The sequence below is a fragment of the Haematobia irritans genome, chromosome 3, assembly GCF_050003625.1.
Source record: "Haematobia irritans isolate KBUSLIRL chromosome 3, ASM5000362v1, whole genome shotgun sequence".
In the NCBI taxonomy this organism is placed as follows: domain Eukaryota; kingdom Metazoa; phylum Arthropoda; class Insecta; order Diptera; family Muscidae; genus Haematobia; species Haematobia irritans.
The window spans coordinates 38,940,037-39,012,125 of NC_134399.1; the positions used below are offsets into that span (position 1 = coordinate 38,940,037).

General features: G+C 35.2%; 4 protein-coding genes and 1 long non-coding RNA gene across 6 annotated transcripts; 2 read left to right on the forward strand and 3 right to left on the reverse strand.

Annotated features, from left to right (window-relative positions):
- Window positions 1-13,841: 13,841 nt before the first annotated feature.
- On the reverse strand, window positions 13,842-14,888 carry LOC142230846 (myb/SANT-like DNA-binding domain-containing protein 3). The gene is made up of 3 exons (XM_075301469.1): window positions 14,397-14,888; window positions 14,204-14,313; window positions 13,842-14,151 (listed from the first exon to the last, which is right to left on the reverse strand). The coding sequence occupies exons 1-3, from the start codon at window positions 14,469-14,471 to the stop codon at window positions 13,842-13,844; spliced, it is 495 nt and encodes a 164-aa protein (XP_075157584.1). The 5' UTR covers window positions 14,472-14,888.
- A 3,320-nt stretch (window positions 14,889-18,208) lies between these two features.
- Window positions 18,209-18,664, forward strand: LOC142231548 (uncharacterized). Its single transcript, XR_012720823.1, has 2 exons — window positions 18,209-18,413; window positions 18,471-18,664. It is a non-coding gene; the product is annotated as an uncharacterized LOC142231548 (long non-coding RNA).
- Window positions 18,665-21,301: 2,637 nt separating this feature from the next.
- On the forward strand, window positions 21,302-51,447 carry LOC142230476 (casein kinase I). 2 transcript variants are annotated; one of them, XM_075301115.1, is made up of 4 exons: window positions 21,302-21,513; window positions 29,449-29,552; window positions 33,036-33,810; window positions 50,948-51,447. In XM_075301115.1, exons 2-4 carry the CDS (start codon window positions 29,477-29,479, stop codon window positions 51,135-51,137), a joined length of 1,041 nt encoding a protein of 346 aa, XP_075157230.1. In that variant the 5' UTR covers window positions 21,302-21,513; window positions 29,449-29,476; the 3' UTR covers window positions 51,138-51,447. The 2 variants fall into 2 exon arrangements, with proteins under 2 accessions (XP_075157230.1, XP_075157231.1); XM_075301116.1 differs by having other exon boundaries at window positions 21,513-21,635.
- Window positions 51,448-55,633: 4,186 nt separating this feature from the next.
- On the reverse strand, window positions 55,634-56,464 carry LOC142228811 (peptidoglycan-recognition protein SC2-like). Its single transcript, XM_075299332.1, has one exon. The coding sequence runs from the start codon at window positions 56,209-56,211 to the stop codon at window positions 55,651-55,653; it is 561 nt and encodes a 186-aa protein (XP_075155447.1). The 5' UTR covers window positions 56,212-56,464; the 3' UTR covers window positions 55,634-55,650.
- A 10,840-nt stretch (window positions 56,465-67,304) lies between these two features.
- On the reverse strand, window positions 67,305-67,925 carry LOC142228810 (peptidoglycan-recognition protein SC2-like). Its single transcript, XM_075299331.1, has one exon. It carries the CDS (start codon window positions 67,921-67,923, stop codon window positions 67,363-67,365), a length of 561 nt encoding a protein of 186 aa, XP_075155446.1. The 5' UTR covers window positions 67,924-67,925; the 3' UTR covers window positions 67,305-67,362.
- Between the last annotated feature and the right edge of the window lie 4,164 nt (window positions 67,926-72,089).

The window sequence follows — 72,089 nt, forward strand, 5'->3', positions numbered from 1 at the left end:
GCCCAAGGAAAAATAAAATGTTAATTTTGTAATAACAAGCAACAACCACCAACTTAATTCAATATCGCTCCCTGTTAAATAGCGCTCCAAGCTACTAAACACATATATGTTTATAGGCTATTTCTAAATTAATATATGTTTGCATCCAAGCATATTATATTTACAAACATTTTATGTCCCAAACATAAAATGTTCTAACATATTAACATATATGTCCCAAACATGTTATGCTAGTTTATGAACATTATATGCTTGCACTCAAAAATATTGTGTTTAAAAATTTGTGTTCCAAACATATAATGTTTATAGCCAAACATATGAAAAACAGTCTTTTTCATCCGTGCACATAGCGCTAAATTTATTTAATTATTTATAATATTTATAACCATAATAAATTATGAATATTAATAATGACATAAAGTAGGGTACTAACTACAAAGGTTTTCGACCCGGTATAGCGCTAAAGACATTTTAACTAATTTTTATTCAAATTTTATTCTTTCAAAATATAAAAGTTTATTAAACTGAAAAAAATTTATTATTTTTAATTACTTTTTTTTTTTCAATTTGATAAAAATTATTAACTAATTTGTATCGTGTTGCAATTACTAAAATATTTTAGTTAACATTTTCTAATATAAACCTAAATTTTTTCATGGTTTTACTTTTTGCTTTGTGTAAATTGTGATATTTTAGCTATTATCATTTTGGCAACTCTGCTGAGGCGCGTTTTGTGTTTTGTTTCACTGGCAAACCATGAATCATGGCTGAATAAGGAGGTTGAATCACGATAACAAAAACAACAAATTTCAATATGTTGTTTACAATTTTAAGAAGTCAAAATCAGCTGATAAAAGAATCGTATGGCATTGGTAAAAGTGGCAATTATTTATTCTTTCAATTGTCCTGAAAAAAAAAATAATTCAAATCAGAGAAAAATAAAGGTTCAAATTTAATTGCGTCACCTATGAGTGATTGTGAAGTGGATAATTCATCCGAGGAACGCCAATATGAGACAAATAAGACTATAATACCCACCAAAGTTAAGAATGGAAGTCAGTCAAATGTATCTTCACCATCTAGTAACAAAAACAGTTTATAATGCAGTTTAAAAACTGATGTGCGTGGTATTTTGGGTCTGGAATATGTTATCAAGATACTCAAGTCATCTTTGAACAATTCTCCAGCTATGAATGCGCGAGTTTGTTTGAGATGCATTTGCTATGCAGTGTCATTTGGAGAGCTGCAATCACCATAAACATATGATTTTGACATCTTAAAATTTTGTCGAAATAAAAAAATCATATGGGCCTATGATTTAACCTTCTTGTTCAGCCATGCCATTAATCGTCTTACAAACGAACAACGCATGTCAATTATTGCATTTTATTATCAAAATGCGTTAAGAAAGTACATGGAGCGCTTCTTGTGTTCAGCGACGAAGTTTATTGGGTACGTAAATATGCAGAATTGTCCAATGCACCCAGAAAAAGTCACAGTGTGGTGCGGTTTATGGGTGGCATCATTTAACCGTTCTTCTTCAAAGGTGATGCGAATCGTAATTGAAAAATTTCACCCTATACTCTCTGATTCAGCATTTCAATTGCTTCCATAGACTCGTATGTGACACTATAACAATTGTCAACTGTGATGGGAAAATGTACCAAAATATGTTGTAGTATTTTGTCATCACTATTGTTTGAACAGCCATTTTGATTTTTAGTGAAACACCAAGACTAAATTGCTTCTTATAATACCTTGTTCAAGGTTAGACTGTCCATACGTTTGTACTAGGGCTGTCACCCGGGATTTTCGGGCCGGGATTAATCCCGAGATTTTTTATTTTTAATCCCAGGATTTTTCGGGATTCCATAAAACTAATTCCAATTAGTTTAATTGGTGGCTTTTTAGCATTATTTATTAATAAATCTGAGTCTTCATTCTGTACAAACGGCCCTTAGATTTCATACCCGTCAAATGGAGTTAATAAACATTTATGGTACACCTTGAGTAAGAATTTATTATACATGAGATATACTATAAAAGCACAATTTCATCCAAAACCGAACTAAAAGTGGGTATTAAGTTCGAGTTTAGCCGCTAAAATCGCTAAAGTGAAAACTAAACCAGTACGAAAAATGCATGAAATTATACATATTTGTTGCAAATTTTATTATAACTTGATGGAGAAAAGCCCAAAGCAAATTTTCACAAAGTTTGTATTCCTTAAAATGGATTATTAAAGAAAAGTAATCGTGAAAAAATTACGTTTTTAGCGGCTAAACTCGAACTTAATACCCAACTTAAACGATAAGATCCTCCTTTGAACAATGAGTTCATGTGAAATGGAATTTGTGCAACATAAAATAAAAAAACAATGATAGCAATATGGCAAGATCGCGTTTATCTGATAAAAATTTGGATGCCTTGATATTTTTAAGAAGTTACTTAAAACGATGAAGTACAAAAGGATTAACACAAGTGTATGAAAATATACCTAATCTAATTAAAATCCTTAAAATGTTTTGCTGAGTAAGATAGTTATATGAAATTGTTTTTAAATTTATTTCTTTCATAATTTTTTGTTTTTCTTTTCTTCATATTGCTGAATTTGACTAATGGCGTTTTCTTTTCTTGTATAAAATACGCACTTTTTTGCATTTTGCCCGGAAAATGTACTTTTTAGGTTCTTTTCTAAAAAAAACAGGCAAAAGTGCGAAAAGGCTTCGAATTCTTTTGTTAAAATAGCGCCACGCATAGAGGCAAAGTGCGGGCATTTTCAGCACCGCCGACAAACGAGAGTGCTGCGATTGCCCTGTTTCCTTTTTTGAAGTCTTTTCTGCCCGCTGAAACGACAGCATTTTTTAGGTTGCTGGCAACATTTTAAAAATGCGCATTCTGTACAGGCAAAATGAAGGCAAAGCACTTTTTTCGGAAAAGAAAACACCATAAGTGTTCGTTAAGTATGATGGCAATTTGTAATTGGCTTTTAATCAATTCTTATGTTCTTTTGATATTTTTTGTTATTAAAATTGAATTAAACTAAATTGATTTAATGTACAACATTTTTTGGCGCTGTGTTGTTATTACATACATAAAATATTTAACGAATCCCGAAAAAAACTCGGGATTCTATATTTTGAAATCCCGTATTCTGGGATTTATAAAAATCGATGCCGAATGGCAGCCCTAGTATGTACATCAACATCACTAGGAAAATGAAAAGAGCTGTTGTGGATTTTGTCATAGACCTTATAATACATAAATGAGCCATGGGTGTCAAAGTACGTTTGACAGTTCCGAAGATTAAGAATACACGAGAAAAATAAGAGCACGCTTACAATCTCTTTCGTTTTCCCTTTTGTAGTTTGCCAATTTTACACAAAATTAGAACGTTTATGATGCAACAGAGGATTTATAAATAAATTAATAAAGGGTGATTTGTTAAGAGCTTGATAACTTAAAAAAAAAAAAAAACGCATAAAATTTGCAAAATCTCATCGGTTCTTTATTCTTTCTTCTTTTCTTTAAAGTGGCAGCCCGATTAAGATTCAGGCTCACTTAGACTATTCAGTCCATTGTGATACCACATTAACTAAAAGTACCTATTACATATGGGCACTTCTAGTTTTAACCGCTGAACCTTCTTGATTATTTTTCTTTGTTGAACCAACCAGATTGTTCCAAAAACAGTAGCAGACTGCTTAAGTTAACGTTTTCCAGATCCGCCAGTAATCTGAAGCTATATGCTCCTAAAAGTTGCTTGCGCTTTACACAAAATGCAGGACACTCACACAAGAGGTGTTTAATTGATTCTTTTTCCTCCGCATCATGACAGCTCATACAATAGTCATTATACTTCGCGCCAATAGTTTTTGCAAAATCGCCTATCAGGCAGCGACCCGTTATAGCAGATATCAGGAGTGATATCTGACGTCTCGAGAACATTAGCATATCTAGTGTGCGGTTTAAGTTGAAATGGGGCCATATTTGCTTGGTGTCGTTACAACCCTTGCAATTCTCCCATCGAACATTTGCCATCATAACAGCCTTCTCACGCAGCATGAGCTTGCAGGTAGCTAGGGGCATACCAACAAATTCTAGTTCCCCTGGAATATGTAAGGTAGTCCCTAGCCTTGCCAACTCATCCGCTTCGCAGTTCCCCGGTATGTTCCTATGGCCAGGCACCCATATTAGGTGAATATTGTACTGCTCAGCCATCTCATTGAGAGATTTGCGGCAGTCGATGGCCGTTTTCGAGTTGAGGAACACAGAGTCCAAGGATTTTATTGCAGGTTGACTGTCTGAGTATATATTAATGCCCACATTTTTTGGAACATTACTTCTCAGCCAATTCGCCACCTCTCTTATTGCTAATATTTCAGCCTGAAAAACACTACAGTGATTAGGTAATCTTTTCGCTATTCGAAGTTCCAGATCATTAGAATATACTCCGAACCCCACTTGTCCATCCAATTTGGAGCCATCAGTGTAGAAATCTATATATTCTTTATTCCCCGGGGTCTGTGTGCACCACGCCTCACTGTTGGAGATTAGAGTCTCAAACTTTTTGTCGAAAAGTGGACTCGCCAAAGTGTAATCCACTACGTTAGGCACATCTGGCATTGTTTTGAGGACAGAACTGTGACCGTAACCTTTTTCCGACCACAGCGATAGTTCGCGCAACCGCACAGCCGTTGTTGCAGCTGACTGTTTGGCCAAAATGTCTAAAGGCAATAGATGCAGCACGACATTAAGGGAATTTGTTCCTGTCTTGCTGAATGCGCCTGAAATACACAAACACGCCATACGCTGAACTTTATCTAAACAAGTCGGTTTCTGAAGTGCCGGCCACCAGACTACAACACCATATAGCATTATAGGTCTAACCACTGCCGTGTATAGCCAATGCACAATTTTTGGTTTCAGTCCCCACTTTTTTCCTATTGCCTTTTTGCACGAGTACAAAGCTACAGTTGCCTTTCTCGCCCTTTCTTCAATATTAAGCTTAAAGTTCAGCTTCCTGTCCAAAATAACGCCAAGGTATTTTGCACATTCACCAAAGGGAATTTCAATACCCCCTAAGGAAATAGGCCTAACCGTGGGAGTTTTGCGATCGTTGCAGTACATGACTAATTCTGTCTTTGCAGGATTTACCCCAAGACCATTGTCTTTCGCCCATTTCTCAGTCATCCGGAGGGCCCTCTGAATAATATCTCTGATTGTGGATTGTGGATTTGAAACGTTAGATTGGTCCATGACATTTACTTTTTGAAGATAATTTCATTTAAATGTTGACCGCGGCTGCGTATTAGGTGGTCCATTCGGAAAGTCCAATTTTGGGCAACTTTTTCGAGCATTTCGGCCGGAATAGCCCGAATTTCTTCGGAAATGTTGTCTTCCAAAGCTGGAATAGTTGCTGGCTTATTTCTGTAGACTTTAGACTTGACGTAGCCCCACAAAAAATAGTCTAAAGGCGTCAAATCGCATGATCTTGGTGGCCAACTTACCGGTCCATTTCTTGAGATGAATTGTTCTCCGAAGTTTTCCCTCAAAATGGCCATAGAATCGCGAGCTGTGTGGCATGTAGCGCCATCTTGTTGAAACCACATGTCAACCAAGTTCAGTTCTTCCATTTTTGGCAACAAAAAGTTTGTTAGCATCGAACGATAGCGATCGCCATTCACCGTAACGTTGCGTCCAACAGCATCTTTGAAAAAATACGGTCCAATGATTCCACCAGCGTACAAACCACACCAAACAGTGCATTTTTCGGGATGCATGGGCAGTTCTTGAACGGCTTCTGGTTGCTCTTCACTCCAAATGCGGCAATTTTGCTTATTTACGTAGCCATTCAACCAGAAATGAACCGAACACTGATTTTGGTAATAAAATTCAATGATGAAATGAACCGAACACTGATTTTGGTAATAAAATTCAATGATTTGCAAGCGTTGCTCGTTAGTAAGTCTATTCATGATGAAATGTCAAAGCATACTGAGCATCTTTCTCTTTGACACCATGTCTGAAATCCCACGTGATCTGTCAAATACTAATGCATGAAAATCCTAACCTCAAAAGAATCACCCTTTATATTAAAAGTTCATATTTGAACAAAAAATTGTGACCAAAACTGCGAAAATAAGAAATTTAATTTTGAGCAGCATTGCTCTTTACGAACAACACAAAAGAGAATAGTGGATCATCTATGTATTATAAGGTCTATGCTCTTTACGAACAACACAAAAGCAAAAGCGCCAAAATTAATGTTTGGTACTGACACTTTAAGAAAAAATCAAAACGAAATGTCAGAAAATTAATTTTTGGAACTGACACATTTTTTTTAAAGAGAATAGTGGATCATCTATGTATTATAAGGTCTATGGATTTTGTAGGGACGATAGGGACATTCTACACGCAGAGAAGAAACATGATTGCCACAATCATATTCGAAGAGCAAAATAATATGATAGGAGCTATTTTTGCGGCGACCATGTAACATTTTCACCTGCAACCATGTTGGATCAGTGAACATGGTTCTAAGAAAAATATAATTGCCCTCATCTAAAATGTTATTATATTGATAAAAAGAATTTTGTTTGAATCAAAAGACAATGGTCACGATGTTATGGTATTCGTCAAAAATGCTTTTTTCCATTTAAAAGAACATGGTCACAAACTAAAATGTTTTGATTTTGATCTTTATGAAAAACCTCTTTCCGTCGTCGAAAAAAGGACACCACTTGAGAAAAGAAAACACAAAATTAGCATTATTTATTTGTTGTTATTTATTTAATAACTAATTTATTGTTTATTAGTATTTATAATGTCGTGCAAGCAAACATCACATCATTTTACATACTCTATTTTGGTTCAATTTCAACAATAAGTAATCATTCCATATTTACGTCGTGCCCATCAAATGTACAAACGCAGGCATCATGTACCTGCAAATAAAAATAAATTATACCATAAAAAATGCAGAACAAAAAACGGATAAATTTTTTTTCAATTTCACTTTCCTTTTTTGTGTTCACATAAAACCACGTGCCACTTCTGAATAAATAAATTAACACAAAACACAGTAATTCCGTATTCTCCGTCCATAAAAAATGCAGAACAAAAAACGGATAAATTTTTTTCAATTTCACTTTCCTTTTTTGTGTTCACATAAAACCACGTGCCACTTCTGAATAAATAAATTAACACAAAACACAGTAATTCCGTATTCTCCGTCCATTCGAAGCAAAAAATCAAAATGAAAATCGTGTGTACCCGCTCAATGTTTTTATAAAGTTCTTTTCGCTGCAAAAAAGTTAAAAAATTAAATGGTCACGAAAAAAATGTACATGGTATTTATGGCCATGTAATGGTTCTAGAAATGTCTATACCTAACCTATAAAAATACTTTTTTCCCTGCCAAAAGTCGAAAAATTGAATGGTTAGGTACATGATTTTCCTGATCATGTAATGGTCTCAAATTCTATCATTTAAATAGAAGAACATGTTTGCGGCATTTGAGAACCATTTAAATGCTTATTGCCAGCATAACTTTTTCTCTGCCCGAAAATTATTTTTACAAAGACAAAATGCATGGTTTTTGCAACATTTACATGCTGTAGATAAGCATTAAATGGATGCGGCAACCATGTCCAAACATTTTTTTTCTGTGCGTGTACGTGGTCTGTGGCATTTGCAGCATTTGAATAAATTGAGATTTAATAAATGTACAAATCGAAAATCACTATTTCTATTAAATCTTATATTTATAAATTTGAAAGAATACTTCAAAATAGATGCTCCTGCCAATATTTTCTGAATTTGACGACAATTCTCGTTGGAAAAGCGCCGTCAATATTTTATACTATTCAGTCCATTGTGATACCACATTGGCGAACTTCTCTCTTATCACTGAGTGCTGCCCGATTCCATGTTAAGCTCAATGACAAGGGACCTCCTTTTTACTATATTAAAGCATCGCTTGAGTGCATTTATTAGGTGAATTTTTAGACAATTTTAGAACGAAGCCAATAAGAGCATCTTCAAAGCAGCGTACGAAAACAAACAAAACAAAACGTTTCCAATTGTTTCATTTCATACAATCCACATATCCAAAACGAAACGAAACGAAAACCCAAGATAACGGCTCTTTCGTTTTGTATTGTTTTTGTTCGTGAGTGGAAACCAAGCCTAAACTGAAAAGTACTGCGGTGCTTAGTAAAATATAAAAAACAAAACAGTACACATTGAATGCAAACGTTTTGCAAGTCGTTACAAGAAGAAAAAACTTGAATGTTATTTATTTTTGTCTTGTATTATTTATTCAATTTATTCCTGGAACAATAACACCTGTTATGTTGGTATATAAGACTTTTTTTAACATTTTTATCATCGTTTCGCTCAGCAAACGTTTGCAAACGTTTTATTCCCATTTCGTTACCGAACGAAACAACTTGGCGCCGCAAATCCGAAGAGCATAAAAGCAATCGTTTCGTCTCTTTTGCTTCTGAAATGTTTGTGGTTTTGTTTTTGTCTGCGTACAAAACGATTGACGAAAATTGAAAAGTTTGTGACTTTAACAGCCGTATTCATAAATTTTTAACAAAGGTTTATCAAAAGAAAATAGGCTATCTTTGCTGTAACCTCATTCATAAACATAAAATAGCCTATCATATGTTTAATAACCTCTTCATAAGTTACAAAAATTTATTGTAGGTCTTACCCTTCTTTATCACTACTTTAATTTGACATTTGACACTTTTTGACAATTGGCCGTTGATTATAGATTGTTTGTGTAGCAGATTTTCCTTAAAACAAATAATAAAATGGATAAAGTGCATAAAATTAATAAGATAAGGAGAATTGGTGAGTTTTGCATTGCAAAAATTTAACATATATTAATTTCTTCCTTCCCCACAGAGCTAATTAATAGGATTGTAAATTACCATTCCCCAAAAAATTATAAGGAACGAATCGACCCTTTCTTACTGGAAGATGACCAATTATTCAAAAGAAAGTATCGTTTCACAAAAAACACGGTAAAAAAATCGTTGAATTGGTCAAGGAAGACATACAGCTGGATAAAAGAGGTTGCGGCACTTCTCCTGAACTACAGGTAATGGTTGCTTTGCGTTGTTGGGGACGAAGAGAGGTAAGTTGTTGGTTTCATCTGGAGAAATTGTGCTATTATATGAATAATCGATATATTTCAGTATCAAGACGATGCTGGTGACCTTCATGGTCTCTCACAACCAACGGTATGCAGAATATGTGCAAGAGTGGCTCGTGCTATAGCAAAGCATGCGAGAAGCTATATTAAAATGCCTGAATGTATTGCAGAGGAAACAATAATTATGCGGGATTTTCAGCGGATTCAAAATTTTCCAGGCATAATTGGGGCTATAGACGGCACTCATATTAAAATAAAAAAGACTGGTGGCGACCTGGCCCAGTACTATATAAATAGAAAAGGCTATTATTCGCTGAATGTACAGGTAAAAAGCAAAATTTATTGCATCATGTAATTTCGATTATATTTTAATTTAAATTTCAAGGTAATTTGTGACGCAAAACTAACAATTCGAGATATAGTAGCAAGATGGAGGGGAAGTACGCACGACTGTAGAATTTTTAATGAGTCCACAATCAAAGAACGGTTCGAAAAGAAAGAGTTCAAAGGACGTTTACTCGGGGACTCTGGATATAAATTAACTCCGTATTTATTTACTCCATTGCAAAACCCACAAACAGAGAAGGAAGTAAAATACAATAAATCTCACATTTCAACTAGGAACACTGTTGAACGGTGTTTTGTAGTTTGGAAGCAGAGGTTTCGTTGTCTCCTTGACGGTTTGACAGTCTGCCTTTCCAATGGTAAAACGGTCATAGTAGCACTTGTCGTTCTCCATAATATAGCAATTGAAGAGAATGATGAACTGCCAGGTGAAGTATACGTTACTATTTACGAAACATTATGCAAGAATATGTGATAACAAAAAATTAAATTAGTAGATGATATCACTGAGGAGTTCCAATGTCCAACGCATGTCACCGAACCCCAAACGTATGCGGGAGCATCAGAAGGAAGAGTAAAAGCTCTGCTTAAATCATTTATACAACGTCATTTTTAAAACGGACTATATTCTACCTTCCACCAATTTGTAGACCAACACAGTAATTCCAATCTAAAACCGTTCAAATTTGCTGTTATTAAAATATTAAATTGATGTTAAAATATGGTATGTTTATTGCAAAACGAATATTTTGTTTTAGTTTATTTGTACATTTTCTCAAACCAATAACATTTTTTTCCATGTATGTCTAAAAAAATTTCAATGAACATACAAATAAATAAGCTGTAGAAATTAATGAAATGATTTCGGAAAGTCAAAATCGCAAAATGTCAGTAAATTCTGGCAGTTTTCTTTTTTGTGTAAATAAAAAAAAAATAATTTGCAATAAAAATAAGTTAATTTGCATTTAACAACAGATTTTTTCTGTGTAGGGACCTATGTTCAAGCCGATGTGTCCAACTAAAAACAGACCATATATAAATGCCCAAAGTAGTACCCTGTACCGCAGTAGTAGTGAAGGACATAAGCAGTTGTATATATTTATCATATCATATATAAAGTTTTCTGTCAATTTTAGATATGTCTTAATAACCAAATACTTACAAATTTTTCAAATTACCAAATAAAAAATTGTATGTCTTTGAAATAAAATTTTGTATTTTACTTACAAAAAGTGAAACAATATATAAAGTGAACAATATTAATAATAAAAAATGAAATTAGTAATTGAAATGAACATAAATTGGACAATGTTTATTTTATGCATATTATAATTATAAAAGAAAAATTATTAAGTTTTAATGGGAAACTAATAAGCTTATAAAACTCTTACATACAAAATAATTATTAACTCGAAATAAGATTTAAATTCATTTTATAACATTCAATAAAAAACTTAAGACACATTTCATGCGTTTTATTAAAAAGTAATTAACCAACGAGTTATATACACACGCTTCGCGTAGTAAAGAATAAATATATTTTGTTTCCGAACACTAAACAAGTGATAGCATTTTCATCCCTAAAATTTCCAGATTGAAATTATTTGCAATTATATATCGTCTGTAAAAAGAAATTTAATTTGAATGCAAACGAACAGATCATACTACTTGTTTTGGAAACAGAACGGTATTAAGCAATATCAAGTGGTTGATTGTATTAACATATACTTGTTATTTAATTAAAATGTTAATTAAAGAAAAAAAATATTTTTTTTTAAATAAAAAATCGAAAGCATAACAATTTACAATCATTTTTTTAACTTAAGGTGGTACTAAGTTCGAGTTTAGCCGCTAAAATCAAAAATAAATCTGCAAAAGCATATTAACATCATAACTTTTTGGACTAATTTTGATATAACTTGGTGGGGAATGATCCAAAGAACAATTGAAAAAGTTTATTTTCTCTAAAATGAATTATTAGAGAAAAGTAATCGCGAAAAATGGCTATTTTAGCGCCATAATGCCAACTTTGTACTGGCCTTTACTTAATTTTTTAATTTAATTAAAATTTTAATTGTATCAGTAAATTTTTTAATTGATAACATTTTCAACTTCAAATAACTTTTTCATTGGTCGATCACACAACATTAAAGCGAAAGTGGAATTTCTAAAAAACTTTGAGAAATGTAATTATCTCTAAAATAAGCCAATAACTCGATTTTGAAGATCTTTGCTAATATCGGCTTTTTTGAAAAGATCAAAACTCATAGCTTAAATTTTGACTTCTTCAAACTTTAAAAAGTCGATAAGTTCATCTTTGATTCTTTTCATTCAATGAACTTTGTAACGGCCTTAATTCTGATTCTCGATACGGGTGAATTTTCTTTCTAAAGGTGGGTACTAAGTTCGATTTTAGCCGCTAAAATCGAAAACAATATAAAATTATACCTCTTTGAGGCAAATTTTAATATAACTTAATGGGCTACTAAGCAACTTTTTATAAAGTTTATATTCTTTAAAATGGATTATTAAAGTAATCGTGAAAAAATTGCAGTTTTAGCCGCTAAACTCGAACTTAATACTCACCTTAAATTCTAAACTACGTTTTCGTACGAAGTGCTTACCAACTGTTCTCTTTGTGTAAAAATTGAGTTTTGCCTGAAGAATGTCGTACTCAAGATCCAAGTTACGGAGTTTCTTTTTCTCGACTTCAACTTGAAGTTTGTGGAGTTCCATTTGGCATTCCACCTCCGTTGTTACAATTTTTATTATATTGTTTTCTGCCACACTCGATTTCTCCGCGGAAGGTTTCTACATTCAAAATATAAAAAGATAGATTGCGACTTCTCGAATTCTAGATTTATATATGTACAACCTTTTTTTAAAGATTTGACTGTTTTCAGTGTATCTGAGTTGAGTTTAATTTCTTCTTTCACTTCCTCCTCAATATCTGACAGCATCTCAACCTCGAGAAACGTATTTTCATCCAAAGTAAAGGGTGATTCTTTTGAGGTTAGGATTTTCATGCATTAGTATTTGACAGATCACGTGGGATTTCAGACATGGTGTCAAAGAGAAAGATGCTCAGTATGCTTTGACATTTCATCATGAATAGACTTACGATCTGCCACAACGTCGAATTTTCAGTGAATGGGCCCTAGAAAAGTTGGCAGAAAATCCGCTTTTTTATCGACAAATTTTGTTCAGCGATGAGGCTCATTTCTGGTTGAATGGCTACGTAAATAAGCAAAATTGCCGCATTTGGAGTGAAGAGCAACCAGAAGCCGTTCAAGAACTGCCCATGCATCCCGAAAAATGCACTGTTTGGTGTGGTTTGTACGCTGGTGGAATCATTGGACCGTATTTTTTCAAAGATGCTGTTGGACGCAACGTTACGGTGAATGGCGATCGCTATCGTTCGATGCTAACAAACTTTTTGTTGCCAAAAATGGAAGAACTGAACTTGTATTTGACAGATCACGTGGGATTTCAGACATGGTGTCAAAGAGAAAGATGCTCAGTATGCTTTGACATTTCATCATGAATAGACTTACGATCTGCCACAACGTCGAATTTTCAGTGAATGGGCCCTAGAAAAGTTGGCAGAAAATCCGCTTTTTTATCGACAAATTTTGTTCAGCGATGAGGCTCATTTCTGGTTGAATGGCTACGTAAATAAGCAAAATTGCCGCATTTGGAGTGAAGAGCAACCAGAAGCCGTTCAAGAACTGCCCATGCATCCCGAAAAATGCACTGTTTGGTGTGGTTTGTACGCTGGTGGAATCATTGGACCGTATTTTTTCAAAGATGCTGTTGGACGCAACGTTACGGTGAATGGCGATCGCTATCGTTCGATGCTAACAAACTTTTTGTTGCCAAAAATGGAAGAACTGAACTTGGTTGACATGTGGTTTCAACAAGATGGCGCTACATGCCACACAGCTCGCGATTCTATGGCCATTTTGAGGGAAAACTTCGGAGAACAATTCATCTCAAGAAATGGACCGGTAAGTTGGCCACCAAGATCATGCGATTTGACGCCTTTAGACTATTTTTTGTGGGGCTACGTCAAGTCTAAAGTCTACAGAAATAAGCCAGCAACTATTCCAGCTTTGGAAGACAACATTTCCGAAGAAATTCGGAAAGTCCAAAATTGGACTTTCCGAATGGACCACCTAAGACGCAGCCGCGGTCAACATTTAAATGAAATTATCTTCAAAAAGTAAATGTCATGGACCAATCTAACGTTTCAAATAAAGAACCGATGAGATTTTGCAAATTTTATGCGTTTTTTTTAAAAAAAAAAAGTTATCAAGCTCTTAACAAATCACCCTTTATCATCGTTCTGGGGAGTATATACATTTTGAAGGGGTCTTTTGATAAAATTAAATATTCTTACCTTAGAAAAAGTAATATCGGAGTCGAATTCGTTCTCGTCTACCACGAATTCGTTTGGTAGCCAGATCGCTATGTCATTACCCTGTAATGGGGCGCCCAGGGGAGCCTGACCTCCACCTGTCTTTCTTATTTGTGATCGATATTCCGACATCTCTTTTTTAGCTTGTATTTTAATTGTAGTCCATTGGGATTTTAATTGTGGAACAGTTCGATGTCCACAAGATGTCATGTTGTTAAAGCTACAAAAATAACACTTTATCCTGGGCAATGTATACTTCATGATGAACTTACTCTTTCTCGAGCTCCAGCCAAGCTTTCTTTTTCGCCTGATTTGTATTTGTGTCCGTATTTTTATTTTCAATGGCTTTCACCCTCATTTTTACGAGCTCCTTTAATAGTTCCTGTAAAAGAATTGGAAATTTGGAAAATGTAAGAACCGAATGACCAACACTACTATTATAAAGCCCGTAAAATAGATACATACCTTATCATCTTCACTCCAGTTTTCAGAACGTGGGCGTTTGCTGCGGCTTTCTGTTTTCTGAACACTCTCCTCCATTTCTTTTATAATTTTTAATAAAACTTTTTATAATTGTGAAATACTGTTTGCCGGTAGCGCCAATGAATGAAAAACAACGCTGTAGTGATGCGTAAACATAACAGTTGGTTCGTATACTCGATTATTCTCCGGTTCTTTTTTAGTTGTATTTAAACAAAATGATATGTGGACACCTAAAATTCGTCTTAATGGGTTGGTTCCTTATACCCCGTAATATTTACGAGCGACACAATTTTGTTTATTTTAAAAATTTAACGAAATTGATGATTTAATTTTCTTAACGAGAAATCCGATTCAATTGATTTCCATCACTAACATCATCCGTCAGTCTGAAAATGTTAAGGGTTGCCAATATTAACAGCAGAAACGTACAATAGTTATCAAGTCCCAATTAAATGGTTATGAATGCAAATACTTAACAGAAGTTTATAAAACCAGATGTGTTTGATAACTAAAGTACGCTGTAAGCGCGTATTAGGATTTTTTTATGAATACGGCCGTAAGTGTGTAAATATAACCATAGCGATAGGCGGTAGGCGAAACATTTTTGCCGCAACGGCAAATACAATAAGCTTGACGGCGAATAATTCCCTTTTTCACGTTTCCTAGCGTTTTTTGTTGTCAATATAGCATGCTTTGACAATATTAAACAATGAAGTTGAATAAAAACATACAATTACTTGTTATTTGTTGAGTTATTTCAAGAAAAAATAATCTACACGTGTCCAGGCAACAGCAATTCCTAGTGGTGAGTTAAAAAAATTGATAAGCGATGGCAACACTATACCAGTTTTCGCCAAGGAGTTAGAATAAGTTTTAATTTAGCGACACGCCGCTAGCCGTCACGGTATTCCGTCGCGGATTTTGGGCTTCCCATAAGAAATACACGTAAATAAGTGTTCGCCTACCGCCTATCGCTATGGTTATATTTACACACTAAATTATACGTACCTCAATCGTTTCGCTTGTTTTCGTACACTGCTTCAAAGTATTATACAAAGATCATTTTAAGAGAATTGTAAAAAAATCATTGTGGTCAAGTAAAACACTTAAACGATTCTCAGCAAAAAAGGCGTCGCCAAAAATGTAGTGAAAGATAATTTATAAGAAACTATTTACTCTAGGTGACAACACCAAGTCGTCAAGGAATCAGATTACATTTTAATTATGTAGCACCCCGCTAACTGTGGTGCATTTCCTTTACGCATTTTGGGCCTAACCCACGACCTATTGTCGCTATGATTGTGTTCACACACAATTACACTTGTAATTGTCATTGCGTGTTTTTGGCGTCATAAGCACTAGTTAGTTTAGTAGTTTTATTGGAATGTAAAATCATTTCCATGCGTCAAAGAACCAAAAAAATGCTTAGTGGTGAATTTAATATGTCTATCTTGTATTGTTGGTCTACCCGAAAGGCATGCACATAAACAAGTGTTCTTCTACCTACAGTCGTGGTCATCGCATACGACTGTTTTCGACTTGGTGGGCATTCTCAAAAGTGCCGTCAAATTCAAAAAATGTTGACAAAGTTGGATTTGTGGGGTGTGCTTGGAGTAACATAACTGATTGTGTATTCGTTGCAGAGATTTGATAAAAACATCTTACCAATTTAATTTTTATCTTGATTTTTCCGGAAATAGCTTGGTGCGATTTAACCTACACAAATAGATTTTTTTCTTTCCCAGAACCCCCTAGCTACGCCAATGGCGATAGGCGAAACATTTTTCCGCGACAAACAAATAAAACCTCATCGGCAAAAATTTCCTCTTTTCTTTTCTTTTTTGTTGTCAATATAGCATGATTTTTCAATACTAAACATTGAAGTTGAATAAATATATATACTTTGCCAACATTTTTTGAATTTGACGGCACTTCGGAGAATCTCCATCACGTCAAAAACTGTTGTATACAATATCAAAAACTCGTAGGAAAAGCGCCGTAACTATTAAGAAGTTGTAACACGTCAAGCAACTACATTAACGCATCGCATGGGTGCAATTATTAGATGCCTGTTCTAGATATATTTAGAACGCCAATAAGAGTCCCTTCAAACTGTGGTTCCGGAAAGTAAAAGACTCAAAATACTGTTTGAGAGTGCTTCCAACATCCTTCAAATTGCCTGAGACCGCCATTAACGTCAAAAGCCATCTTTCCTTTGTCTTTCTCGGCGATCTCTACTTGCCAATATCCACTCTGCAAATCAAGCGTGGAAACCCATGTTGTTCTGGCTAATGTCAATGCGTAGAAGCGGATAATTGTCCTTTTTTATTTCATCAGACACTCGCCATCATAATAGCCTTCTCACGCAGTATACTCGTAAGCTTGCAGGTAGCCAGACGCATACAAACAGATTCTAGTAGTTCTTATATTAAAATTCGTTGGAACATTAATTTTTAGCCAATTTGCCACCTCTTTTATAGGTAATATTTCAGCCTGAAAAACACTACAGTGATTAGGTAATCGTTTCCCTATTTTAAGTTCCAGGTCTTTAGAATATACTCCGAAACCCACTTGCCCATTCAATTTGGAGCCATCGGTGTAGAAATATATAAAGTTTATTCCGAGGGTTTTGTGTACTCCACGCCGCACTGTTGGGAATTAGAGTTTCAAACTTTTTGTCGAATAGAGGTTTCGCCAGAGAATAATCCATTACGTTTGGCACATCTGGCATTACTTTGAGGACCGAACTGTAACCGCGTGTTTTTTCTCCGACAACAGCGATTCTCGCCCTTTCCTCAATATTCAGCTTCCTGTCCAATATAACTCCAAGGCATTTTACACACTCACCAAAGGGAATTTCAATAACACCGGGTTATCTGTTCCTAATTTCTTCAGGATCCCTTTCTTGAGGGATTGTCCCTTCTGATGTCGTTACCTTAGGAAAGGTTCGACTTATCAAAGTATCGCAGCCTGTCGACCCGTCCACTGGGCCCTGTAGCTAGCAGCCACGTGGATATCTTTGAATTTCGCTGCATGTTGGCTTAATGTACCACCACACTTGAAATTCGTAATTACGAGAAAATTCAACTACTCAGATATTAAAAAAACACGTCCGTTCTGTTCGACGGTTGAATGTGAACCCACATTAAGCGGTATTTCGATATCGGACACGACGTTTCATATCAAGGTTTAGACCAAAGGCAATCATGAAATCCGCATCTATTACGATTGCGTGTTTCCCTTTTCCTTTTACTAAATCAGATCTAATGATGCACCAGTATCCAATGCCAAAGTACGCTTGTCGCCATTAATAACACCCGCTATGGGAGCCAGTTGTTGCCCCGCTGTACTAACACGATTTAGTTTAAAGGTTACTCACTTGACTGAGAGGATTGTTTGGTGGAGATGCTGTTGTGGATCTTGATCGTTTGCGTCGTCCTTTGCATTCTCGAGCTAGGTGTTCCGGGTTCTTGATTCATTTCTAGCATTACCTGCTTAATAGCCTCTCTCATTGACTCAATAACGGAGTTTGATTCATCACACTCGGTTTGCACTTTTCGCACCTTGTGAATTTGAGGCCGCTGTCTCTTGTACAAGTGCAAATGTTACGGTCTCAGCGAATGTGCGGTCCACAAGCGGATAACTCTCTCCTGGGTATTTCAATAGCACCAACCGCTCATCTATTGTTGCAAAGTATTGTAGAGTCTCATTTGATTTCTGGACTCACTATTCACTCCATTGTGATAAAAAAAGTGCCGCTACCCTGCCAGCATTTCAAAGTTCCATTTCAACCTCATCGTTACCACAGACTCGTAAATGTCACTTCAACCATCATGAAAAGGTACATCAAAAAGTACATGCAAGTAATTTGCCATCCCTACTGTTAAAAAAGCCATTTTTTTGTGAAACGCCAAGCGCAACCAGCTTGTTATATTTTAATTAAATAAAAACGAAAATAAAGTTCTGAAAACATAGATTATACGCTTAAAATTGTGAAAGGTATATTGGTGAACAATTTGGTGATTTTCCAAATGGAATAAAGTGATTGTTTTTCAGATATTTTACAGACACGCTGCCTCCATGGAATAAAAACACTGGTTGATAGACGCAGCAACATGTAACTCGCTACTTGTAACTCAACATCATCATTAATGCCAAAAATTATGTTAAATGTAATGTGATAGTGGTATAAATGTTATATTTTTAAGAATTTGTAAATGTTTAATCAAATTAATAAATATCTAAACAAACGTGTTTTACTCGACCACAATGATTCTTTTACAACTATCTTAAAATGCACTTTTTCTGATTGTTTGGAGGGTCCCTTATTGGCGTCGTTCTAAATTGATCTATAAAGGCACCTAATAATTGCACTCATGCGAAACATTTTTGTAGTAACTTGGCGTGGTACAACTTCTCAATAGTGACGGCGCTTTTCCGACGAGTTTTTGATGTCGTATATGATTGTTTTCGACGTAGTGGGGATTCTCAAAAGAGTCCCCAAATTCAAAAAATGTTGGCAGGGTATTACTTTCGTTGAAGTGTCACTATTACTTTCGTTGAAGTGCCACTATAACTTCATTATAATTATTTCTAGAGGAACAGAAGTTCGATTACTTTGTCATCGTCATTCCACAAATTTCTACAAGCAATCATATCGAAGTGGAATTTGAATACATCAAATGAAGTTGAGCCTTCAAAAACAGAAGGTCCACCTTTAACTTCTAGTTCTGACCCAATTTGTCTTCCAATTTTCTGCAGTTTGCTTCCATTTTTAGAGCATTTTCTTCCAGCAATTTCCTTTATTATTTAGTTATATTTTAGTTAAGACATTTTGTGAAATCAATGTACGTCGAAAATTTCCTTTTAAAAATGTTTCTTTTTTCTTTGTAAACCCAATATGCATATAAATCCATATACTTTGATCTTCCGTTTTGTTTGAAGAAATTAAATAAATGTAGCAGTTGTATATTCCGATTAAAATATCCGGTTCTAGTGGAGATATCAGCCTAAACTTAACTATAGCGGATATGTAAAAGTGTTATAGCCTTTTAAACTTAAGTGCATTTATGGGGAACGAATGGAACCTATGAAAATTTGAAACATGGCGTTATATGTTCAACATCTAACATTTTACATCTTTCAATTTGACTTTTCTGTTATAAAGAAAAATTTGTTTCCCTTTAATTATTAAAAATTAAATGAAAAAAAAATTAAATGAAAAAATTGATGCAAAATGTTAAGGTTTTTGTTGTTTATCTTTATTTACCATTACACACAAGAACATTTTAAAATTTAGGTGGTTTTAGTTATTTGTGCACAATATTTTCAAAAGCTCCATATGAGAATTTGCATTCTTTTTTGGAGTTTTCATCTACACGTTTTAGCATCTCTGTGGTTTTCTGTCCACGTTCTTGTATTCCTTTCATTTTTCACTCCTATTGAAATCATTAAAAGATCTATCTGTACTCATGATACAGATACAATTTCGTCCGTGCCTGCCCATGTACCTGCCTTGATAGACACGAGAAATCTTTTTGGTTCCGTATGTCTAACAAAACATTCTCTTCCATTGACGACCGCACAATACGTTGAGAAATTCTTGTTCTTCCTAAAATGATGAGTTTTTTTATTGAAAAAGAATGGAAATAAAATTACAATATACTTACATAAAACGTCAACTTCCATATTTTCAAATGAAAATTTTGAAATTTGTATTAGTGATGACACTTTTTCTAGTGAAGACACATGAAATGCTCGAATAAAATAAGTTGAAACAAAGTGAAATAGGAACATGTTAAACATTTTTGAGACACACGACGTCAAAATTAGTATGGAGAAATGTTAACATCTTTGGCAAATTGATGTAAGATGTTAGATGTGCGTAGTGTAAAAAGGCTTTTAGCTACAAAATGGAACGGTAAATTAGCACCTTTATATCGAGAAGTGTTTGAATGTTGAGCTGTTTTGCCGGTTCCAAACAACACGTTTTCATCTGTATATTCGGAACTGATATATCGAATAGATCCGTCATACAAAGTTTGTATGGTCTCATACTACGTTCGCACTAGACACGAAATCATCGTAAACGAGGACTTTGGCCGAAATCCTCCTAATTCTCAGTAGATTTGCAATAGGAAAATATCAGCTGGCTCGTAGAGGATTTCAACACAATCACTTTCAAAATCCTCTATACTGCCTTGTACAACTGTGGTTTTAGTACTAAAAATGCGCTTTTTGCAACCCTGCCCCAATTTTCCTTGTAGATGAATGTGTATGTGCGTGTCCACATACGGTTTTGTGTTTGTATTGATATATTTACAAACAGCTGTTAAATCCTCAAATCTACGAAATCTCGTTATTTTGCCAGTCCGAACACTTGAGATTTGTAAAGAGATTTTGGTTCTAAATAGCAACATTTCGTGTCTAGTGCGAACGTAGTATCATCATTTTCTTTCTAGAGATGTTTATTTCAAAGTAATCGGTTCCCCAGAAACGCTTTTATAAACGATTCTTTACTTAGATTTACGAACCGAATAACCGATTACCCGATTACTTCCGCTAGGAAAAAATAAATTTGTTGTTGTAATCTACTCTTAGAGTTCTACCATATTTGAATTTTTGGAAAAAATCTAGAGTTTAGCCAGGGTTAGTTTTACTGTTTCTACGTTGTAAGTGTACCCTGTGTTCACTCCTCTGGAACACGAATTTAGTACCCACTCACCTAAATAAAATCATGAACGTTGCATGTGTTAGTTCTTCATTATTTTGTATTGTTGGTGGACTTCTTCGCTATTGTATGGACTCTTTAAGTAAATATCGATTATAAGAATTACTAATCGATATAGAGTGGTTGTATCGACAACAATCGTGGTCGATTTACCATTTATATATATTCGATACTTTTGCCAGAGACGAGTTTCCTCGAAAAAGAAAATTATAAAGAATAATACAAAAATTAAAATTTTGCGAATTTGCCCAGAATTTGCTGCAAATTGTGTATTGGGAGTTTCCACCAAAGTTTCTGTTTTATATTTTTTTTATTTCGACAAAGAAACGGTGTAAAACGTCTACCTTGAGACAACCATTTTGTTCATTGGTAAGACATTTTGTGAAATCATTTTTTCATTTTTTTTTGTGTACACGACAATTCCTTGTTCATAGTGGAAAATTATTTTAAGATACAGCAGCTAAATTAAAGTGTCTCCGGAATTTAAATACGTAATATTTTGCATATATTTCCCTTAGAATATATACAATGTTTGGTTCATCAATAATTTTAAACAGACCACGATTTTCCATTTCAATTTCGTGGAAAATCGTAAATAATTCCTATAGTCAAGTGAAAAACTGGATGTGTTTGGAAAATATCTTATAAGCCACGTTAAGATTCAGGCATATATATATACTTTTTTGTTATAACGTTAACCGAATTTTACTTAGTGTGCTTGTTTGACTCCATATATGATAATTCATGCGTATATAGATAGTTTGGGTTGTTTTTAATCGATGCTGCACTTCAGCGAAACAATAAAAATGTTCACAACTAATTTCATCGCTAGCGGGAAGATTTATCATGTCTTACGTGCTTATGGAAAATGAATCATGTTTTTCGAGTAACAAGATACATAGGCTAGAGAAGTCTTATGTGTTCTCAGATATTGTATCCGAATTTCAAATTGGAAGGGTATATAATTAGATAGCAAAACTAAAATACATCCAAGCCATCTGAGCATAATACGCAATTGTCATAATAAAATTAGCGTATTTGTACCATTTGTCTGTGAAGTAATTATAGAATAACTATAGTGACCACTAAAAATTTTATTGGGAATTTAGCTTTAATGTGGATTGGTTTTCTATTTCCTACTGCGACCATGACAGCATATAATGGTCTTCCCTTATGATTGCCTTGAAAGACAAGTGCAAGATAGATTTGTATATATTTTTCAATTGGTTGAGTGTAAGTTAGGTTAGGTTGTTGTGGCAACTTCTTACTTCAGGGTCACTTGAACAAGAAGTTCATTGTGATACAGTGTTCACAAAGAAAAACCTAATACTGTTAGGAATTTCCATTTATATTTAACCTAATATTTTCTAATTATGTTTTTTCTCTAAAAAACGGAGTACTCTTTCAAGAAGTATTTTCTCTTCCGAATCGTGGTAGTTCATGTAATAGTCGTTCTATTTGGCGAAGGCCCTCAGGACAAGACGTCTTATCACAGATATCTGTGTGATAATTGCAAAATAGATGCCTCTCCTATAATTTGCAGTTCCTTGGTACATCCAAGTAGCCATATTAGTTGTGTGCTCAGCCATATTAAAAACTCTTCAGATATCTTGCTTAGATACCAGAACCTTTCTATAGCTGGTTTCGAAATTGATTTCAAATTTAATGATTTCGTTTCAACTCCTTTGGAAGAATGTCGTATTTTACCAACTTTTGCTAGATTATTAACAGGTTGGCTGATAAGTCCCCGGTCTAACAAAGAAAAACGCCTTTTTTTTGTCAAAATTCGTTTTTATTATTCAACATAGTTCCCTTCAAGAGCGATAAAACGATTATAACGACCTTCCTATTTTTTGATACCATTTTGGTAGTACTCCTTCGGTTTTGCCTCAAAATAGGCCTCAGTTTCGGCGATCACCTCTTCATTGCAGCCAAATTTTTTCTCTGCGAGCATCCTTTTGAGGTCTGAGAACAAGAAAAAGCCGCTGGGGGCCAGATCTGGAGAATACGGTGGGTGGGGAAGCAATTCGAAGCCCAATTCATGAATTTTTGACATCGTTCTTAATGACTTGTGGCACGGTGCGTTGTCTTGGTGGAACAACACTTTTTTCTTCTTCATATGGGGCCGTTTTGCCGCGACCTTCAAACGCTCCAATAACGCCATATAATAGTCACTGTTGATGGTTTTTCCCTTCTCAAGATAATCGATAAAAATTATTCCATGCGCATCCCAAAAACAGAGGCCTTTACTTTGCCAGCGGACTTTTGAGTCTTTCCACGCTTCGGAGCCGACTGTCGATTGGACTCAGGAGTGTAGTGATGGAGCCATGTTTCATTCATTGTCACATATCGACGGAAAAACTCGGGTGTATTACGAGTTAACAGCTGCAAACACCGCTCAGAATCATCAACACGTTGTTGTTTTTGGTCAAATGTGAGCTCGCGCGGCACCCATTTTGCACAGAGCTTCCGCATATCCAAATATTGATGAATGATATGACCAACACGTTCCTTTGATATCTTTAAGGCATCTGCTATCTCGATCAACTTCATTTTACGGTCATTCAAAATCATTTTGTGGAGTTTTTTGATGTTTTGATGGTCACCGTCCTCCGTGCTCATTTCACCACGCTTGAATTTTGCATACCAATCAATCATTGTTGATTTCCCTGGGACAGAGTCCGGGAACTCATTATCAACCCAAGTTTTTGCTTCCACCGTATTTTTCCCTTCAGAAAACAGTATTTTATCAAAACACCAGATTCCTTTTTGTCACAATAACAAAAGTTGCTTCACAAAAGATGCTCTATCTCACAAACTAATTGACTTACAGACGTCACGAATCATTTGAAGGTTGGTACTATATAAAAATAATATGCATTTAATACTAGCGACGCCATCTATGTGTCAGACCGGGGACTTATCAGCCAACCTTTTATAACTCACAATATTAGCATTTCACGTAAATAAAATTCCATTGGTTTCTTCAATCGATCAATGAACTTTCTGACAGTAATTGCATTCCAACTTCTAATGTTATACTAAAAGATTGACCGAATCGATCGAGTTTAGTGCCCGCCATCAAAAATTCTATTTGTAAAATTTCGAAATATCGATTTAATTTTATTTATATTTTCAATATTATTTTAAGACACTGTTCTTAGGGTACACCGGGCAATTTTTGATATAGCTCTCGAATATAAACCGATCCTCATATCTTGAGAGATTAGGGTAGGTTAGTTTGGTATTTGCCACTATGAGATTTCCATACATTTTGCAAGAATTGTGGATTCCAAAAGAAATATTCAAATTAGGAGCTAAAGGGTGATTTGTTAAGAGCTTGATAACTTTTAAAAAAAAAAAAAACGCATAAAATTTGCAAAATCTCATCGGTTCTTTATTTGAAACGTTAGATTGGTCCATGACATTTACTTTTTGAAGATAATTTCATTTAAATGTTGACCGCGGCTGCGTCTTAGGTGGTCCATTCGGAAAGTCCAATTTTGGGCAACTTTTTCGAGCATTTCGGCCGGAATAGCCCGAATTTCTTCGGAAATGTTGTCTTCCAAAGCTGGAATAGTTGCTGGCTTATTTCTGTAGACTTTAGACTTGACGTAGCCCCACAAAAAATAGTCTAAAGGCGTCAAATCGCATGATCTTGGTGGCCAACTTACCGGTCCATTTCTTGAGATGAATTGTTCTCCGAAGTTTTCCCTCAAAATGGCCATAGAATCGCGAGCTGTGTGGCATGTAGCGCCATCTTGTTGAAACCACATGTCAACCAAGTTCAGTTCTTCCATTTTTGGCAACAAAAAGTTTGTTAGCATCGAACGATAGCGATCGCCATTCACCGTAACGTTGCGTCCAACAGCATCTTTGAAAAAATACGGTCCAATGATTCCACCAGCGTACAAACCACACCAAACAGTGCATTTTTCGGGATGCATGGGCAGTTCTTGAACGGCTTCTGGTTGCTCTTCACTCCAAATGCGGCAATTTTGCTTATTTACGTAGCCATTCAACCAGAAATGAGCCTCATCGCTGAACAAAATTTGTCGATAAAAAAGCGGATTTTCTGCCACTGATTTTGGTAATAAAATTCAATGATTTGCAAGCGTTGCTCGTTAGTAAGTCTATTCATGATGAAATGTCAAAGCATACTGAGCATCTTTCTCTTTGACACCATGTCTGAAATCCCACGTGACCTGTCAAATACTAATGCATGAAAATCCTAACCTCAAAAGAATCACCCTTTATATTCTCGGTCTAGATTTTGTTTTTGGTGATCATTTTTGTGTATATATACGGCTGTTGAGCCAAATATACTATGGTTAAGTAAATTTTGTTTGTAATTTATGTAATTTGTTTGCTATGTAGAAATAAATAAATATGATTGTTGTTATTTGTTCATATTATGACGGGCGTCTATATAGACTTCTATCATAATTTAATTTATTGAATATAGAAGCCATTTGGCCTTAAATTTGAAATATAGACTTATTTTGTTATTAAAAGGGGATTTAGTACACTCCGGAGTCGGAGTGATGAAAAATGCTATAGTCGGAATCGAGCAAAATTGGCTCCACTCCACAGCCCAACAAATACAAGGATGAGTATTTGTCACATGTAACACCATATCAATTTGATAGTGAATCCCATATTCAACATTAATTCAAATGGCCGTGCAAATTGCTTGCCTTCAACAAATTTTCCAATAGGTTTGAAGCATTAAAATTAAATTTAGTTTGAAAAGTTGTTGCTAATATGTTGTGAGATTGTTGCTAACGTGTTGAATTCTACTGTTGTGGGTAATGCCTGTTTTTTGTTGAGAACGCGATTTTTTCAACAATTTCTCAAATTGAATTTTAAGGTAATTCTTTGAAAAAATGTTTGAAAGCGTATTGAATATAAGCATTTCTCCAATGCTTGTGTTTATTGGGAGCCCTGGTGCTAATGTCATCAGTTTCTACATTGTCCTATTGAGCCTCTGCTCGCTAAGCTGTTCGCATTTCAGGGAAATGTAGGTCTAGTGGCAATGTTCTCCAGAAACCTCCAATGTAACATAGAGAGGAGTATGTAATTTCTATTACTTCCGTTGGCCTTGAATCTTTCCATTCAGGTGTCATGCTTTTGAGTTCTTCAAGTTTTTTGCTTCTCTCATCTAAGATTATTCTTTTTATTTTATTTATTTATGATTTATGCAAATCAGTCCTTAGAGCAGAGCTGACAGTATTTTTCTAGCTCCTAATGTCCATACCTTCGTCTTATGGAAAAAATTAGGAAAAATACTCAGTGACATTTAAATTTATGGGCTTGAATAAGCCACCGTGGTGCACTGGTTAACATGCCCGCCTTGCATATACAAGGCCGTGGGTTCGATTCCTGCTTCGACCGAACACCAAAAAGTTTTGCAGCGGTGGACTATCCCACCTCAGTAATGCTGGTGACATTTGTGAAGGTAGAACGCCGTTCGGACTCGGCTATAAAAAGGAGATCCCTTGTCATTGAGTTTAACATGTAATCGGGCAGCACTCTGCGATAAGAGAGATGTTCACCAATGTGGTATCACAATGGACTGAATAGTCTAAATGGGCCTGATAAATCGAGCTGCCACCTAACTAGGATTTTCTTTTCCAATCCCGGGAAAGCAGTTCTTTTTTCAAATTTCCCGGGATCCCGCTCAAGGAAAACTTCCTTTGATGTGGTCGGACAAACTATTGCATAGTAACATATTGAAATAGGTAAAGAAATTGGAAGCTTATACTAAAACTATTTTACTCCATAGTTTCGTTATTATTAATCATCTTTACTATGTATAAATTAACCCAACGGTAGTAAAAATCATTTTTTGTAGTATAGTTGGTAATGTTTCATATAAAATACTGTAAAAAAATCGGGGAAAAAAAGCGGGAGCAAAAATATGGCAAAAGAAGAAAACTGTGCCAATTTTTAGTCCGAAGTACCAACACAATAAGCTTTCTTTCTTTCAATTGATTTGTTTAAGAAGGTTTTAATTATATCAATTTATATATATTTAATAATTTATTATTATAGGCTATATATGGGTATTTTTTTTTTTGGTTTGCAATCATTACGTTTCGAGCTGCAGTTGGCTTGAACAAATGAGTCTTCGGGAGCCTTTAAAAGATCGGTGATATAGTCCATTTGTCATACCACCGCGACCAACTACTGCAACCAAAAGTTTTTTCCTTAAACATCAAGATGACTCATGGACAAACCGGTACGGTTGGTCTATTCAGAACTTTTACCATGACAACAGAATATATGAAGTGCGAGAATAATATTTCAATATGTTAGGAACAGAATGGTAAAGCAATATCTTCAGTACGTAGGGTATCATAAATGTTTACAATTTACGATAAGTATGCTTTGTGGAATTATGTTTTGTGGAATCACATTGGCTTTTCAGACCTTCTTTCAAGTAGAAAAAAAACAAGTAAATCATATTCACTATAAATTTTATTTACATCTAGTTTCTCTACCCAGCAAAAACTCTCATAACCCGGTAATCTTGTAGGTAAGCCTATTTAAAAATTAATAACCACTTATTAATTGGCATCGCTTCGGATTACATTTACATACGCATGTCCTAGGAGGGAAGTACTTCTTCCCAGGCATACTTTCGGCCATAAAATAAGTAGTGCATTTAAAGCATATAATCACCTAATATGTAATGACTTATTCGTAGATACACCAAAACTTGCAAAATAGCCTCTTATTGTCTCAGGCAACCAAATCTCGAAAATATTGATTTCTATTGCCGATTACAATGGATCAAAATATGGCGAGTGGTGCTGTAATAGGAGAACTACTTGAATAGAAACGAATATTGTATAAATAAAAAAATTCTAATAAATAATCTAAATAAGATTACACTCAAATTAATTTCACACTTAAAATAGAAATAAATGTAGGTTGTTTAAGGTAGTTGGATTCGTGAATTACGATACAATATATCCAATAGCCAATTCACATTAAGTTCGAAATCTACTAAAAGTGGATTTTAAATCCCTTTTTTTATAAGGCAAATGGCATTTGAAATTTAGTTTAAACGCATTTTGGTAGTGTAATGTGAATGAGGTATAAGAAAGCATTTATTTAAAACATAATATGATAATGTCATTAAACACAATTATTATGAAATATTTGTGATAAAAAATTCCTAACGGCAAAATCTTCAGAATTACCGCTACATTACATATTTTTTTTTGATTTTTTATGTAAGTGCTCGATTATGTGAATAATTATATTAACTACAACTGCCTAAAAATTTGAGAATAGCAATTCGAAAATTACCGAGAAGTATTTATTTTTGTCATTACAAGTTAGTCATTATAACTCGCCGCAATGTAATGGAACGTGTAATGACAGCTTTACTCCTGGTAATGTCAATTGTAATGAGATGTGGTTACCTAGTTTTTGCTGGGTATGTTGAAACGGAACCATTTGTTCAAAAATATGCAAAATTATTTTCAAAAATCCCCAACGAATTTCTGTAAATTCCTTACCAAACTCCAAGTCCCCAAGCAAACAATTTTTTACTATTTATAAATTACTTACTATTTATAAATATATTATTCTGGGTTCTACACCATTGTTTTTGAGATTGTTATCTACTTTTTTTATACCATGTTTGAAGTTTATATTTCATTACAATTTTGTGAGATGCAGGATTTTAGGTCTATTTAAGACTTTTGTATCACTTAATAGTATAACAAATGAAATGAAATGATTGTTATATTCTTAATAATAAATGAAATCAAAAAAATACAAATGTTAATACTTTCTTAAGATATTTGATGGCATATATCGTTAGCTTAATGTGTAAAGGTGACATTTTGAAGGAGAGACAAAAAATTTAATAAATTGTGAATTAAACCTATTTTCGAAAAACTGTAAATGTAGTTACCATAAATGCTATCAATACAAGCAGTAAACTTTCCGCAAAATCGCACACAAAAATTGCTATTAAAATTTTTTAGCAAAGGCTTCTCAACCTAAAATTGGACTTTTTAACAGGTGCTGACTTGGTACTTTTACACATCATTACCAAACTGAGATAAATGCAGATATTTAATATATATATATTTTTTTGGTATACTATGTATTTTTGATTTATCTGTCGATCTGCATCTTAATCCATTTTTTTTGTAAAAGGTTGACTTAGCACCTTTACACATTAAGCTAATGATATGTTTATATATTTGTAAACAAATTAATTTTACCTACAGCAATATATTTGGATGCTTTAATAAATTATTATTCAATAAATTTTATTTACAGAAGCTGAGAAGCCGAAAATCTTCCCAAAATGGATAAATTTAACCTGATAAAAAATAGATCGGATGTGATCGTTGGCGGCAAATACAGGCTTAGTCGCAAAATAGGTAATATTGAACATTTTTAAACCTAGACCAGTTATTCATATATATTTTCGTGTTATTAATTTTTTTCCATACATCCTACTCATATAAAGCATATACACGATCCGTATTTCTCCGCGAAAAAAAAATTGTCAGTTGCAGAGATTAATTTTCTGATTTTTTATTTTGATTATTTCGTAAAGGGTAAATCCGTTCAAAGTGATAAGAGAGAAGTTCACCACGGTGGTATCACTATGGACTAAATAGTTGAAGTCGAATAGGCAACTTGCCTCAGTAGCCAGAAAAACACATTTTTTTTGTCAAAATTCGTTTTTATTATTCAACATAGTTCCTTTCAAGAGCGATACAACGATTATAACGACCTTCCAATTTTTGATACGATTTTGGTAGTACTCGTTCGGTTTTGCCTCAAAATAGGCTTCAGTTTCGGCGATCACCTCTTCATTGCAGCTAATTTTTTTCCCTGCGAGCATCCTTTTGAGGTCTGAGAACAAGAAAAAGTCGCTGGGGGCCAGATCTTGAGAATACGGTGGGTGTGGAAGCAATTCGAAGCCCAATTCATGAATTTTTGCCATCGTTCTCAATGACTTGTGGCACGGTGCGTTGTCTTGGTGGAACAACACTTTTTTCTTCTTCATATGGGGCCGTTTTGCCGCGATTTCGACCTTCAAACGCTCCAATAACGCCATATATTAGTCACTGTTGATGGTTTTTCCCTTCTCAAGATAATCGATAAAAATTATTCCATGCGCATCCCAAAAAACAGAGGCCATTACTTTGTCAGCGGACTTTTGAGTCTTTCCACGCTTCGGAGACGGTTCACCGGTCGCTGTCCACTCAACCGACTGTCGATTGGGCTCTGGAGTGTAGTGATGTTTCATCCATTGTCACATATCGACGGAAAAACTCGGGTGTATTACGAGTTAACAGCTGCAAACACCGCCCAGAATCATCAACACGTTGTTGTTTTTGGTCAAATGTGAGCTCGCGCGGCACCCATTTTGCACAGAGCTTCCGCATATCCAAATATTGATGAATGATATGACCAACACGTTCCTTTGATATCTTTAAGGCCTCTGCTATCTCGATCAACTTCATTTTACGGTCATTCAAAATCATTTTGTGCATTTTTTTGATGTTTTCGTCGGTAACCACCTCTTTCGGGCGTCCACTGCGTTCACCGTCCTCCGTGCTCATTTCACCACGCTTGAATTTTGCATACCAATCAATAATTGTTGATTTCCATGGGGCAGAGTCCGGAAACTCATTATCAAGCCAAGTTTTTGCTTCCACCGTATTTTTTCCCTTCAGAAAACAGTATTTTATCAAAACACGAAATTCCTTTTATTCCATTTTTTTTTCACAATAACAAAAGTTGCTTCACAGAAGACGCTCTATCTTACAAACTAATTGACTTACAGACGTCAAATTTTGACACGAATCATTGGTTGGTACTATATAAAAATAATATGCATTTAATACTAGCGACGCCATCTATGTGTCAGACCGGGGACTTATCAGCCAACCTGTTAGTTGGTGCAAAACTACTTGTCTGCCCTGTGTGTACACGGTGGTGGTCTTGTGCTATGGATCAGACTCAAAGATCACGTCCATATTTATATGTTTCACCCTTGTCTGTACGATTCACCCTTACTGTCCGTCTCCACTAGCGGAGTCACTACCCTTTTTAAGCATACTCTGGAAACTGAGTGAAAAAATCAGTACCTATCTTGGAAGATACTTTCTATAAAAATCGTTCTGATAGTTTTCCAGCGGGACATTGGTGCAAATTGCCACTGATAGATCTATCACAGGACTGGTACCGATGATCCAGTTTAACGCAATATTTTCTTATAGTTAAAATCTATGTTCTAATGATATTAGAATAAAAAAATATTAAACACCCGAGCAACTCTTACAAGAAACGATTTTTCTAACACAGAACATAACTTTGGAATTACAATATGGGAATTTCTAGTAGACCTACCAAATTTAAACAATTCAACTACAAATAAAGGCATCTGAGCCCTGATAATCTTATTAAACATATACACATTTCTAATATTCACGAAATCATTAAACGTACAACCAAGGAAGTCCAGCACATAGTAAGTACGAGGGCGGTTCGGAAACTTCTTACCCTATCAATGAAAGAGAATAGTTAGTTTTTCAAAAATATTTTTATTTTTCAATATAATCTCCTGAAACTTCAATACACTTAGTCCAACGCTTTTCTAGCAATTCTATCCCTTGATTAAAATAGTTTTCCTCAAGGTCTTCAAAATAGTGGTTTACAATTGTAATTGCATCTTCATTTGAGGTAAAATTTTTTGGGAACAAGTAAAAGTCACTGGGAGCTAAATCAGGAGAATAAGGCGGGTGGTCGAGCAACTTGTACCATAATTCGTTCATTTTAGCCATTGTTAAAACACTCTTTGTGTGCTGGTGCGTTGTCTTGATGAAAAATTATCCAAAAGGTTGCAATAGTACTCTGAATTTATTGTTTTGTCCTTTTACAGATAGTCAATCAATAAAATACCTTTGAAGTCCCAAAAAAACCGTTGCCATAACCTTACCAGCCGATTGAATTATTTTTGCCTTCTTTGGGGCACTTCCTCCAACTTCAGTCCATTGTTTGGATTGTTCTTTTGTATCTGGAGTATAGGTTAGGTTAGGTTAGGTTATGTGGCAGCCCGATGTATCAGGCTCACTTAGACTATTCAGTCCATTGTGATACCACAGTGGTGAACTTCTCTCTTATCACTGAGTGCTGCCCGATTCCATGTTAAGCTCAATGACAAGGGACCTCCTTTTTATAGCCGAGTCCGAACGGCGTTCCACATTCCAGTGAAACCACTTAGAGAAGCTTTGAAACCCTCAGAAATGTCACCTGCATTACTGAGGTGGGATAATCCACCGCTGAAAAACTTTTTGGTGTTCGGTCGTAGCAGGAATCGAACCCACGACCTTGTGTATGCAAGGCGGGCATGCTAACCATTGCACCACGGTGGCTCCCTGTCTCATCAACAGTTATGAAACGACGCTTAAAATCCATTTTATTTCGCTTAAAACGATCCAAACAAGCTTGATAAATGTTCATTCTTATGCGTTTTTAATCGACTGTTAACAAATGCGGCACCCATCTTGCAGAAAGATTTTGCATCAGTAGTTCTTCATGCAAAATTAAATGGACTCGATCATTTGAAATGCCCATGATATTAGCAATTTCACGCTCTTTTAGTCGTCGATCATTTAATACCATATCATACACTTTGGCTACAATTTCTGTTGTTGTTGCTGTTTTTGGACGTCCACTACGTGGTTCACCACGCAAACTAGATTTTTTTATTTCGGTGAAGTAGAACATAATTTAGAATAACTTGCTAATACATATATTAAGTTCTTATGTAATTAATAAAGTTGTTCGGTTTTAAGCAATCATCTCACTATTGAATCTTTTGTTGTGTCTTCTTTTTCCGATTGTAGGCAGTGGATCCTTTGGAGACATATACCTTGGAATAAGTATACAGAGTGGCGAAGAAGTCGCCGTAAAAATGGAAAGTACATCTGCTCGTCATCCACAGCTTCAGTATGAAGCAAAGTTGTATCGCATTTTAAGTGGTGGTGTGGGTATTCCACGCATTCGTCATCATGGCAAAGAAAAGAATTTCAACGTTTTAGTAATGGACCTTCTTGGACCATCATTGGAAGATTTGTTCAACTTTTGTACGCGTCATTTTACAATTAAAACTGTATTGATGTTGGTTGACCAAATGATTGGTCGCTTGGAATATATCCATTTGAAGTGCTTTATCCATCGTGATATAAAACCCGACAATTTTCTAATGGGAATTGGACGCCATTGCAATAAATTGTTTTTAATTGATTTTGGTTTGGCTAAAAAGTACCGAGATCCTACAACACGCGCACACATTCTTTACCGAGAAGATAAAAACTTGACTGGAACTGCACGTTATGCATCAATCAATGCCCATTTGGGCATTGAGCAGTCCCGCAGAGATGACATGGAATCACTGGGCTATGTTATGATGTACTTTAACCGTAGTGTTTTACCCTGGCAAGGAATGAAAGCCACCAACAAGCAGCAAAAATATGAAAAGATTTCCGAAAAGAAGATGTCCACACCAATAGAAGTCCTTTGCAAAGGATTTCCAGCCGAATTTTCGATGTATTTGAATTATTGTCGCAGTTTACGTTTTGACGAGCAGCCAGATTATATGTATCTTCGCCAGTTATTCAGGTATTTTGAAAATATTACGAAACTATTTGTCTTACCAACTATATGTATTGTGCAAGACGTAAGTATTCTGAATTTCAGTTTTCGAACATCACATTTGCATTGCCTGAAAAGAAAATGAGAAAATTTCAACAAATCCATGGATATTCAAAGTCGGAACTTTTAATTAATTTTATTTTTTAATTTGATCAATATTGGACCAAATTCAAGAGTTCCATATGCGGGAAAAGCCTAATCTTCTTCACTATCATTCGTTATGTATGCAAAGTTTTCAAGTTTTATAAAAATTGCAGACCATCGCTCTTTTCCAAAAAATTTCACAAACATATTTATCTTAAATGTTTGTATTCTTTACCATAGGATAAATCGTATACTACATTTCCAATTCTTCTTGTAGTGGATCGAAGTGTTTGTCACACTTACTTTTGAATAGAAATGTTTAATATATAAACCGTTATACAACCAATCCCCTATTAGGATTTTTTGATCGTGCCTGCCACAAATATTTTCTCTACACTCCTTAATTGAACGACTTTCTCAATATGGTCATATAACAATGTAAGGGAAAATAAATCCGCTTATGAATATTTGTTTCAGCGCCATCTATATGTGAAAACAAATGAGTGATATACGAATAATATTTTTGTTAGATAATCCTCCATAGAAAATGGCATACATTGCCCAAACGGAAAGAAATCGAAATTTTAATCAAAGAAACGGAAACGATATATATACTAAATATACGAAACAGAGAGAAATGTGATCAAATGGAAAAATGGGCATCCAGATTTATATGTGAAATATAGATCATTTGGTCCTCTATCCGATGGTAAAAAACGGATATTGCAAAATGTTTTTGGGAGGCCCAATATATGGTCTGGAAAAAAGTGGACGCTCCTCCAGAGAAATGTGACCATTGAGGCCAAATGGAAGAAGATGGGGATCCAAATTTATATGGTAAAAACGGATATTACAAAATGTGTTTCAATATATGGTCTGGAAAAGTCATCCCTGGGCTGCCAGCTTCAGGGCCCAGTGGGGTTCGGCTGAAGTTATTAATTTGATAAGAAAAGATAATAGAACGATATCCAAGCAGAGAATATGTCGACTCATCTCGACTCAAATTAAGCCGCCAATTCATCAAAAATATCGATTTAAATCAGAAAAATATAATAATAATTGTAGTATTTTTGCCAAAATGTTGAACCTTCCATCCACAATCAATCAATTTCAAACTGCTATAACATTTTTGCAAATATTTAGCTCAGAAAATTTTAACTAAATGTAAATTTGATTGTAAGATTGGTTGTACAACTAATCTCATTACCATTCGAATAACTTCAAATTGATTTTATAATGGAAGATTGTGCGCCGCCGAATGGACAAATTTATATCGGCTTAGTCGTCAAGCCGCCGCCGCCAGAGGTAAAACTTTAGTGTCAGCCGCCGCCGACAAAAATGGGTCGGCTTCATTCTCTGTATCCAAGATCACAATAAAAAAATTTACCTTTTTAAATATGACTTAACATTTTCAAAAATCAAAAAGTTTTGATTTTCATGTGTTGTAAAATTTAAAAATTTAAAAAAAGTAGACAAGTCTTTGTGGACCTATATACCTTTAGGTTTCGAATTTCAGGCAAATCGGAGAAAAATTGCACTGTCTAGAAGCCCAAGAAGTAAAATCGGGAAATCGGTTTATATGTGGGCTATACCAAAACATGGACCGATATACACCATATTCGTCATACCTATTTATGGGCCTATATTACTTCTAGATTTCCATTTTTTTTGCAAAACCGGATTAAAATTGCGGTTTCTAGAATAATTAAAATCGGGAGTTCGGTCTATATGAGGGCTACAAGAAAACATGGATTTTAAATTTCTGGCTAATCGGGTAAAAATTGCCCCGGACTGATAGAGCTCATCTTCGAACTTCTGCTTGCAGACAAAAAAACTAATCTGTCAAATTTCAGGACGATTTGTTATATGTTTAAGAAGGAAAATACATTGTAATTTGAACCTTTTCCATACGTTTGAAAAATATTGGAATCCAACTCGTTTTCAAATGTTATTTGTCAATACGCGAATTTCTCATGTAATATTTAGAAAGACATTCATAAAGTTTTTTTTGCAATGCAATACTTTTTTTTACTTCTGTTGATATCAACGATTTCTTACTCTTTTTTGGTAAACAGAAAAATTGACAAACAAATATTAACCAACGCCCAAAATGAAACTGTCTGACAAAAATTGATTTTACGTGGTTTTATTAACTCAGTAACGACTAAATAAAAAGATTTAAATATAGAACCTGACACTTTTTAGAAAAAAGGGTGTCCCCATGTGGGAACATTGGACAGATTAAGTACGAAATTCTCCAAAAATCTCCATTATCTGGTAGTACAATTCTACACTTTTTATTACAATAAACTTAACAGTTTTATGTGATAAACTTGTTTTTTTTTTTATATATAAGGCAGACACTGACAATTTGGCACAAAGCTGCAGGAATCTGATCAGAAAAACAAAAGCGCGGAAGAACAATAGTTAGTATGACAACAGACTCCGAGTCGTTAGGTTCTACTCAATAGTGGGTGTAATATTTTTGTTGTTTTCGTAAGTGTTTTGTATGTATTTCAATGTTTGTGTATATATTTTCTTTTTCTTTTTGTACACTCAGAAAAATTTTCCCGATGAAGTCTTTCAATGAAAAGACGAAATATTGAATAAAAATAAAAATGAAAACTCAAACCTCGAGCTCGTTTTTATCAATAATTTATTAATTGGAAAAACCAAATACAGGTCTTAACAGTTCTATCTACACACAATCGAGATATTATATGCAAAGAATTATAGACTTTAGATCACTTGGTACTAGGGTTTTTTCCCGGGAACGGGATTCCGGGAATTCCCGGGACATATTCTTTACAATATTTTATGTATAATAGAGGGTTTTATATGGCAAATGACAGTTGAAATCTAGTTAAAGTGGATTTTGGAAGTGTAATGTGAATAACTATGGTACCCAGACGTAGTAGTTGCCTTGTGGAACATACATAGTCGTAGGTTCTAATCCAGAATCCAACGGGCCCCAATTGTTAAAAAGAAGTTTGCACTTCCAAATTTATGATTTTCATATTTCTTCCGATAGACTGTTAGACTGAGTAAACCTTTAAAAACAACGGGACATTTTACCTTATGTAACCCACGTTGGCAAATGTATAATTTCAAAATTTCATAATTATTGCAAGGATGTTTTTATGAAATAAGAAAATTCCAACCTTTTTTAAGATAGTTACTTTAATTTCAAATTTATTTACAAAAAATCCCACTATATTAATAGTGTTCTTCCGAAAACTATACCCAAAGAAACTGCCTTAACCATTGCAGAATATTTTGTATTACAAAATATTTCGTATTTTAGTATGATTTATGGCTGATGTAAGAGAATAACATAGTATTTATATATTGCTAAAGGGTTATACGGTCAAAATTTGGTCAATATAAACTTGACGTATTTCTTTAAATTTTGCATTTAAAAAACCTGAACACCCCTCATTTTGAAGGTGTGTGTGTGTAGAATGTTGCTCCTATTTTGATTTTGGAATTCACTCTTCAGTTGTCAAAATGCCGTCCAAGCAAGAAGAGCAGCGTATCAAAATTTTGCTCGCGCATCGCGAAAATCCGAGCTACTCGCACGCAAAGCTGGCAAAATCGCTAAAAGTTGCCAAATCAACCGTTACAAATGTAATTAAAGTGTTTGGGGAACGTTTGTCGACAGCCAGGAAGTCTGGATCGGGGGGAAATCGAAAACCGGAAGCCGCTGAGACGACAAAGAGAGTTGCCGGTAGTTTCAAGCGAAACCCTAACCTCTCTCTCCGAGATGACGCAAATAAGCTGGGTGTATCGTTTACAACCGTGCATCGAGCCAAAAAACGAGCCGGACTATCGAATTACAAGAAGGTAGTGTTAGAGAATACGAAGTAGTTACCTGCATATTATCAAATAAATTACAACACTGTGTTTTGTAACATCTTTTTGTACTCATGTTTTATCTAATCTCTTTTGAAATGTCATTTATTATTATTACTTTATCCTATTGTACTAAGATTCAAATTTTACCAGTTAGTCTGGAATAAACCACAAGTGAATTAACAACAGGTTATGGGCCCAGGCTCAGTTTCGGGAAAACGAGTTAAAAAATAAATCAGACTACTTTGGAAGTATACGTTTATTGAAAATAAATATGTCGGGCAACACAATACGAATAGAACCCCTGAATTCCCAGAATTATGGTACGTGGAAATTGCAAATTCGTGCAATTCTTATAAAGAATGACCTATGGTCGTATGTAAGTGGTACAACACCATGCCCAGAGGGTGATGCTGCCGCAAAGTGGAAGATTGCTGACCAAAAGGCCAGTGCGGACATATTATTGTCAATGGCACCATCAGAATTGGGCCTTATAACTGAGTGTGACACATCAAGGGATATATGGCTGAAATTGGAATCCACCTTCCAATCAAAGGGTCCGGCCAGGAAGGCCACACTATTGAAACGCGTTGCCTTGGCACGCATGAAGGATGGTGATAATGCCAGAGAGCACTTAAACGACTTCTTCGATGCAGTCAGCAAACTTAAAGAAATAAATGTTACCATTGGAGACGATTTACTCGCAATTTTACTTCTTTATAGTTTGCCTGACTCATTTGAAACTTTTCGCTGTGCATTGGAAACTAGAGACGAACTCCCAACACCCGAGGTGCTTAGAGTCAAAATCCTTGAAGAGGACCAATCACGCAAAGCAAAAAGCGAACGGGATGAACATAATGCAATGTATGCAAAGCCAAAAAGGGACAATGTCAACGGAAATTTTCAAAAGTCAACAAGAGGGAACCAAAATGAGAATGCAAAACCACAAACAAAAGCACAAAAACAGGGTTGTTTCAAATGCGGAAAATTTGGGCATTTCGCAAGAAACTGCAGATCAAAACAAGGCGCAAATCATGCTGAAGAGAATGAGCGAAGAGAGAAATCATTGTTTAATTGTGTTGATATTGCTTTAAAAACATTTGACAATTCCAACGAATGGTGTCTTGACAGCGGTTGCACTTCACATATGAGTGCATTCAAAGAAGGATTTGTAGACATGAAGGAGATAAAAAAGAGCGTATGTTTGGCAAATGGTGAAATGAGCGACATATCTGGAATTGGTAATGTGAGAGTAAATGTCATTGATGATGGGCAAAGGAAGCCTTTTATAATAAGGGACGTAATGTATGTTGAAGATTTACGCACAAATTTATTGTCTATTGGAAAATTAACTGACAAAGGCTATCAGGTGAATTTTGAGAAGAATGAGGCTTTCATAGTTGAAGATGGAAATGTGATTTGCAAAGCGGTACGAAAAGGCAACCTCTATTTTTTAAACACCATTGAGTCCGTAAATTCGGCAAGGGAAAAATTGAATGATATGGATATGTGGCATCAAAGACTAGGACATCTAAATGAACGGGATTTAAAATTGATGGTCAAATCAAAAAGTGCACAGGGTATCACGATAAAGCCTAGTCAACGATTATCAACTTGTAAGGTTTGCTTGAGCGAGAAACAGACCCGTAACAGCTTCAGTGGCGGAACTGAAAATCGTACCAGTGCATTATTGGAGATCGTCCATAGCGACGTCTGTGGACCCATGCGAGTTGATTCACATTCGAAATCGAGATACTTTGTCACATTCATAGACGATCATTCTAGATACTGCGAGGTGTATTTCGTTAAGCAAAAATCAGATGTGTTTGGAGCCTTCAAAAAGTTTAAGAAATCGGCAGAGTTATTGACTGGCAATAAAATAAAATATCTTCAATCCGACAACGGAACCGAGTACATAAACAAGCCATTTAATGAATTCCTAGAAGATGCAGGTATTAGAAGACGATTGACAGCTCCTCATACCCCTCAACAAAATGGCATATCGGAGCGGAAGAATCGGACATTGCTCGAAATGGCTAGATGTATGATGAGGCAAGCTGGAGTGCCACCAACATTTTGGGCGGAAGCTGTTAACACCGCCAATTACTTGCGAAATCGATGTCCCGCCAAATCGTTGAATGGGAAATTGCCAATAGAACTATGGTCAGGTAAGAAACCATCAATTAAACATCTGAGAATTTTTGGTGTCCGATCGTATGTCCTTATAAAGGACAAGACAAATGGAAAATTGGATTCTCGCTCGGAAGAATGCATTTTGGTTGGCTACTCTGATGAAGCAAAGGCATATCGACTATGGTCGCCAAGAAAACGCCATATAATAATCAGTCGTGACGTCAGGTTTACCGATGAATTTTTTGGAGATGCTTTTGAGCCATTTACAAATGGAGATTCAAAATCACAATTCGAGATTGAGATACCTGCAAAGGAAGAAGAATCCACAGACCAACAGCAACAACAATCTATCGACAATAGTGGTATAGATGATAGTGATGCAGATATGGATGATTTCGAGGGTTTCGAAGACTGTGAATATATTAATGCTGCTTTTGCTGACGAACCACTTTCTTGTGACGAGGCGATAAATTCCACAGATGGCTCAGAATGGCTTTTGGCAATAGAAGATGAAATTTTGGCACAAATATTAAACGGTACCTGGGAGATTGCCGAACAACCACAGGATAGAAAAGTTATTGCCAACAAATTTGTATTTCGTACCAAAATCGATAAGAAAAAGGCTCGTTTAGTGGCAAAAGGGTGCTCCCAACGTCCAGGGGAGGATTTTTCGGAAACTTATTCACCAGTAGTTCGATCATCCACCATACGATTAATATCGGCAATTTCAGCTAAAAAAGATCTGGAGATTCATCAGATGGATTTCGTAACCGCGTACTTAAACGGAAATCTCGCAGAGGACGTTTTTATGAAAATACCAGATTGTTTGGAAGAAATTTTGCAGAAATTGTCACGAAATGAAAAAGTTGGAACGAGCGCTGAGAAGAGCCGACAAGCCAAGTATATTGGCCAAAAATGGTTAAATGATATGAAGACATATAAAAATCCGGTATGTAAATTAGTTAAGGCATTATATGGTCTGCGACAATCGGGAGTAGTATGGTACCAAAAATTGAGTCAGAGACTGCAACAACTGGGACTAAAACCATCGAGACAGGATCCTTGCTTATTCATAAGCAAGAAGGCAGAAAAAATAATGTTGCTCACGGTTTATGTCGATGATTTATTAATAGCTACAAATGACAGCAAGATGCTACATCATATAAGGAAATCATTAGCTAAAACATTTGAGATGAAATATCTCGGAAAGGTTGACAGATGTTTGGGCATAGAATTCAACCAGAATTTGGAAAATGGTGAAATATCACTAGGGCAAAAGGAATATATTGAATCAGTTCTTCGACGTTTCAAAATGAAAGATTGTAAACCGGCTATGACACCTTTGGAACAACAATGTAAATTGGATAAACCTTTAAAACCAGATTTGACAACAATGCAGAAATACCCATACCAAAATTTGATCGGCGCCCTCATGTACTTGGCAATCAGCACTAGACCCGATATTGCGTTTGCCGTCAATTTTTTAAGTCAGTTCAACTCCAATTACAATAGCGAGCATTGGCAAGCTGCTAAACGGGTACTAAGATACTTAAAGGGAACGATCGACTACGGGCTAAAGTATTCTAAGAGTAATATTCAATTGTATGGAGTGGTAGACGCCGACTGGGGATCGAATCTATCCGATAGACGATCTTATTCTGGATTTGCCTTCATAATGTCTTCTGGGGCTATCAGTTGGGAAGCTCGCAAGCAAAGAACGGTGGCATTATCAAGCACAGAGGCAGAGTTGCTTGCCATGACCGAGGCTACGAAAGAGGCATTGTATCTTCAACGAATTTTGGAAGAGATCGGTTTACCAGAAGATAATATTACAATTTTTAACGATAGCCAAAGCGCCCAAAAATTAATAAATAGCATTGGGTATCACTCACGTACCAAGCACATTGATATTCGGCACCAATTTTTGCAACAGACACTGAATTCGTGCATTAAGTTTGAATATAAAAGAACAGATGATATGGCAGCCGACGTACTCACGAAGGGCCTTGGTTCCAGTAAGCATCAACGACATATTCAAGAGCTGGGAGTAATTGAAGTCGCCTAGATGAAGTCCTACTTCGAGGGGAGGTGTTAGAGAATACGACTGACTACAAGCAGCTTCCGGGACAAGAGTTTTATACGGCAAATGGAAGGGGAAAGGTAGCAGATAAAACTGTCAAAGTTCGCAAAGAAATATCTGGTTTGGCAAGCCATCTGTACCTGTGGTTTGAATTTTCATAGCTTCCGGGACTGTCAACCAAGAAATTTACGTGAAAGAGTGTTTGAATAAACATCTGCTGCCTTTTGTGAAAAAACACGGTTGTTCCGTACTGTTTTGGCCGGATTTGGCATCTTGCCATTATAGGCCATGGAGTGGTACGCCGCCAACAACGTGCAGGTGGTTCCCAAGGACAAGAACCCTCCCAACACGCCAGAGCTCCGCCCAATTGAGAAATACTGGGCTATTGTCAAGCGGAACCTAAAGAAGACCAAAAAACTGCTAAGGACGAGCAGCAGTTCAAGGCAAACTGGCTTTCTGCGGCGAAGAATGTGGACAAGGTGGCTGTACAAAATCTGATGGTAGGTGTCAAGCGTGAGGCTCGGCTATTCGGATTTGGAAAAGCGAAAGCCTAACTGAATATTTTTCCTGAATTTTATACTAATTGAACTTGAAAAATAAATTTAATTTGAATTTTTAAATAAAGGATTTCACCGATTTACACGCGTTTTCCCTTGACCAAATTTTGACCGTATCACCCTTTGGTTGTCCAGAGAGCGCGTTATAACCGTAGCTTTAGGCTATTTGTAATTTATTCAAATGTCTAAATGTATTCCACATCAAAGCAGGTTTCCCTTTGACCGGGATCCCCGGAAATTCGAAAAAAAATTCCCACTTTCCCGGGAATGCAAAAAGTCCGGGAAAAAGAAACCCCTACTTGGTACACATAAAACTAGTGAAATTATTTTACGAAAGTTAACCGAATAATAAGAATAACACACATTGAATATATCACTTGTTTATCAAATGCGACCAAGTGTCTTTGTTTATAGATCAAATGGAGTATAAAGCTGTCATACGTGTATATAAAATTACAAAAATAGCGGGTAGCTCATAATTGTTTGACTTTAAACAGGTATCTTAATATGGGGACAGAGGGCGGTAATGGATTAAATGATGGGAGGGATTTTCTGATTTTCGTTACCGCATTTCTTATGAACTGAGTGAACATTATCTGATATGAAAATTGGTATTAACTCACAGATAATCAAAATACAAAATGATAAACAACTGAAATTAATACTCTAAAGTTGCACTCAATAGCGGGAAATGTGCGGTGAAAATTCTCAGAAGTGGACATTCACGGTTGCCGAAATGTTGCTCGCATTTGGTAGGCGTGAGTGGTTAATTTTAGTTTGATAACATAATAGCAAACGTCACACGAAAATTGTCCGCTTTGGTTCTCTTTTCAGAGTGTTTGTGAGGTTTCACCGTACAACACAATTATGATTACATTGAATAAAATCAGTGATTTTATTAATTAACAAGAGAAACAAATATAATTAAAAGAAGAGGAAATATAATTCAATTTTACGAATTATAAATATCTCCTTTCCACCAAAGATAAAATGTGTATTTATTACAGATGTATATACGTTTATAAATATTAATATCTTCTTTTTCATCAGATGTCTTTAGAACTCTCTACCAAATGTATTACAAAATCTCAGCAATTCGGTAATTTTCAAAAGTAAACGTTCGTAAACAATATATTGGATAATTCCGATATATATAAATAGATGTCAAAATACGTTTTAGAAATCCTTTGCAAGTAAAGGATGTCAGGACTGATAAAAATCGTCAGGAATGGACGGCAGACTTTCGTCTTATACTGTACGTCAATTTATCATCATCCTAAATTCACTGTGAAAATGTTGTATTCATTTCGTATATTTTTAAAAGTGCTACCTTATTACATTTTTCTTTTATGGCAACGTATTCGAGCCTATTTCCAAGAACAAGAACCGCCACAGGACTGATGTAACCACTCTCAAGGCCCTAAAAGGTGGGTCGTTACAATTGTATTAAACTTTGGAAGTAGATGATGTCAGGACTGATGAAAATCGTCAGGAATGGACGGCAGACTTTCATCTTTTACTGTACGTCAATTTATCATCATCCTAAATTCACTGTGAAAATGTTGTACACGTTTCGTATATTTCTAAAAGAGCTACCTTATTACATTTTTCTTTTATGGCAACGTATCCGAGCCTATTTCCAAAGAACAAGAACCGCCACAGGACTGAGGTAACCACTCTGGTACAATGGTTAGTATGCGCGGTGCAATGGTTAGCATGCCCGCCTTGCATACTGTTATGTCCTCACCACTATCCCAATAACAAGGCGTAAATGATTAAAGTGGTAGAACAATATATTTATTTATTTTCCAAGTACACTTCTTCTCAACGTGACTACTCAAAACGGAATGATTCTAAGATCAGCATATTGTTAATACATTTATTTTTATTTGTGCTATACTTGAGCACAAATAAAAATAAATGTATACCGTTACAATATGTAATGACAATTGTATATGGCTAGTATGTATGCGTGAGAGAACCCGAATTGTTTAACTCTTCTGGATATTCATGGAGTGGGTTGCCATCCATAACATCTCCCCTTTTAGGTTGTAAAATCACGAAGTCGATCTGGCCTACGTCTTAATCGACTTGATCTTCTAACTGGTGTACCTTCGGTAATGTTGTTCCCGACTGGGGTGGATGATTTTTCAATTTGCGGCTGTAACGTGTTTACTCCAGTAACCGAGGAAGATTCTAGCTCTTGAGTTTCTGCATCTCGCTCTGTGCCCGTGGTTCCATTACTCTCGCTACTTGTCGAGTCAGAGATATTGAGATTAAAATCATCCAACCACGCACTTACTCCGCTAGGTTCAGCGTAACGAAAACGTAACTGATTAACATGTGACTTCATAGATTTAAAATAGGGAAAGGAAACAATCTCCACTTCATAATTTATGTTCCCAATTCGGTTTTTTATAACGCCTGGCGCCCAGAAATACTTATTCTGCTTAAAAACCTTCGCGTATACTGAATCGCCCACTTGAAATTGTCTGGTTTTCAGCTTATGGTGAAGGCTCATTTGATTTGATGATGTGATCCCAAGGGGCTTTGGCTTTGAGAGTAGGTCCATGTCTATTCTTACCTTCCTCCCCAAAAAAGCTCAGCAGGAGACTTGTTTCCTGGTACATTATTATGAGCTGTAGCTCGATAATAAAGAAGAAATTCCCGAATTCCATTTACTTTATTTGTAGAAGATTGCTTCTTTAAAGAGCGCTTGAACGTGTCCACGAAACGCTCAACTTGACCGTTGGACTGGGGGTGAAATGGCGCCGTACAAATGTGTTGTATTCCTCGCTCAGCGCAAAAGGTATCAAATATTTGTGATGTGAATTGGGTGCCATTATCACTGACCAGACATTCAGGCCATCCAAAATGCGAGAAAAATTCGTTGAGGCAATCAATTATTGCATTCGATGTTGTTGACTTTAAAGGAAACACTTCCGGCCATTTCGAATAGGCATCCACAACCAAAAGAAACGTAGTCTGATCTACTGGCCCGGCCAAGTCGATGTGTATTCGCTGCATTGGACGTTGAGCAAGCGGCCATGGTTGCATTGTTTTCGGTGGCGCCTTTGCTGTTTTCGCGCATATACTACATTTGCGAACTAACTCTTCAACATCTTTATCTATGTTTGGCCAATACACATAGCTTCTGGCAAGGGATTTCGTTCGCACAATGCCTTGGTGGCCTTTATGTAATTGCTTTAACACTCGCTGACGAAGATTCTTGGGTATCACAATACGATCCAGATAAAGTAAACAGCCATCAATAACACAAAGCCCATCTTTACGAATAAAAAATGCATTTTCATCTTCTGTGATAGATTTTGGCCACGATGTGTTCATGTATTTTGCAATTTTCCGCAGCAAAGTGTCTTTTTGTGTAGCTGACCGAACCATGCTGTATGAAACGGGTAAAGCTTCGATGTCTTTCTGTGCGACGTATTTCACCTCTGCTTCTAATGTAGCGCAGGCAATTACGACATCTTCATCCGGCTTCCGATCTTTGTTAATTAGTCTAGATAAAATGTCAGCACACCCAAATTGCGATGTTGGCACGTACGATAACTCAAAATCATACGACATTAAGGTTAATGCCCACCTCTGTAGTCGACTTGCAGTGTGCGTCGGTATTCCTTTTTTACTCCCAAATATGGCCAGCAAAGGTTTGTGGTCCGTTTCTAATTTAAAATGACGTCCGTAGAGCATCTTATGAAACCTCTGAACTGCAAAAACTAAGGCGAGGCCTTCTTTTTCAATTTGTGAATAGTTGCGTTCGGCCGGCGTTAGTGAACGTGAAACATGGTAAACTGCCTTTTCTGAGCCATCCGCGTACTGATGACATATATATGCCCCTATACCAACTGTAGATGCATCCGCAGCAACCTTTATGGGAAGTTTAGGATTATAATGCGTAAGCATTAAATCCGAGGCTAAAATTTCTTTAAATTTTGAAAACGAATTTTGGGCATCCTCGGACCATTTCCACTCGCGGTCATGCTTCAACAGTTCGTCCAAAGGAGCTCGTAATTGTCGCATTTTCCGTATAAACTTTCCATAATAGTTCACAGCTCCGAGAAATGAACGCAACTCTGATATGTTTGTCGGAGCTGGCATTTTTAAAATTGTTGAAATTTTCCCTGGATCTGGTCTGACACCATTACCGTCAACTTTGTAGCCAAGGTAAGTACAACTGCGGGAGAAAAAACTACATTTATCAAAATTTACAGTAAGATTATACCTTGCAAATCGGGCGAAAACTTCATGCACGGCCTGTTTGTTGTGTTCCAGTGATGTTGTAGCGACGATGACATCATCCAAGTATGGGTACGCATATTGTATGCCGGAAAGGATTTTGTCCATAACTTGTTGGAAGGCTCCGGGGGCTGACTTAACCCCAGGAGCGAGCCTGTTAAATGTGTAAAGACCCTTATGCGTATTAATGGTTAGAATCTCTTTCGTTGGCGAGTCAACTTCTACTTGCATATAAGCGTCGGTTAGATCAATACGTGAAAAATAGGTGCAGTTATTGAAGTTGACGAAAATATCATCCGGCAAAGGAAGAGGGTACGTGTGTGTTTCCATGCAGTCATTAAGTCCGGTTGAATAATCGCCGCATATGCGAACTTTTCCATTTGCTCGTTTAACAACCACAATTGGCGCTGCCCATCTCGAATAGCTCACTGGTGTAATGATGTTAGCTTTTTCCAGCCGCTCAAGTTCTTCCGCCACTTGTGTAAGTGCAGCGTAGGCCACTGGTCGTTTTGGCTTAAACACAGGTTTTACGTTTTCTTTGAGCTTCAAGTTAACGTGAAATGAAGCGCAATGACCTGGTTCGTTTTTGAAAACTGTTGGAAATTTTTGTTGAATTTCTTCTATTTCGTTTAGGCTGATATTGTTGCATATGTAATCAATGGGATAATTCCAGATGTCAAGCAAATCCATTACATCTGTCCCCATTACATTGAGGTGCTGGTGCTTGGTCACAAATAAGTTCGCCGTTATAAATTTCCCTTGAAAACCAATTTCTGTTTTGCATTGGCCGATTATGTCCAGGACGTGACCTGATGCGTCTCTTGGAACTAACGAAGCTTGTTTAATATACGGTTTATTTACTTTGTACCAAACGTTTTGCGAAATTATAGTTACATCGGCGCCTGTATCGAATTGCAACCGCTGTTTTATTCCGTTGATAGTGACCATTATATGCTTTCTGTTAGCACTAATATTATTTAACAGCATTACCTGGTGATTCCGTTTTTTCTTAAAATTGTTTTGAGTTCGTGTACGTTGTACTCCTAAACCAGGACAATACCCTTCCTTATGGCCCGTGACACCGCATTGTTCACATGGATGGTTCGCATACTTACAATTCTTAACGAAATGCATCTCCCCGCAAAGCCAACATGGCCGTCGCGGGCGGTCGTTGTGGAACATTTGTTTCTTTACATTATTCTGATCCTTGTATTTAACGGCGTGTACTATAGTACTTTGTTCCACCGAAGCTGCATCGCGCTTTAAACTGATTATTCTGTGTATTTCGCTTACCATCTTGTCAATTGTAATTGTGCCTTCAGTATCAGTTTCCAAAAAATTTAACAATCGAGCTCTTATTTCGCCATCTTCAGGATTTTGTAGACCTCGAATAAACATGAGACACTTGAAATGATTTTCCTTAAGTTTCCCGAATTCAAAATTGTCGCAATTCCTGTTTACCATTGCACCGTATGTTACGTAATCAACATCATCACATTTTGTATATTGCAAACAATTTATTCGGGTGCTAAAAAGCGATTCCTTCCTTCCGAAGATGGTTTTGAGCGTAGAAATTGTGGTTTGAAAATCAAGGTCACGGGGTATTTTTGGCAAAATATAATCTGCGTATTTGTCAAACACTTGAGGTTCTAATTTCCTCAAAATTAACCTAACCTTTTCAGCATCGTTAAGTTTATCAGCATCTTCACCGAACAACACTTCGTACCGAGAAAACCAGGCTTCAAAAGTTTGGTTAGATTCTGGGTTGTACGAAAATTCGCTCACGTTTTTAGAGATCATAGTCATAACTGCTTCTGAGCTTGTTGATGGAGCGGCAAACACACTGCTTGTTGGTGGACCATTTACCACCTCTGATGATGCAACAGATGAGCTTTTGGACAAAGCCACCAATTGCTCTATCAATTTTTGTTACTGCTCCATTTGTTGTTGCTGTTTGTCGAGGAATTTTTCGAGTACCGCTTCCATATTTTTTTTTTACTAAAAGTGGTTACAATAAGACAAACCAGTCCTCGTCGCCACTGTTATGTCCTCACCACTATCCCAATAACAAGGCGTAAATGATTAAAGTGGTAGAACAATATATTTATTTATTTTCCAAGTACACTTCTTCTCAACGTGACTACTCAAAACGGAATGATTCTAAGATCAGCATATTGTTAATATCAAGTATAGCACAAATAAAAATAAATGTATACCGTTACAATATGTAATGACAATTGTATATGGCTAGTATGTATGCGTGAGAGAACCCGAATTGTTTAACTCTTCTGGATATTCATGGAGTGGGTTGCCATCCATAACACATACACAAGGTCTTGGGTTCGATTCCAGCTTCGACCGAACACCAAAAAGTTTTTCAGCGGTGGATTATCCCACCTCAGTAAGCTTCTCTAAGTGGTTTCACTCCAATGTGGAACGCCGTTCGGACTCGGCTATAAAAAGGAGGTCCCTTGTCATTGAGCTTAACATGGAATCGGGCAGCACTCTGTGATAAGAGAGAAGTTCACCAATGTGGTATCACAATGGACTGAATAGTCTAAGTGAGCCTGACAAATCGGGCTGCCATCTAACCTAACCTAACCACTCTCTAGGGTCCTAAGAGGTGGGTCGTTACAATTGGATTAAACTAATACGGATTTCTAACATTTATTATTATTTTTACTTCTTTAATTATTTATTTCTTATATTTAAATTTGTTTTAAGAACTTATTGTTTTTTTTAGAATTTTTCAAGGAGTTTTTAGATTAAACATTCTGAATAGTGAATGAATGGATTTATTATTTATCTTAATTTACTGTTTTAACTATATTTTTTATTTATTTTATCTTTTTGTATTTACTTGTATTTTAATTTTTTAAATACTTGTGTTTTAATTTATTTTATATACTTGTATTAGTTTTTATGCGTTTCATCTACGTTTCGGTGACATATCATCATCTGAAATTTTTTGCATTTCCGAATGGAGGTTTCTTTCGAAAGAATTTATATGGTAACTCTTTTAATCCGCCTAAAAAGACATACACACGAGGGTAGCCTTTTATATTTCGGGATTAGAGAACAAACACAAATAATAATCATTGAAAATCGCTTTATTGTTTTCCAACATATTCCCCATCAAGATCTATACACTTTAGCATGCGTTTGAACCAAGCACTTTTTCCAATCTGATTGAGGTATCTCCAAAATATGCATTCTGCATTTTATTTTTCACGTGCAGGAATAAAAATAAGTGATTCGGTACCAAGTCAGGACTATACGGAGAATGATCCATCAAATCATTGCCGTGGTGAAGCGTAACCCATATTTGGCGGTTGGTTTTTCTGATTTCTTGGAAAACAAATGGCTGTCTACCACATAGAATTGACTGTTCTGCTTCTGGTAGTACGGTTGTGACATGTTCAGTTTTTCCCCACCATACCATCGATAAACATTGGCCCTTAATGGATTTCATCGCCAAAAATTGAATTAGTCCATCGATGCGCTGTTGTTTAGTTAATCCACGTCGAAAGTTGTAAAAAATAATCGCACGAAAATGTTCACGATTTAATTCCATTTTGTTTTTGGCGAGATGAATCTTTTAAGTTGCTGTGAATAACACAAATAGCGCTCGTACGTTAACACATTCTGAGTACGTTATAAAATCAAAAATGTCAAGCTTTACTATAGAGATGTCAGTTGGCAGATTGCTACAATAAATTTACCCAATCCCGAAATATAAAAGGCAATGCATTTCCTAATGGAGGTTTATTTTGTAGGAATTCCCTTTTATACAGTCTAAAAACACAAACACATTTGTGAAATGCTTTGTTTTTGTACGCAATTGGCAGGCACATATTTTGTAGACGAAGATAAATCATGGAGTTCAATGTAATATATTATACAAATTCAATGCAAATATTAAATAAATTCTTTTATTATATTAACTAACAAACCCCCCCCAAAAAAAAAAAAAAAAAAACTTATAACATAAACAATAATGACTTTTCTTACGAATTAATTATGTTTGTACAAACTTTGAAAGTGCCCTTTCAAAGGCGACAACATAGTTATTTTATCACAAAATATCAAAACTACAACTATTACTAAAATAACTTATTTTTGTTTTCTATATATTTCATAGGATACTCTTCCGAACATTGAATCATCAATACGATTATATTTATGATTGGACAATGCTGAAACAGAAAACCCATCAAAGCCAACCAAACACTACATTATTGTTGGGACAAGCTGAAACTCGTAATGATAGAGAACGAGAGAGGGAGAAGGAGAAAGAGAAAGCGAGTGGTAAAACTATGCTCTCTGAATAAGTTTAACTTCTATGCTTAAAAAATAGTTAAATATTAACTCATGTAAAATTCAACAAATACACAATTTGCATTGAAATATTGCTGCAAAATTGTTTGCATCATCCACTAAAATATTACGATAATTATTAATATTAATAATTTTGAATTACGTCAATAAATGCTAACTGTGTTGGGAGTTAAAAAATAAAGTAGAAAAAAAAAGATAACAGCGTGTAATTTAAGAATATAGAGAATGTATCAACAACAATTCTTAACATACCTTATTATATTAAACATTACAATATTGAAACTAATAAAGTTTTAAAATGTACCCCTCAGTATATTTCAATTAAATTTTAATAGGAAGTAAGAATAATAGGGTCGTACCGTCAAAGGTCAAGGACAAATTTTCAATTGCATAGGTTTAAACCATAAATGTGGGAAAATACTCCGGTGCCACACAGTGGTTCCAAATCGCTGTTGGAAATAATTCTGTATCTTTTGAATGGATAAAGATATCAACATATTTTTTATGTGTGAAAGCTGATGTGTTTTCCTCTAAGTTTGTCAGTTTGTAGGTAGATGGTCTCCTCGAATGAATGGAATTGTTTTAAGGTGTGTGCTATGTTCAGGGATCCGGAGCGGAGCGTGGAGCGGAGCGGAGCAAGCCCTTTTTTTGCCGGAGCGGGAGCGGCATTTCTAAAATCCGGAGGGGAGCGGGAGCGGAGCGGTTTCCAAATGAAAAACCGCTCCGCTCCGAATAAAATATTACTTGAATGAAATGTGTAACTTTGAAATTACACTGTGTAGGTAATTTCAAATATAGCTAGTACTTAGCGTAGTGTGAGTAAACGTTTAAAATGTACGATATGTATTTTTGTACGTACGTACATTGGGGAAAACACGACGTGTTTTTTTAGTAATTGTTTTCAAAAACGGCAAATGTCAAAATATATCTCTAGTATGTGTTATAAAAGTAGCAACAGTACTTTCGATCAATTTAATCCCGTATTACTACAAAGATGTTTGTAATGAACGTCAAATAAATGCAATTAAACGATCTTATTTATATTTAATTTTTTAGTTTTCTACACTGAAAAAATATTGTCGTGAAGTCAAAGATTTCATGTCCTTAGAATAAGAATGCAAATATTGCTTAACATGGAAGACGCATTTCTCTAAAATAAAGTTTTTTCCTTGTCCAAATGTCAATAAACTTTTGAATGAAGTTGTAATGTCCTTATAATTAAGTGATTTTACTTAAAAATGTGTATCATAATATGAAAGATAAAATTTTGAGGTAAGGTCAACGTGACTTTAATAATTAAGAAAAATTCTTTAAAATTAATAAAATTGTCTTTAAATTTGTTTCCTTTTTGCATCTTGCCTACAAAGCGAAAAATCGTTAAAAAATAAGACATGTTTTTCAACACTTTATTTTAAAGACGCTTTTTACTTGAAATATAGCATAATTTCTACTGGAAGTCGAGTCTTAATATGGAAAATAAAATTGTCGTTAACTCGTTTTTAAAGGATTTTGATAACAACTGACGAAAAAAATCTAAAAAAATGAAAAATTAACATTTGCTTCCTAGAAGCAAGTACATAACCCCCAAATTTAAAAGAGAATTGCGTCTTTAAAGTATCCTTACTTGTATTATCCGCTTCTTTGGCTCGGAATTAATACCCAAATTGTTAAAGTAAAGACAAAATCTTTGGAACCGGGCATGCTTTTTTTCAGTGTAATGACATTCATATTTGCTTTACTATTGTACTATATCCTAGCATTCTCTTATTTCTGATATTAGTTCTCGAAAATTTAATTAAAATTATGGATAGTTTAAATTTTGGTTGAAAAATGTGCGCATATACATTTATTTTAATTTTTTCTCACATTGAAAACTAATGACTTGATTAGTATTATTGCATGTTATCTACTTTTTTTGAGAACGAACATTTCTTAAAAACGCTGTTCGAAAATGTATTTTTACAATAAAGGGAAAAAAGCGAAATTAGGTAACACTAGATCTGAGTAAGAATATTCGTAGGTATACCACGGGCTGATTTCGATGGAGGTTGTTGCAAACATAAACATACACACACATTACAACTATAACAAAACCTCTTCTCTACGTCTGTTGCAAAACAAAAAAAACTTTCGGAGAGTAGTTACTTCTACTCTGTGTATAGACTTTCAATTCCAATCAGCGTTGCCGTTTTCGTCCGATCGGACCAAAATTGGTCCAAAAGATTTCTAATTTTTAAATTTGGTCCGATGGTCGGACCAAACAGAATTTGGTGATTTTGGTCCATTTTCATAAATTTGGTTTCTATCACATATTAAATAGTAGATGGTGCACCGCAAAGAATATTGTCGGGAGGCCAAATATTTCACATGCTTAAAATACGAGTACTAATTTTGCTTAGAATAGAAGACGTATTTCTCTGAAATAAAGTTTTTTCCTTGTCTAAAAGTCTCTAAACTTTTCAATGAAGTCTTTTTGTCCTTATAGCTAAGTGATTCGACATAAAAATGTGTATCCTAACATGAATGAAAATTTCGTTTTAATGAAGTCAAAATGGAATTAATATTTCTGAAAAAATCTTCAAAATTAATAAAATGTTTCAACACATTGTTTTAAAGTCATTATACCCTAAACCACATAGTGGTTAGGGTATAATAAGTGTGATCTGCCAAAAAATGTGCCTACCAGAAATATTGATTTTAGACCCCATAAAATATATACCGATCGACTCAGAATCACCTCCTGAGTCGATCTAGCGCTTGATGTCCGTCCGTCTGTCCATGTATTTGTTGTTCACAGGATTCCGGTCGCAATTATTAACCGGTTATGATGAAATTTGGTACAGGGAGTTTTTTGGGCACAAGGACGAACGCTATTGAATTTGGAAGAAATCGGATCAAATTTAGATATAGCTCCCATATATATGTATTTCGGCAAATGGGGTCACGCTGTGCTTTTTTCAAACGGATCGTCGCCAAATTTGGCAAAAGGTAATATTTTTCATCGCCCTTCAAGTCTGCAAAATTTCATCCAAATCGGTTCAGATTTAGATATAGCTCTCATATATATGTATCGCCCGATTTTCCCAGATTTAGCTATAGCTCCCATATATATGTACCGCCCGATTTTTCTAAATTTGGCCATAAAACCCTTATTTATCAACCGATCTTACTCAAAGTTGGCTAGATCCAGTCCACTATAGTACTAACGGTATGTGCAAAATTTCATCGAAATCGTTTCAGATGTAGATATAGCTCCCATGTATGTATCGCCCGATTTTGAAAAATTCGCCCCTAATAACCATATTTTTGACCGTAGAGGCCTCATTTCTTCACTGATCTTTCTCAAATTTTGCACAAGGTAACCTTTTGTGGTATTAATTAAACCCGCAAAATATTATGCAAATTGGTTCAGATTATATAATTATATAATATAGTATAATTTTCTCGAAGAGGAGCGGAGCGGAGCGTGGAGCGGAGCGATTTTTTTTCTCGGAGCGGAGCGTTTTTCTTTTCTCCGGAGCGGGAGCGGAGCGAAGCGAAGCGAAAAAAATGGACCGCTCCGGATCCCTGGCTATGTTCGGTTTTCAACCAAAACACTAAATTAAAAGTGTAAACATACATATGAAAACTATTATATCTATAAAGTCTTGTCAAATTATTGTTGGAAAAGATCCAAGGGAACGCGAAACATTTTTAAATTATTTGAAAAAAAAAAGTAACCGAAAACATACCTTTAGTTGCTAAATCCACAATTATGAACCAATTTCCATGGGCCTAGGTTAGGTTAGGTTAGGTGGCAGCCCGATATATCAGGCTCACTTAGACTATTCAGTCCATTGTGATACCACATTGGTGGCCCTAAAAACCAGGGGTTTACTTTGATGTGCTTCAAACTTTGCACAAAGAGAACATTTGATCGTATCGTCAAGTATGCCAGATTTGGTTGAGATCGTTTTAGATAGCCTCCATATGAGAGTACATTTAGTGAAAGAAACTTTCACCATAGGTGGTTAGGTTTAATTCAAAATTTTGGCAACGGTCAAAATTTCGTCTAAATATCATCTGTATATCGTTGGAAAGGCATTTGAGAGGACTGTCGGAGAAATTTAAATACCACATACATGCAACTCTACCATGAGTTAAGAAAACACGGACGGTAGGAAAAAGGACCGGGCATTTGTAATTGAGGCTACGTCCGCGCTATTTAGAACCAGTGAAAGATGATATGTGTACATATGAGGTATACCAACCACCTCTTGAAGGATTGGATGATTCATATGCCTAGAAACATGGAATTCTTCACCACCTGTGACCGATGTGATCGAAGTGTGTCGATAACAACTGAATAATCCCTAACCTAACCTACCCATATCCAATGCCGCTGCAATCATTTGTCCTTTGAAGAATTTTGTCTTGTATTTCGATAATTTTGATAAAAAAAAAAAAACTATTCTATTATTTAAATTCAAAAATTTATTTAATTTTTTTTATATCAATTTAAGCATATTAAGCCTTCCAGTTGGACCAGGTCTTGATTTCATTCCACAAGTTGGTACCAGGACACTCAGTGGCACTGACTTGACGATGTCCGTACATAGTATAGCCAGAAACGATTTGACCACGAGATACGGCAGCAGCCAACAATTCCTTAGCGGCAGTAATTTGAGCTGCGTTAGGCTTATCGTTGTTGTAGTTACCCATGAAAGAGATGCCGATGGACAAGGAGTTGTAACCAGATGCATGGACACCCACAACGTTCCAACCACGTCCTTCATAAACAAGGCCATCACCACCGATTAAGAAATTGTAGCCGATATCATCCCATCCTTGGGTGTTTTGGTGATAATTTTGAATGTTCTTCATTTGGGTAATGCAAGCGGCCTTGGTGCTGCAATAGGCTCCGGCAGTGTGATGGATAATAACATAGGATTTTCCATTAGCCAATGTGGCCTTAGTACCTCTATAGGCAGCTGCTACCCATTCCGATCTAGAGACGATGGTGAGACCGAAAGCAACATCGGCACAGAATAGAACGACCAAAAGACCAAGGAATAACTTGAAAGCCATAGTTGAAAATTTAAAACAGATGTTAATTGTGCTGCTTCTCTGGGTTTATACACAAAATCGTTATCATCACTCAATGGGAATTATCAACATGTTTTGTTTGTAGCCAATCATATATGCCGAGCACTACCGTGATAATATTGATTTAAAAATCATTACGATATACAATGGGATAGTTCTAGCGGTTGCTATTTTTGACATGTTTCGCCTCTCTGTTTTTAACTTCAGTCGTCAGTGCCGCAAATTTAGGATAGAGCTAAAAATAGTGGTCAAAATATTTTGACAATATAATTTTTTTTTAATGGAAAATCTCTACCATATTAATAGTAGAAAAACAAGTATATACAGTAATCCCCCGATTTACGTCGTGATTGGTTCTGGAATTTGACGACGTAAATCGAAACGACGTAAACCGAATTAAAAATTGCTCATATAAAACAAGTAAGTAAAGTAGAAAGTCGGGCGGGGTCGACTATATCATACTCTAAACCACCCCTACTGAAGTAGTAAATATAAGCATTTGTGGGGTACATTGAGATAGGTATGGGAGATAAACCGCAGTTGCATATTTAAGAAAATTAAGGGGTACATGTTTATGGGTGCTTTGTCTCAATCTGACTATATCTCATAGTCAGTTTTGTCAGGGAAAATGTTTGGTTTACCCTACAAGGACAAAAAAGTTCCCTACTATCCCATACATTCCCAAACAATTTTCCCTACAATATTTTCGTTAAATTTAAACAAATTTTACAAAATAAAAATGGTTCTAAGTACTTTATTATCTTAAAACACGAAAATGCAACGTATATAACCTAGATAATAAATTTGTATTACCACCACGGTTGCCACAGTTGGTAGAATTCGACCAAAAATAGAAATTTTATTTGTTAAATCTCTATAGAAATAAAATTTTGGAAAAAGTTTCTATAAACAATTTTTTTGAGATTCCATAGAAATTTTGAGGAAATTTTTTATAGAAATAGTATTTTGAAAAAATTTCTATAGAAATACAATTTTGACAAAATTTTCTATAGAAATAAAATATTGACAAAATTTTCAACAGGAATAAAGTTTTGACAAAAATTTCTATAGAAATATTTATTTGGTAGATTTGTGGTAATTTGTGATAATCTTTAAATTTTGTTAGATTTTTTTTTGGCACGAGTGGTGATGTGTGGTAACATTGTTAAAGATCAAGCCTTGCGGGCCTCTAATTTCCTCCTCTAGAGCCACCAAAATGTAAAAATTATTACAAAATGTCCCTACATTGTGGCCCTACGTCCCTACAAGACGCTATATATTAGAAAAAACCTACATATACTCCTAGCAACACTGGCTGTAGTTAATATTGCACCTACGAAAATCGCTCAATTAGTGTGGGGGATAAATCCAAATTTGTAAAAATCGAGCAATATTCTTATGTAAGAGCTACAATTATGTATAAATACGATCGCTAGTACATCAAAATTTGAAATTTTAGTAACATTGGTTAATAAATAAGAGTATTATGGCCAAATTTGGGAAAATCGAGCGATGCATATATATGGAAGCTTTATGTAAATCTGAACCAATTTGCATAATAGTTTGCGGATATAATTAATACCACAAAAGGTTACCTTGTGCAAAATTTGAGTAAGATCAGTTAAGAAATGAGGCCTCTATGGTCAAACATAAGGTTATAGTGGCGAATTTTTCAAAATCGGGTGATACATATATGGGAGCTATATCTACATCTGAACCGATTTCGATGAAATTTTGCACATATAGCTAGTACTATAGAGGACTGGATTTAGCCAACTTTGAGTAAGATCGGATAATAAATAAGGGTTCTATGGCCAAATTTGGGAAAATCGGGCTATACATATATATGGGAGCTATATCTCAATCTGAATCGATTTCAATGAAATTTTGCACACACAGTTAGTGCTACATAAAATTACATTTGGCCAACTTTGAGTACTATCGGTTGATAAATAAGGGATTTATAACCAAATTTAGAAAAATCGGGCGGTACATATATATGGGAGCTATAGCTAAATCTGAACCGATTTCCATGATCTTTGCACATATAGTTAGTGCTATAGAAAATTACATTTAGCCAACTTTGGGTAAGATCGGTTGATAAATAAGGGTTTTCTAAATTTTATAAATTTAGAAAATTGGACGGTACATATATAAGGGAGCTATAGCTAAATCTTAACCGATTTCGATGATTTTTTGCACATCTACTTAGTGCTATAGAAGATTACAGTTAGCCAACTTTGAGTAAGATTGGTTGATAAATAAGGGTTTTGTGGCCAAATTTGGGAAAATCGGGTGATACATATATATGAGAGCTATATCTAAATCTGAACTGATTTCGATGATTTTTTGCACATATAGTTAGTGCTATAGAAGATTATATTTAGCCAACTTTGAGTAAGATCGGTTGATAAATAAAGGTTTTGTGGCCAAATTTGGGAAAATTGGGCGATACATATATATGAGAGCTATATCTAAATCTGAACCGATTTGGATGAAATTTTGCAGACTTGAAGCGCGATGGAAAAGATTACCTTTTGCCAAATTTGGTGACGATCCGTTTGAAAAAACGCGCAACGTGACCCCATTTGTCGAAATCGGGCGATACATACAATGAGTCACAGTGAAAATGGCCCACCAGAGTAAATGTAAATATTTTGAAATTTTATCTCATATTTGGCAAATCAGAGATCCAAATGTTAGTTTTCTCTTAGGCAAATCTAATTAATAACAATATTTGGTGAGTATAAGGTTCAGGTTTCAGCTATAAATTATTGGAATCAGGCATTTAAGAGAAATGTCGGAAATATCATGCCACAGTGAATATGGGACTTCACACTTCGTTTGAGATGCGAAATTTAGTAATAAATCATTTTAAAAACGGCATAATTCAAAGGCGAATTGCAGAAATGGTTCAAGTCCCTCGTGGAACCATTAAAAATATAATTAAAAGGTATACCGATGAAAATCGGATCATTGATAAGCCGAGATCCAGTTCAAAAAAAAACTGTTTTCTGACAGAGATGAACGATGGATAGTAAATAAATGTCGATCTAACCCCAAACTAAGTGCTCCAAATATTCGAGATTTGGTGGCCAAACATCTCCAAGTGAATTGCCATGCAGAAACCATCAAAATAGTTCTCCACAGATCAGTGGGCTAATCACGGCATTCGATATCGAATTCATAATCGTATCGAAAAAATTGTCGATACGAATAAAAGTTTGGATCACGGCATTCGATCGAAATTTGATGCAATTTCTCTAGCATTGGTGTAAGTACATGGGTTTGAAATTGTGTGCACTGTTAGAATTTTGGAGGCTCAATGGACAATTTCGGCTGACGAAGGAGGCGTTCAAATGGAAAATAATTTTTTGGTGGCACGTCAACGTCAATTTTATAGCTTTACAATTGTCTGCCGTCTTAAAACTTTTTGCCAGTGGAAGCATTCATCATTCACTATTCTTACAAGGTGGTCCAGAAGCGTTATGTTGTAACGGAATGGTACGTTAATTGGTTGATCACAATCTCTTGGATATCGATCTAGCATGTGCACTTTATATATGATTCTTTGCCAAGCTAGGATGCTCGCTCCCGAACTCGACTATGACCAATGTTTGTTTAACTTATTGGAGTTGCATTAGTCCTAAATATTCAAAATATGTTCATTATATGCAAATCTACTACAAATTACCAACAATTCGAACTAAAACTAATATATTTTACTATTCCTATATGACGAAAACAATGTAAAAAACAAGTGAAAAATGTTTTACGATTGCAATTTACCAATCGAAAAAATTGTCGATCAAAAAAAAAATCGATATCGACTCCCGTGATCCGAAAAATTTAGATTTCGATCAAAAGTTCTCGATATCGAATGCCGTGATTAGCCCCCAGGATTACATGGACGAATTGCAAGAAAGAAACCGTTCGTAAGTGTTAAGAATAAGAGAGACCGATTACTATTTGCCCATGCGTATACAGCAAAGGAATTTTCGTTTTGGAAAGATGTTCTATTCGTAGATGAGTCGAAATTCAACCTTTTTGGGTCAGATGGTAGAAGAACTGCACCCAAAGCATTTACGGCCAACTGTTAAACACAGCGGAGGGCATGTGATGGTTTTGGGTTCTTGCTCTGCTGCGGGTGTTGGAAATCTCATTTTTATTGAAGGCAACATGGACAAGATGCAATATCTGTCTATTTTGAAAGATAATTTGAAGCAAAGTGCGGAAAAGCTGGGCATTGGTAGCTGATTTCGTTTTTACCAAGACAACGACCCAAAACATACAGCTCATGTTGTAAAAGAGTGGCTGCTTTATAATTGTCCGCGTGTCATAAAAACTCCAGCCCAGTCTCCGGACTTAAATATAATAGAAAATTTGTGGTATAAACTTGAAGTGGAAATTCGAACATATCATATATCCTGCAAGGAAGACTTGAAGAGAGCATTAGTGGAAGAATGCTCTCTTCAAGTCTTCTGCAAAATAGGGTTGTTTTATGGTTCCTGTTTGCACATAAAATGTAGTGCATAAATAATCCCTTTTCGATCAGAAATTACAAAGTTTTCTGAGAGGTGTGAAGAATATGTGCTGTGGTCAGAACAGACATGATTCAATTTTCAAAAATTCGGGCGAGGTGAACTTTCTTTTCTTCTTCGCCCCTCCCCGACCAGATTCAGAAAAATAACGCACCCTACATTCATTTCATAACCTTCCCAACGTTCCAAGTAAATCGATGAAATTTATATTTTTCATCACCTTTACCAACCAGATATTAGAAAAACATCACCCAGAAAAAAGTGACCCCTTCTTTAAGTTAAAATGAACTCATTGTGAAGAATGTTGAACTTCGTATAGCGCCAAAGACATTTTTATTTGTTTGAATGATGTGATTTTCGTAGAAATTAGGTAGAATGCATTCCGTATATTAGTTAACATTTTCCTATATTTATGTACCACTATACTACAGAATGAAAAAATTCAACTGAATTGAATTCATATATGGAATGATTTTATTGAACTTTTTTTCATTCATTTGGACAAATCTTACATATTTGTGGTAAACCTTTTACTTCAAAGTTAGATCTGCTTACCTTCGTTTTTAAATACAATTTTATGTATTTATATAAGCAATTTTTTCTTCAATAAAAGACATGTTTTATTAATATATTAAATATATTTATTTAGAATCAACAGCATCGACTGGCCTTGAAATATTAATTATTATTATTTTTATACCCTCCATCATAGGATGGGGGTATATTAACTTTGTCATTCCGTTTGTAACACATCGAAATATTGCTCTAAGACCCCATAAAGTATATATATTCTGGGTCGTGGTGAAATTCTGAGTCGATCTAAGCATGTCCGTCCGTCCGTCCGTCCGTCTGTTGAAATCACGCTAACTTCCGAACGAAACAAGCTATCGACTTGAAACTTGGCACAAGTAGTTGTTATCGATGTAGGTCGGATGGTATTGAAAATGGGCCATATCGGTCCACTTTTACGTATAGCCCCCATATAAAGGGACCCTCAGATTTGGCTTGTGGAGCCTCTAACAGAAGCATATTTCATCCGATCAGGCTGAAATTTGGTATATGGTGTTGGTATATGGTCTCTAACAACCATGCAAAAATTGGTCCACATCGGTCCATAATTATATATAGCCCCCATATAAACCGATCCCCAGATTTGGCTTGTGGAGCCTCTAAGAGAAGCATATTTCATCCGATCCGGCTGAAATTTGGTACATGGTGTTGGTAGATGGTCTCTAACAATCATGCAAAAATTTGTCCACATCGGTCCATAATTATATATAGCCCCCATATAAACCGATCCCCAGATTTGGCTTGTGGAGCCTCTAAGAGAAGCATATTTCATCCGATCCGGCTGAAATTTGGTACATGGTGTTGGTAGATGGTCTCTAACAATCGTGCAAAAATTGGTCCACATCGGTTCATAATTATATATAGCCCCCATATAAACCGATCCCCAGATTTGGCTTGTGGAGCCTCTAAGAGAAGCATATTTCATCCGATCCGGCTGAAATTTGGTACATGGTGTTGGTAGATGGTCTCTAACAATCATGCAAAAATTGGTGCACATCGGTCCATAATTATATATAGCCCCCATATAAACCGATCCCCAGATTTGGCTTGCGGAGCCTCAAAGAGAAGCAAATTTCATCCGATCCGGCTGAAATTTGGTACATGATGTTGGTATATGGTCTCTAATAACCATGCAAAAATTGGTCCACATCGGTCCATAATTATATATGGACCCCATATAAACCGATCTCCAGATTTGGCTTGCGAAGCCCCAAAGAGAAGCAAATTGCATCCGATCCGGCTGAAATTTGGTACTTGGTATTGTTATATGGTCTCTAATAACCATGCAAAAATTGGTCCACATCGGTTCATAATTATATATAGCCCCCATATAAGCCGATCCCCAGATTTGGCTTGCGAAGTCTCCAAGAGAAGCAAATTTCACCCAATCCGGTTGTAATTTTGAACATGGTGTTAGTATATGATCTTTAACAACCGTGCCAGAATTGGTCCATATCGGTCCATAATTATATATAGCCCCCATATAAAACGTTCTCCAGATTTGACCTCCGGAGCCTCTTGGAGGAGCAAAATTCATCCGATCCGGTTCAAATTAGGAACGTGGTGTTAGTATATGGTCGCTAACAACCATACAACAATTGGTCCAATCACTCAAAAATTGGTCCATATCGGTTCATAACCATGGTTGCCACTAGAGCCAAAATTAATCTACCAAAATTTTATTTATATAGAAAATTTTGTCAAAATTTTATTTCTAGAGAAAATTTTGTTAAAATTTTATTCGGTTCACAATAAAATTTTCATCATTGTCAAAATTTTATTTTTATAGAAAATTTTGTTCAAATTTTATTCGGTTCATAATCATGGTTGCCACTCGAGCCAAAAATAATCTACCAAGATTTTATTTCTATAGAATATTTTGTCAAAAGTCTATTTCTATAAAAAATTTTATTAAAATTTTATTTCTGTAGAAATTTTTATCAAAATTTTCTTTCTATAGAAAATTTTGTCAAAATTTTTATTTCTATAGAAAATTTTGTTAAAATTTTATTTCTGTAGAAAATTTTGTCAAAATTTTATGTCTACTTTGTCAAACTGAATTATATACGTATTGGATCGATCTTTTTGATTTAATATATACCACGTATGGACTTACATACAATTTAGAAGATGGTGTTAGGAGGTTTTAAGATACCTTGCCATCGGCAAGCGTTACCGCAACTTAAGTAATTCGATTGTGGATGGCAGTGTTTAGAAAAAGTTTCTACGCAATCCATGATGGAGGGTACATAAGCTTCGGCCTGGCCGAACTTACGGCCGTATATACTTGTTTCTTCTTGTAGTACCTTTCACTTTGAATAATTTGCTGCCTAGCAATTTCAATACCTACAAATATAAACAAAAAAATCCAAAACCAATTTTTTCACAAAAGGTTAGCGTCACTGAATATTACCTGTTAATTGAAGATTCCAAAATGAAGTTGAATGAAGGGGTTGTTATTCTGTTGGTGTTTTCTTTTTTATAAACCAATTTTCAAAAAACGAACATATTTCTCACTAATTTAAAATAACAAATATTTTCTATATTTTATTTGTTTTTTTTTTATAATATTATTTTACTATATTATTTTTTAACAATCTCTCCGTATACCATAACAACGCGATTCCAACTAAAAAAACAACCCACGCGCAAACATATCGATATCGATATCGACAGGTATCGATTACAGGTAGATAAAAGAAATGTAGGAAATTTTCCTATATTCTAACAAGGTGTTTCCTTAAGTTTTGAAAGGATTGAATACTTCTTAGTACGAATGAACTAAAATATTTTTCTATGCCAAGTGTTATTCGTATGTATGATAAGCTTTCTATAATAAAGGAAGTCAGAATTATCATTTTATAAGAAATCTTACTAAATTTGAGGAAACTTGGTTTTAGTTCGGTTTTTGTTTATTTTTACGAATGCTTTGTTATCAGTGAATAAAATTTTCTTGTTCAGTAGTAAATTCTTATACCCAGCGAAGAAAACAGTATTAGTAAAATTCCATGCCCTATTCTAGTTTATGAACTATTCCTAACTGCTTTCAGTTTAGGATTTTTTACTGAAACAAGTAAATTTTATTATTTCACACAAAATATTAACTGAGTGGAAATAAAATGGCTAAACTAAATTGATGAACATTTTTTCCTTTAGTTTCGAAGACACTTTTTTCTGGGTGATGTAACCTGTATTAATTTAAGCGCATTCTCCCACGTTCGCTGTAAATTTCAGGTAAAGTTTAAATTAAAAAACATTGAAAAATAAAGAAGTGGGTACTACCTTTAACCTTCCCTGAAAATTTGAAGGAAATCGTAAGAGAAGGTCCACCATATTAATTTTATAACCTCCCACCACGCCCCTTGTAAATTTCAAGTAAATCGCAGAAGTTTAGTTAATTTCATAGTTACATATGTACTTTAGGAAAAAGTCGGGCAAAGGGTAGGTTCCCCTCCCCGACCAAATATCGAAGAATAGAGTAGTGTATATTTTTGTAGACGCCACCACCAACCCGACAATTTGAAGCACATCGGAGAAAATTCTACTTTCAAAAAGTAGGTCAATTGGGAGCCCCACGTCCTCCGGAAAATTGATATAGCCCCATATAAACCAAACCCCTGATTTGGGGTCTTGAGCATCTTGACATAGCAATTTTTATCAGATTTGCCTGAAATTGGAAATATGGAGAAGTTTCAGATCCACTGGATAGGTCTTCTGGATATGGAGTGCATCGTTCCATGTTTTGGAATAACCCACATATAGACCGATCGCACGATTTGTCTTCTTGGGCTCCTGGGCACCACAGTTTTTTCCGACTTGCCTGAAATTCGAAATCTAGAGGTATTTTAGGTCCGCAAAGATTTGTGTCGAATTTGGTTTATATCGGTCCGTATTTTGGTAAAGCCACCATATCTCACGTTTTGAATTCTTGGCCATCTTGATACCGCAATTTTTATACGATTGTTTAGGAATTGTAAATCTAGAAGATGTTAGAACCATATGTCAAACTTGGTTTATATCGGAAAGAATTTGATATAATCCTCATATACACCGAATATAACTTCATTAAGGGTTTAGAAGGCGCACTGGCCCAAATTGCATGAAACTAGAAGTAAAATTCTCCCGATTTCATTCCTGATTCTAAAAAAGAATAGATTCAACTAACTTTTTAATTTAAACCAAAAGAAATCATAAAAATTGAGATTTTATACTAACATTTCGGTGATTGAAGTCATTTCAAGTAAAAATTAATTGAATCAATTAATTTCGTAATTGAAGGCAAACAATATTTTTTTTTGAGTGGGCATCTAGAGTTGAGTCTATGTCGCTATGGTCGCTAAGGAGGGTCTTACAATAGACTCTACCATCATAAGCGTAGGAAGGCCTCTGGGGAGGGGGCTTAGACCCCCCAGAAAAATTTTAGCCCCCCCCCAGAATTTGTAAACTTATTTACGATTTTACATTTTTATAAAAATTAAACAAGTATATGCTCGTACAGCGCACAAAGTTTCACCAAAGACTTTCATACACAATCGAATTACTTAAGTTGTGGTAGAAGTCTGATATTTATGAAATAAAGCTGTGGTTGAACTTATGATTTAGTTGAATAAAAAATACTAATTGATATTAAAACTATTCTTTCATAAATTAATATCTTAATAATGCTGCAAAAAAGCGTCGCCAAAAAAGAAGTGAAAATGTTCTGTGGTACAAAATTGGCGGAGAAGCGATGAATGTAAAATAAACTTGTCATAGAACGAATGTCCACCGTTTCAACAACCGTTGCAATGAATTTGCATCACTTCTTAGGGTGTGATCTGAATTCAGTGTTTTGAATGTGAATTAAAAATGTTGTGATATTTTCCCAAATAAATAATTTTTATACTTTTTTATGATTTTTAATGCATTCTAACGCTTGTTTGAAACGTTTTTTTCAAATATTATCGATGTTTCTATAATGGATTTAGCATTTTTGTGGCAAAATTTGAATAATTTGTACCATTTTATTTATTCTTACTCTTTTTTTAAACTATTTGAAAAAAGAAAACAAAAAATTACGCATTAAAATATAAAAAAATTAAGTAAAAAACTTCCTGTGTAGTTAAAATAGTTAACTTCTTTGTGAGGACATTTTTGGAAGTGCTTTTAAAGTTGTGCTTTAGAACAACTCCCAATTTTTTGTTGGGAAAAGTGTGGAACTACCCTACGGGAAATATATCAACCACAGAAATGGTACAGGACTAGTCCCTGGTGTGTATGGACCAGTCCCAGTTCTGATCAAAACGTATGGAAGGGACCGTCCACTTTAACATGGGTTTGTCATTGACGGAGTAAACTTACATTTTAGGACGCGTCTTGGACTCATCCCAAAGGACACGTCCTGGGACAATTTATCAGGAGCAACCCATAAACAGGTCCTCAGGAACCATTCTCGGACAAACTCTTAGAAATCTCTTTCAATTTGGGCTCCTAATCGAACCCGAAATGAAAAAAAAACTTTTGAAATATGTCGAACAAAAGGTTATTCTGATCATTTTATTTCACTAAATGTGAAAATTGCAACTAACTGGAGCACAGGTACCAGTTTTGTGATAGGTCCGTCAGTGGCAATTTGCACCTATTTCTCGTGGGGTACTTTTAGTTGCTTTATTATAAATTGATTGTCGAGTTATTTTGATGTCTATTTTTTATTCAATTTTATGAAATAAAACATTAGTTGAACCTATAAGTTCAGTCTATAAAGTTTTAGCTAGGGGGGCTATAGCCCCCCCTAGGAAAATTGTCTAGCTACGCTAATGTCTACCATAGGATCGGGTAGCACTTATTGAAAAGAGAGATAGTTACCACCTGTGATGTCATAATAAAAGATGTGGTCGAAGTGTGTCTGTAGCAACTGACTAACCCCTAACCTTACCTTAGGAAGAATTTCTTGTACATCTGTGAATTTGAATGATTTTAATAAAATTATTCTATTTTTCTTCATTCAAACATTTATTTCATTTTTTATATCAATTAAAGCATATTATGCCTTCCAGTTGGGCCAGGTCTTGATTTCATTCCACAAGTTGGTACCAGGGCACTCAGTGGCACTGACTTGACGATGTCCATACATAGTATAGCCAGAAACGATTTGACCACGAGATACAGCAGCAGCCAACAATTCCTTAGCGGCAGTAATTTGAGCTGCGTTAGGCTTATCGTTGTTGTAGTTACCCATGAAAGAGATGCCGATGGACAAGGAGTTGTAGTTGGAGGCATGGACACCTACAACATTCCAACCACGACCTTCATAAACAAGACCATCACCACCGATCAAGAAATTGTAGCCGATATCATCCCATCCTTGGGTGTTTTGGTGATAATTTTGGATGTTCTTCATTTGGGTAATACAAGCGGCCTTGGTGCTGCAATAGGCACCGGCGGTGTGATGGATGATGACATAGGATTTTCCATTAGCCAATGTGGCCTTAGTTCCTCTATAGGCAGCAGCTCCCCATTCCGACCTGGAGACGATCGTGAGACCGAAAGCAACATCGGCACAGAATAGAACGGCCAAAAGGCCAAGGAATAACTTGAAAGCCATGGTTGGAAATTTAAAACTGATGTTCATTGTGCCATTCCTCTGGGTTTATATACACAAAATCGTTATCATTACTCAGTGGGAGTTATCAAAATGGTTCGATTGTAGCCTACCAGATATGCTAAACACTAACGTGATAATATTTATGTATAAATCATTATGATATAACGTGATATAGTTTTAGCCGTTGCTATTTTTGACATATAGATTTTCCGTAAATTGTAAATTTAGGATAGAGCTAAAAATAGTGGTCAAAATATTTTTACAATATCATTTTTTGTGAAAAAACTCTACCGTATTAAATGCCGCATTAATCGTAGAAAAACAAGTATATAAGACTGGGTCGAATCCTAAGTGACCACCACCGTGAATCAAATACAATTGAAAATATATAGAATTATTCTCAGTTCAAATTTCACTACCCAGCAAAAAAAGCGTCGCCAAAAAAGTAATGAAAATGTTCTTTTTGGATCCGGAAGTGGTGCCAAATTGACGCAGAAGGATGCATTTAACATGAGCTTGTCATAGGACGGATGTCCACCAATTCAACAGCCGTTGTAACAGCAATTTGTTATATTTTGACCAGGGCTGTGGAGCCGGAGTCGGAGTCTTGGAGTCGGAGTCTGAAGATTTTGCTGGAGTCGGAGTCGGAGTCGTAAAAATTTTGCTCGACTCCGACTCCGACTCCGGCTAAACCAAATTTTTTAAAACACTTCACATTTTTGTAACTAAGCAAGTTTTTACGCAAACTAGTTTCCATTGCGTTATTCATTCGATCAATGTACAGCATGATTGTAAATGAAAATCAACTTCCAATTACGGCTATATTTTTATGATTCCTAGAATGTTAGACTAGCAGATGGGCTGGATCGATCCATTTTAATGCCCATATCAATTTATTTGAAATATTTCGAACAATCGAAATTATTTTATTTTTAATTTTATTTTAAGGCCATATGTGGAATATTGACAGAAAATTTTTTCAAAGTTGTTTTGTCAAAATGTTATTTCTATAAAAAGTTCTGGCAAAATTTTATTTCTATAGCAAATTTTTTCAAAATTTTATTTCTATAAAAAATTTATTCAAAATTTTATTACTGTAGAAATATTTTTTTCTATGGAAAATTTAGTCAGAATTTTATTTCTATAGAAAATTGATTCAAAATTTTGTTTCTATAGAATATTTTGCAAAATGTTATTTCTATAGAAAATTTTGCAAAATTTTGTTTGCTACTCATTTTTTTTAAAATTGTATTTCTATTGATAATTTTTTCAAACTTTTATTTCTATAAAAAATGTTGCCAAATTTTATTTCTATAAAAATTTTATTTCTATATATTTGGACAAAATTTGATTTCTATAGAAAATTTTGCCAAAATTTTATTTCTATAGAAAATTTAGTCAAAATTTTATTTACTAGACACAAATTTTTCCAAAATTGTATGCTCACTGATACTCACTGCTAAGTCGAAAACTTGTAGAAATGACTCAAATTTTCAAATTTTTCAATGAATGAATCATAAATGCATTTTTGCGAAATTGTCTAAACAATTTTAAATATTTCCCAAATATTGCCCGAGATTTTGTAGAAGCCTGATTTGAGATTTTATCAAAATGTGGATCTAAATACAAAGTTGTGCAGAGTATATTATAATCGGCCCGCCCGACTTTAGACTTTCCTTGCATTTTTTGTTCAAATTGTGTTACGTCCCATAACGTTAGATTTAAATTTTAAGTACATAGATTTTGTAGAAGTATATACAATTTTGTCTAAATCGATTCAGATTCAAATTCATGCATATGGGAATATAAATCTTTATATAGCTCGCAACAAATTTAAAGGATTTCAGATAGTATCAAAAATTTTGGTCCACTGTTGGTATCTTCTCATATTATGATGGGTATTTGTATCATTATTTTATTTATTAAACATTGTCCTAAATTTGAAATATAGAGTTCAATTGGCATTCAATGTGAAATGAAGACCTTTTTTGCACACATAAATAAATATGATACTTTATATCGATCCACTTACGGTACCCCCACAATAGAACAACAAATTAGTGGTATTAAAATGAGATTTAGTTATATTACCCGGAGTCGACTCCGGAGTCGGAGTCGGGGTCGAGCTGATGAAAAATGCTGGAGTCGGAGTCGGAGTCGAGCAAAATTGGCTCGACTCCACAGCCCTGATTTTGACAAATAAATACTTTTTAAAATATTTTTTAATTTTTAATGCATTACAACGCTTGTCTTGAACGTTTCACATAAAATATTTTAAAAAATTGTAAATTTTTCTAAAATGGATTTAGAATTTTTTTCGACAAAATTGTAATAATTTGTACCATTTTATTATTTCTTAATCTGTTTTTAGCCTATTTGAAATAAAAAAAATTTAAATTTCTTATTAAAAATATGATAAATATGAAAGTTATAAAAAATGATTCAAATGAACTTCCAGTGCAGTTAAAATAAAGAACATATTTGGGAGGACATTTTTGGAAGTGCTTTTAAAGTTGTGCCTTTAACATAAGCGTAGGAAGGCCTCTGGGGAGGGGGCTTAAACACACCCAGAAAAATTTTAGCTCCCCCAGAATTTGAAAACCTATTTACGATTTTCCATTGTTTTTATAAAAATTATAAACAGTATATACAACCTCATAAAGTTAACTTTGTCATTCCGTTTGTAACACATCGAAATATTGCTCTAAGACCCCATAAATTATATATATTCTGGGTCGTGGTGAAATTCTGAGTCGATTTGAGCATGTCCGTCCGTCCGTCTATTGAAATCACGCTAACTTCCGAACGAAACAAGCTATTGACTTGAAACTTGGCACAAGTAGTTGTTATTGATGTAGATCGGATGGTATTGCAAATGGGCCATATCGGTCCACTTTTACGTGTAGCCCCCATATAAACGGACCCACAGATTTGGCTTGCGAAGCCTGTAAGAGAAGCATATTTCATCCGATCTGGCTGAAATTTGGTACATGGTGATAGTATATGGTCTCTAACAAACATGCAAAAAGTGGTCCATATCTGCCCATAATTATATATAGCCTCCATATGAACCGATCCCCAGATTTGGCTTGCGGAGCCTGTAAAAGAAGCAAATTTCATCCGATCCGGTTGAAATTTGGAACATGGCGTTAGTATATGATCTCTAACAACCATGTCAGAATTGGCCCATATCGGTCCATAATTATACATAGCTCCCATATAAACCGTTCTCCAGATTTGATCTCCGGAGCCTCTTGGAGGAGCAAAATTCATCCGATTCGGTTCAAATTTGGAACGTGATGTTAGTATATGGCCGCTGACAACCATGCCAAAAATGGTCCATATCGGTCCATAATTGTATATAGCCACCATATAAACCGATCTCTAGATTTGATCTCCGGAGCCCCTGGAGGAGCAAAATTCATCCGATCTGGTTCAAATTTGGAACGTGGTGTTAGTATATGGCCGCGAACAACCATACTAAAATTGGTCCATATAGTTATATATAGCCGATCCCCAATCACACAAAAATTGGTCCATATCGGTCCGTAATCATGGTTGCCACTCGAGCCAAAAATAATCTACCAAAATTTTATTTCTATAGAAAATTTTGTCAAAATTTTATTTCTATAGAAAATTGTGCCAAAATTTTTTTCTATAGAAAATTTTGTTAACATTTTATTTCTATAAAAAATTTTGTCAAAATTTTATTTTTATAGAAAATTTTGTTAAAATTTTATTTCTATAGAAAATTTTGTTAAAATTTTTATTTCTATAGAAAATTTTGTCAAAACTTCATTTGTATAGAAGATGTTATCAAAACTTTATTTGTATAGCAAATTTTGTCCAAATTTTATTTCTATATAAAATTTTGTCAAAATGTTATTTGTTGTTGTTTTTTATTGCAGCTTAAAACCATACATTGACTAAACTACAAGTGTAGCTTAACCTACAGAGGAAAAGAATGTTTGTCAAATTTATTTGGGCAAAGCCCTATAGACTGCAAGATGGTTGGATGGACGCACGTTTCGGAATTACCACATTCCTCATCAGCATCCTCTACTTGCAGCAAAACTATCAACCAATTATCAGAATAAATTCAGGCAGTTCATTAAACCCAACAATGAACCACACTTGAACCTTCCGAAAAAGGTTTTGTATGATAG

What these genes read in the sequence shown, in the direction of transcription:
- LOC142230846 (XM_075301469.1), bottom strand. Translation starts at nt 14,471, where the DNA reads ATGGAGGAGAGTGTTCAGAAAACAGAAAGCCGCAGCAAACGCCCACGT. An exon ending in ACTGGAGTGAAGATGATAAG is followed by an intron (nt 14,314 to 14,396) that starts GTATGTATCTAT and finishes ATTCTTTTACAG; the next exon opens with GAACTATTAAAGGAGCTCGT. An exon ending in TGGCTGGAGCTCGAGAAAGA is followed by an intron (nt 14,152 to 14,203) that starts GTAAGTTCATCA and finishes TTATTTTTGTAG; the next exon opens with CTTTAACAACATGACATCTT.
- LOC142230476 (XM_075301115.1), top strand. Translation starts at nt 29,477, where the DNA reads ATGGATAAATTTAACCTGATAAAAAATAGATCGGATGTGATCGTTGGC. An exon ending in CAGGCTTAGTCGCAAAATAG is followed by an intron (nt 29,553 to 33,035) that starts GTAATATTGAAC and finishes TTCCGATTGTAG; the next exon opens with GCAGTGGATCCTTTGGAGAC. An exon ending in TATCTTCGCCAGTTATTCAG is followed by an intron (nt 33,811 to 50,947) that starts GTATTTTGAAAA and finishes TATATTTCATAG; the next exon opens with GATACTCTTCCGAACATTGA.
- LOC142228811 (XM_075299332.1), bottom strand. Translation starts at nt 56,211, where the DNA reads ATGGCTTTCAAGTTATTCCTTGGTCTTTTGGTCGTTCTATTCTGTGCC.
- LOC142228810 (XM_075299331.1), bottom strand. Translation starts at nt 67,923, where the DNA reads ATGGCTTTCAAGTTATTCCTTGGCCTTTTGGCCGTTCTATTCTGTGCC.